Here is a 72,089-nt window from a genome sequence, read left to right on the forward strand (position 1 = left end):
TGAACATAAATATTTAAATATTTTTAGTAGTTCTATTTATAATTACCCCATCTTGCAAGCAAGATGTCCTTCAATTAGTGAATCCATATACAAACACTAGTACATCCTTACAATGGGGTTCTGTCCAAGGACAAGAAGGAATGTGCTAACAATCCACACAAAGACACAGATAAATCCTAAATGCATATAAGTAGGTGAAAGGACCTCTGAAAATGTTACATATTATAATATGCCATCTATATGACATTCTGGAAAAGGAAATGTATAGACAGTGAAAGGTTAATGGTTTCTAGAATTTCAGAGGGGAGGAAGTTTGGATAGATAAAGGACAGGTAATTTTATAGGGTCATGAAGCTATATATTATTTTTTTACTTCTGAAATTTCACCTTTTTATTTATTTATATTTTCTCCCACATATCAATGAGAACATGCCTTTCTGTGACTTAGTTATTTCACTTAACAATGTCGTCCAGGCTCATCCATATTGCTGCAAATGTCAAGGCTTCAATCATTTTATGGCTGAGCAGTATTTCATTGTGTATGTATACAACATTTTCTTTATTCATTTGTCTGTCAATAGACACCTAAGTTGATTCAGTATCTTGGCTATTGTGAATAGTGCTGCAATAAACATGGGGGTGAAGATATCTCTTCAGTATGCAAACTTCCTTTCCTTTGAATAAATACCTAGTAGGGGAATTTCTGGATCATATGGTACTTGTAGAAAAACCTACATGCTGTTTTCCATAATTGCTGCACTAATTTACATTTCCACCAGTGGATGTGGAGAAATGGAAATTATTCTTTATGATGCTGTAATGATGAAAAATGACACCATGCATTTGTCTATACCAATAGAAATTTATGACATGATAGTGAACTAACTAGAACACAAATAATGAAACCTAATATATGAAGATTAACAACAACAACAACAAAAATAGGAGGTGGGGGATCCAAGAATGGAATCTAGAATGTGACAAAATAATTGTTCTGTTTTACAAATGCAGGAAACAAACTTACCAAAGTGTGTGTGTGTGTGTGTGTGTGTGTGTGTGTGTGTGTGTGTGTGTGTGTGTGTGTGTGTGTGTGTGTGTTGGGGGGAAGAGCTAAGCTAAGTAATTTTGATGAGTGGCATATAAAAGAATAAAGGCAAAAGGAACTGTTCACAAACATTCTAATCAATAAAGGTGTTTCTTAGGGGGAAATGAGCCGGCAATTCTTGAACTAGCACACATGTATACAGGAAGTAAGCAATTAAGTAAATGGATGGCAGATGGCAGGAGCCAGGTTTCTCACAGTTGGGATGTGAGGTTACAGATAAGCAAAGGGAGGAGTCTGAGATGATCCATGTGGTAACGGGTGAGAGATAGAGACATCATTGTGAACTCACGTTCAGCTCAATAATTATACAATGGTGACTTATCGAACACTTATAAGTATGTATATAAATACAGGTTGATATACACACATATGTATCTTTGCTGTACCAGCTGAGAGGGCCTGGAAACAAGGACACCCAGAAACAGCAAGTGCACCTAATAGTTTTAAATACCATTTTCCCCCAGTAGCAACCAGACACCATGAAGAAAAGAATGATCTTAGGAATAGGGCAAAAAATACCCACATGAGCCTGGATCACCTTTGAGTGTCAGAAAGCAAGAAAGTGTTCAAATGAAAACAAAGTGATGGGCATATGTTCAAGTAACACAGGAGCCAAGTGAAAGACCTCCCAAAGCCCAAAGCTAGAAACATTTAAACAATAAAATTTGAGAATCAAATATTAATTAAAATGATTAAAAAAATAAATATAATCATAGATTACCCTTCACAAACGTATAAATGAAAGCTATGAAGATAGTCAATGAAAAAGAAAAAAAGGAAGTGAAATTCAAAGGTTAAAAGTATTTGATAGTATACTATCTTGGAAATTCAAGAATAAAGGCTTCTCACATCCTTATAAATATTCTGGCTCTCTCTGCTCTCACTGCTCCACCATTTCACAATGTGATACCCTGCTGTCCCTGTTGCCACCATCAAGAATCAACAGATGTGTTCCCTGGACTTTGGACCTCCCAGCCCCTGAAACTGAACCAGACCCAGCACTGGAGTGGCGATGACGGCGGCAGCAGCAGCAGCAGCAGCAGCAGCAGCGGTACCGCCTCCTCACCCGGCGGCAGCAGCAGTGGTGGCTGCAGCAGTTGCCCCTCCTCACCCGAACATCATGGCCCTCCAGACCCAGGCAACCCAACATATCGAGTCAAGCTGAAGCCGATAGGCAGCGGCTGTACTCGGACCAGGGACTCCACGAGCTGCCCAGAATTCTCCTCTGAGTCTGCCTGCTGTGTTCATCATACTGCCCAGTGGAACAGAAGATACTCTGCTCATTTCATCTGATCTGTGGACTGTGAAACCCCCTGCCACAATGAATAAACATCAAAGAAAAGATACCAGAAATACAAAAAATCAAGAAAGTATACCACCAAAAGATATTAAATCTCAAGCTCTAGATCCTATAAAACAAGAAGCCCTTGAAAGGACTGACAAGGAATTTCGAGTGATAATTCTAAGGAAACTGAATGAGATACAAGAAAACTCAGCTAGACATCATGATGAAATGAGGAAAAGTATATAGGACCTGAAAGAGGAAATGTACAAGGAAATAAATGCCCTGAAAAAAAATTTAGCAGAACTTACCGAGCTGAAGAAGTTATTCAGCGAAATAAAAAACACAACGGAGAGTTTAACCAGCAGGCTTGTCAAAGTTGAAGAGAGAACCTCTGAACTTGAAGATGGGCTGTTTGAAATAACACAAGCAGACAAAAAGAAAGAAAAAAGAATAAAAGCCATTGAAGAAAATCTGAGAGAGATATCAGACAACCTTAAGCGCTCAAATATCCGAGTCATGGGTATTCCAGAAGGGGAGGAAAACGGAGATTGCATTGAAAACATATTCAACAAAGTACTGGCAGAAAACTTCCCAGGTATAGGAAAAATCAAAGATCTTCAGATCCACGAAGCTCAACGATCTCCAAATGTATTCAACCCAAAAAGGTCTTCTCCAAGACATGTTATACTCAAATTGGCAAAACTCAGAAACAAAGAGAGAATCTTAAAAGCTGCAAGAGAGAAGCGTCAAATCACCTATAAGGGAGCCCCAATCAGGCTAACATCAGACTTTTCATCACAAACCCTCAAAGCCAGAAAGGAATGGGATGATATATTCAAAATACTAAAAGACAGAGGTTGTCAGCCAAGAATACTCTACGCTGCAAGGCTATCCTTCTGAAATGAAGGGCAAATAGTATATTTCTCACACAAACAAAAACTGTGGGAGTTCACTACCACATGACCACCCTTACTAGAAATTCTCAAGGGAGTACTGGGTTTGGTTCCTGAAAAATAACTACCACTGCCATAAAAACCCAAGAAAAATCAAAACCCACTAGTATAATAAAAATGGAAGTCATGAAGAGAAAACAAACAAACAAAAAGGCTATCTACAACGTAAGAAACCAACAAACACAGAAAACAAACAGTAAATCAGAAAGCAAGGAACAAAAGACACCCAAGACAACCAAACTACAATCAATAAAATGCTAGGAATAAATCAACACTTTTCAATAACAACTCTTAATGTAAAAGACTGAAATTCTCCAATCAAAAGACACAGACTGGCTGACTGGATTAAAGAGGAGGACCCAACTATATGCCACCTTCAAGAGACCCACCTCACCCATAAAGATTCACATAGACTAAGAGTGAAAGGATGGAAAAAGATTTACCATGCAAACAGAAAAGAAAAACGAGCTGGAGAAGCTATTCTTATATCTGACAAAGTAGACTTTAAACTAAAAACCATAAAAAGAAAACAATGAGGGACACCACATAATGATAAAAGGACTGATCCATCAAGAAGACATAACAATCATAAATATGTACACACCCAATGTTGGAGCAGCCAGATTTATAAAACAAACTCTATTAGACCTAAAGAAGGAAATAGACACTAATACCATAAGAGTAGGGGACCTGAACACCCCACTATCAATATTGGACAGATCATCTAGGCAAAGAATCAGCAGAGAAACACAGATCTAAACAATACTCTAGACCAATTGGACTTGGCAAATATCTATAGAACATTCCATCCAACATCCTCAGAATATTCATTCTTCTCATTAGCACATGGATCATTAGCCAAGATAGATCACATATTAGGTCAAAAATCAAATCTCAATGAATTCAAAAAAATTGGAATTATCCCATGTATTTTATCAGATCATATTGGATTAAAACTAGAAATCAAAAACAAATGCAATTGTGGAAACTATACAAACACATGGAAATTAAACAGCATTCTACTTAATGACTTATGGGTCCAAGAAGAAATCAAGCAGGAAATCAAAAAATTTATTGAAACTAATGAAAATAATGATACATCATACCAAAACCTGTGGGACAATGCAAAAGCAGTATTAAGGGGGAAATTTATTGCATTAAATGCTCACCTCAGAAGAATGGAAAGATGGCAAGTGAACAACCTCACACTTCATCTTAAAGATCTAGAAAAACAAGAACAATCCAAACCGAAATTTAGCAGATGGAAAGTAATCATTAAGATCAAAACAGAACTTAATGAAATTGAAACCCAAAAAACAATACAAAAGATCAATGAATCAAAAAGTTGTTTTTTTGAAAAGATAAATAAAATTGACAAACCATTAGCATGGCTAACAAAAAAAAAAAGAAGAGAGAAGATTCAAATAACAAAAATTAGAAATGAAAAAGGTGATATTACAACTGATTCATCTGAAATACAAGGGATCGTTCGAGACTACTATAAGCAACTATAAGCCAACAACTTTGAAAATCTGGAGGAAATGGATGAATTTCTGGACACATACAAGCTCCCAAAACTGAACCATGAAGATGTAGAAAATCTGAACCAACCAATAACAATAAAGGAGATTGAAGCTGTTATCAGAAGGCTCCCAACAAAGAAATGCCCAGGACCAGATGGATTCACAGCAGAATTTTACCAAACATTCAAAGAGGAATTGACACCGATTCTTTACAAACGATTCCAAAAGATTGAAACAGACACAAATCTCCCAAACTCATTCTATGAAGCAAACATCATCCTGATACCAAAACCAGGTAAAGATATAACCAAAAAAGAAAACTACAGTCCGAAATCCTTGATGAATATAAATGCAAAAATCCTCAATAAAATACTAGCAAACAGAATACAGCAACACATACGAAAAATTATTCATCACGATCAAGTGGGATTCATCCCAGGGAGCAATGTTGGTTCAACATACGCAAATCAATAAATGTGATACACCGTATTAATAAAATCAAACACAAGGACCATATGATGATCTCTATAGATGCTGAAAAAGCATTTGATAAAATTCAACACTCATTCATGACAAAGACCCTCTATAAGTTAGGTATAGATGGAAAGTATCTCAACATAATTAAAGCCATATATGATCAACCCACTGCCAATATCATCCTCAATGGGGAAAAGCTGAAAGCTTTTCCTTTAAGAATATGAACTAGACAAGGATGCCCACTCTCACCACTCCTATTCAACATAGTGTTGGAAGTACTAGCCAGAGCAATCAGAGAAGAGAAGGAAATAAAGGGCATCCAGATTGGAAAAGATGAAGTCAAACTGTCCCTGTCTGCAGATGACATGATCCTATATATCGAACAGCCTAAAGCCTCTACAAAAAAACTCTTGGAGGTGATAAATGATTTCAGCACAGTAGCAGGATATAAAATCAACACACAAAAATCAGTAACATTTCTATGTTACAAAAGTGAACATGCAGAACGAGAAATCCAGAAAGCCTGCCCATTTACAATAGCCACCAAGAAAATAAAATACTTAGGAATTGAGTTAACCAAGGAGGTGAAAAATCTCTGTAATGAGAACTACAAACCACTGCTGAGAGAAATTAGAGAGGATACAAGAAGATGGAAAGATATCCCATGCTCTTGGATTGGAAGAATCAACATAGTGAAAACATCCATACTACCCAAAGTGATATACAAATTCAATGCAATCCCCATTAAAATTCCAAAGACATTTTTCTCAGAAATGGAAGAAACTATCCAGACATTTATATGGAATAACACAAGACCACACATAGCCAAAGCAACACTGAACAAAATAAATAAAGCTGGAGGCATAACACCACCTGACTTTAAGCTATACTACAAAGCTATAATAACCAAAACAGTATGGTACTGGCATAAAAACAGACACACTGACCAATGGAATAGAATAGAGAATCCAGAAATCAACCCACACACCTACAGCCATCTGGTCTTTGACAAAGCCACCAAGCCTATACACTGGGGAAGAGACTGCCTCTTCAGCAAATGGTGCTGGGAGAACTGGATATCAATTTGCAGGAGAATGAAACTAGACCCATACACTAAAGTTAACTCAAAATGGATTAAAGAATTTAACATACACCCTGAAACAATAAAACTTCTTAAAGAAAACATAGGAGAAACACTTCAGGAAATAGGACTGGACACAGACTTCATGAATATGACCCCCAAAGCATGGGCAGCCAAAGGAAAAATAAACAAATGGGATTATATCAAACTAAAAAGCTTCTGCACAGCAAAAGAAACAATTAACAGAGTTAAAAGACAACCAACATAGTGGGAGAAAATATTTGCCAAATATGCATCTGACAAAGGATTAATATCCAGAATATACAAGGAACTCAAACAACTTTGCAAGAAAAAAACAAGCAACTGAATTACAAAATGGGCAAAAGAGCTAAGTAGGCATTTCTCTAAGGAAGATATACAAATGGCCAACAGACATATGAAAAAATGCTCAACATCACTCAGCGTCCGGGAAATGCAAATCAAAACTACACTGAGATACCATCTCAGCCCAGTTAGGATGGCTAAAATACAAAAGGCTCTGAATGATAAATGCTGGCGAGGTTGCGGAGAAAAAGGAACTCTCATACATTGTTGGTGGGACTGAAAAATGGTGCAGCCTCTATGGAAAATGGTATGGAGGTTCCTCAAACAATTGCTGATAGATCTGCCATATGACCCAGCTATCCCACTGTTGGGAATATACCCAGAGGAATGGAAATCATCAAGTCGAAGGTATACCTGTTCCCCAATGTTCATCGCAGCACTCTTTACAATAGCCAAGAGTTGGAACCAGCCCAAATGTCCATCATCGGATGAGTGGATACGGCAAATGTGGTACCTCTACACAATGGAATACTACTCTGCTATAAAAACGAATGAAATACTTCCATTTGCAACAACATGGATGGACCTCGAGAGAATTATATTAAGTGAAGCAAGTCAGGCACAGAAAGAGAAATATCACATGTTCTCACTTATTTGTGGGAGCTAAAAATAAATAAATAAATTCACACACACACACACACACACACACACACACACACACACACACACACACACACACACACACACACAAAGAAACCGGGGGGGAGGGAAGAAAACATAACAACTACAATTCCTTGAAGTTGATACGACAAGCAAACAGAAAGGACATTGTTGGGGGGGAGGGGGGCAGGGAGGAGGGAGGGAGGTTTCGGTGATGGGCAACAATAATCTACCACATTGTATATTGACAAATAAAATTAAGAAAAAAAATAATAAAATAAAATACAAATGCCTTAACAACAAAAAAATAATAATAAATATTCTGTATTGTTACTGAACCCAAGTCCAGCTGCCTACTGCCAAGCAGAAACAACTCAAAAATCAAACACTGCTGAAAGAGGAAGGCAGCTTTATTCAGTACCTAAGGAGATGCTAGGTTCCATTTCTCATTTTTCAGGCATGAGGAGGAATATATCATTTTTTCTCAGTTCTCTCTGGTCAGAAGTATTTTTCCTCAAGCTTATGCTTTTATGTTTTTCAAATGAAATGTGTTAGATCTTGTAGAAAAATAGTCTAGGAAAAAATACTTTCAATAAAGTTTTATTAGGTCTGTATTTGTAGACAAATGATGTCAGGAAAGTTAGTTTTTTCATTGTTATAGTCCCCGCGTCACACACTTTAGTGCTATGAAGTATTCCAGTACACATTTTAATTGTTGTGTGTGTGTGTGTGTGTGTGTGTGTGTGTGTGTGTGTGTGTGTGCGCAAAATAATGTTTATCATAATAAATTGAGTCACTGTCAGGAGAAAAGAGTTGTGATGAATAAACTCTGAAATATGAAACCTCTTGAAATGATTTTTGTGTTGTATTTTTTATACCCAACCGGCTTCGCCATTATAAAGCTAAAATAACAAGAATTGCTTAGTGAAATAAGTAACTGTTGGGGTGCAGAAAGCTGTTACCCCAAATTATGGTGCTTTGACATGCTGAAATAAAGAAGCAGCCTCAAGGTCTCTCTGACCTCCCACTGCCCCCTCCTGTCTCTCAATCCTCTGTTACTCCCAAAGCACAGAATGAAGCTATTCTTTTATCTTCCTGAACTCCAGACATACTAAAGAAAAAGACAATTACCTTTGGTCCTTTCCCTGAATTTTCATGAACTAAACCCCTATCATGGGAAGGAAGACTAAAGATTGTCAGCATGCCTGGACAAATTTTGTCACAGACAATTGTCTTCTATTTGGGTCCATTCAGTATTTTGAAGAAAATAATTTAGTAGTCATTGTCTGCTCTATGGGGCAAAGAGACTTTGTCCCAGGCAATTTTGTGTTCTCTAGTCCACTGAGTCCTTCTAAAAATAATTTACTCCTACACCCCCCATTACTCCTATCCCTATGAAGATGGATATATAAAAATCTGTACCCCACTGAGAAACCGAGAAAATCACTCTCTTGTGAATCCCCCATGCATTTCCCCTCTCAGCATATTAAAATAATATTTGTGAGGCCTTTTCTCCATATTAGTTGATCTTTCAGAGAACCTTCAGAGCGTTAAAGGGGAAAATATCCCTTGGCCCCTATGTAACCATAATATTAACCATACTATCTCAATTTCAGTCTCATTGACCTTTTATAATAAGTTAATACATTGACTGTGTATTGACATTTTGTCAGACAATGTGTGGAGTAAGTATTTAAATAAAAAGTACATGAAACTGTCCTTTCTTCAGAGGCTCTCAGAGGTGATAAACATAATTGACGATAATTAAAATACAATATGCAGAGAAGAATAGTACAAATATGCTTGGACTTTTATTAGGGCAGAGGAAATCACTACTGTGAAATCTCAAAATAAAGCTCATTCAGATATAACAGAATAGCTCTTGGCTCCTGTCCTATGTAGTAAGCTTTCCTAGGCATTTCTTCTGATGACATTATGGCAGAATTTTAAGGGAGAATGTGTGTTTATCAAATCAGTAGATGTCACACTTTGGCCTTTGTCTTACATGATTAAGGGGGTTTCGATAGGTGGAAGCAGGTGGAAGGGCACTTCAATGTGTACAAAATAAGAGAGGCAGGAAAGATAACTCTGTGTTCATTGACTACCAGGTGGTTTTCTTTGTGCAATGTGTACCTTTGATTATGGAAAGCACAGGACGGTAAGGCTGTATATAGAGAGCCAGATTTTAAATGGCCTTGTTTGCTGTAATGAGTTTGCTTGCCACTGTGAAGCTTCTGAAGAGTTTTTAATCAAAAAACAGACATATAATTAAGGAGAAAAGCTCTATAGAAAATGGAATGGTTGCAAGTAGGAAAATATGTCCTAGTACTATTTTAGTAGTCCATGTAAGATAATGAAAGACTAACAAGTCAATGGAAATGAATAGGAGGTCATAGTGTTGAGAGACACTGGAAATATAATGATATTATAAAAAGACTGGAGCTGGATTAAAGGATAACTACTGAGAAAGTAAAAGTGCCTTAATATATGGGAGAAAATGCAGGAGAGGAAATAGTTTTGTGGGACATGATAATCAAAAGGGTTTAGAGAGAATTTGAGTTAGAAGATACATACTGTACTAAATTGTTAGGTATAGGATTTGGCGCTAGTAATTTATGTATTTGAGTTTCCAGCAAAAATTGGGTAGTTGACACTGCAGGGGACTAAAATATGCCAACCTAAAATATACTTTGTCATATTTGGAAATGGCTATTCAGAAAAACTGCAGACATAAGAATAGCTCTGAAAAGCTATCCTTTTCTAAAAGAAATTTACATGTATAATTAATCGACATTAGTAGACAGCAGTGTAAGCAGAGGCTTTCTCTGAGGCCCCCTTATGTGCCTAAAGACTAATCTGGGAAAGATCTTATCACAGGAAAAGAGACTAAAGGTGGACACCACTTCCAGAAAGACTTTGCTACAGGTGACCAACTCTTCTGAGCACTGCTACCTGAGAGATTCTATCTGCGTGAAAAGACAACCTTTGCACATGCTGGATTTTTCTCCTCTCACCCTCCCATAACCTGTCACCCGAGAAGTCCTAAACCCCTATTTCTTACTGTAGTTCAGGGTACTATAAAAACTTCAATCATCTGGCCCTTCTTTGAGTCTTATTTTTCGTGAGGCCCCTATGCATGTGCATGTAACAAATCTGTGTGCCTTTTCTTATGTTAATTTGTCTACTGTAGAAAGTAGAAAAAAATTTTAAAACTCCCCTACAAAGCCAAGTCATAGGAGTATCAGATATTGGAAAGAGTACTTTTGGAAGGAGTAAAAACTTCAGAAAATATATTGTTTTTCTACATCATAACTTGTTATCTATATTATAAGTTCTTGTGTGTATTGTAATAAGGCTTTACTCTTAGTAATAAGCTTATTTTTTAACCACTGAATAATTGGAATATTTTCACCACTGCAATTGCAATAAAGAAGCTTGCAGTTTGCCAATGCATCTATTTGACAAAAGGACCATAATGAAACATTGCCCATTTCTCACAGTTACCACCCAAAGTATGTTTATTTATGTCCATCCAGCTATTTGGTCTGTTGAATAAAAATTAGAAGAGGCCATTGTTTTGGACTAAGTTCCTGCACTAGGCCCCAAAAAACCAGACTAAAAAAATCAAAATGGAGTCACCCCTGTTAAGTGCCAAGTCACTGAGGTTGTGGTCTGACCTTCCTAGAAAGTCAGGAGAAGGAGATACCAGCCAATTTCTTCAACAAGCCAATTTAAACCTCCAATAGGTATGATAATGCTTTAATCCTTACACAAAGGAGATAACGTGAAGTAACCTGATATTAACTAATTATTTTCCTATTGTTCTGTCTCCCTGTCCCCACCTTAGGAGGAAAGTGACTTTGAAATGACCAATCTACGGGCCGGCCCATGGCTCACTTGGTAGAGTGCGGTGCTGATAACACCAAGGCCCCGGGTTCGGTTCCCATATACGGATGGCCGGTTTGCTCACTGGCTGAGCGTGGTGCTGACAACACCAAGTCAAGGGTTAAGATCCCCTTACCGGTCATCTTTAAAAAAAAAAAAAAAAAAAGAAATGACCAATCCACTTTTTGTTCTTGTTTCTGCTTTCTTCAGCTTTTTCTGTTTATAAAGCCTTTGATATTTGTAATAAACTTAGGAGCACTTCCCTGACTCTGGCAGATGGTGTTTATCAGGTTGGTCATCACATTTGACTCCCAATAAATTTTACAAAATTATTTCTGCCTTAAAAGTCTTAATTTTGGTTGACAGTTCCTTTAGTCCACAAACTAAAAAGGATAGGAGGAATTAGAAAAGATAAAAATCTTTGGCTGCATTCAAATTTAAAACGTGAAGCATTTACCAAAATATATACTTCAGTTACTTTCATCTTCACATTTGATAATGCCCTGAAAGCTCACACGTGATATTTACATTTCTTGCAAAGAGTAAATTATACCTACTATTTTTCAAATGTACATTTTAAGAACAATTTAAATGGTTAAAAATAGACTGATAAGTAAAGAAAAATGTAACTTAAGCTTCTATTCCCTTCTCATTGATTGGTTTCCATGCAAGTGAGGGACAAAAAGGTGTGAGACTTTCCTCCCCATCATAAGGGTCATGGCTGACACTTTGAAAACAAAAACAGGTTAACAAGAGAAAAGCATAACAGGTTTATTTAATCAAAGTTTTACGTGACAAAAGGAGCCACCTTCAGAAATGAATATCCAAAGATGTAGGGAAACTATCCATTTTTATGCTTAATAGATCTGCAACATAACCAGCGCCACTTTAGACAAGCCCAAGTACAAAATGGCGCTGCCCACCTCCTCCCCTCCCCTCCCCTTACAAGAAGCCTCCTGACTTAAACAGAAACCCCTTTTGCTTCTGCAAGGACGCAGTTCTCCACCCCGATCTACATTAGCATAATGACCCTCCTTGATGGTATCAGCCAGTCCTTGGTGCCAACATACCAACATAAACTCCCTCCGCCCTAGGTTAGCTGCTGTCCTCCATTTTGAGCACAGCCCAGCAAGTTTCTTTCTTTAATAAAGCTTGAACAGTACCCAGCATCTCGGCTCATACCTTCTCTTGGGTTGATTGGCTTCCAGCCACCCTTCCCAGACCTGCTGAACTGGGTACCTTTGGGACTTTCTACTTTTGCCATTTCAGACCAAAGCATCCAACACCAGCCTCAGTTCAGGGTGAGTCAGTGGGTCTGTCCTGCCTACTTCTATGGTTCCCCTGTCTACTCTCTCTACAACTCAGGTCTCTATGAAAGCCCAGGCGCCTGGCTGAGGGAACCCTTCTCGTGTCCCCCAGCTATTGAAGGACACGTCGGTGGCTTTTTCTTTTTTCTCTCGAAAAGAAGGTGAGCAACAGAGAGGACGCTCTTTGTTGGCACACTCCTTCTACCAGGACTGACTGCCCTTTCTCACTCACTAAATGGAATCCTCACAATCTAAACCTCCACGTTCTATGCCTTTGGGCTGTCTCCTAGACGGTTTACAATCTCTCAGCTTCCAGAGAAACTTTGTTGTCACTCTCCTCCTACTAGGAACTAGGATTACTCGTTCCCTTCCTCATGCTCGACGTAGGATCCTTAGGATCCAAACAGTCACGCTGTATGCCCTTAGGCTGTCTCCTGGCCAATTTACAACCTCTTGGCCTCCAGGGAGACATTAAGCACAAATGTCTTGTTTTTTACTGCAATCAGGTTTGGCCTAAATACAAACTAGACAATGGATCCTAGTGGCCAGAAAATGGCACTCTCAATTTAAATATTCTTACAGATTTAGACAACTTTTGTCACCGAAATGGCAAAGTTGGAGAAATTCCCTATGTGCAAGCTTTTCTCTATCTCTGTTCACGTCCTTCTCTGCCAAAACTGTCCTATGTCTCAAATTCTCCTAGCTCATGCCTGACCTCCCACTCTGGACTCGAATCAATCTTTTGACTCATCATATCATTCTGCACCCCAACAACCCCTTACGCTCCAGATCCTTCTCCAGCGCTTCCACCTTTTCCCTCTCTTCCCCGCAGCTGGCGTCCAGATGCAAGTCCTCATCCCAACGCCTCCCCTTCTTCCCCTTCCTCAGGTAACAACCTCACCTCAGCTCTGGTTCTTTTATATCCCCTCTGGGAAGTGGCTGGGGTAGAAAGAATTATCTGAGTGCACATTCACTTTTCTCTTTCCAATCTCTCCCAGATCAAAAAATGTTTAGGATCTTTTCAAATTGACCCAGATACATATACCAAAGAATTCAAATATCTTACTCAATCTTATGATCTCACCTGGCATATTTTTATGATTCTCACTACCACTCTCTCTCCTAAAGATAGGGAACAAGTCTGGATGGCAGCCCAGCAACAGGCAGATGAGGCACATGCCTAGAATAACAGGAGGACTGTGGGGGCCACAGGGGAGGACTATCAAGCCAGCCATGGGGATTGGGGACTCCAGGATAACATGATCACACACCTACTTCATGGCCTCCAAAAGGCTACTCACAAGTCAGTCAATTACAACAAGCTTAGAGAGATCACACAGAGATCCACTGAAAATCCCAGTAAATTCCTAACCTGCCTGTCTGAGGCTTTACATAAATACACACATGTAGATCCAAACACCCCAGCAGGCATGGCTCTATTACACTCTCATTTCATTACCCAATCAGCCCCTGACATTTGAAAAAATTTTTAAAAGCTTGAGGATGGTCCAAATACTACCCAACAAGACCTCCTCAATGGTGCTTTCAAGGTTTTTAACAATAGAGAGGAGGAGGAGAAAAAAGATCGTTACAAAAGATATCAGGCCAAATACCAGCTCCTGGCTAATGCCATCTGAGGCTCACATACTCCAAAGCTGTCTGCCTCAAGAGGCAAGCCACCCGGAAACTGATTCAAATGCAATCAACTAGGCCACCAGGCATGAGCATGTCTCAATCCAAGGCAACCTCAGGGAACTTGTCCTCACTGCAGACAGCTAAGTCACTGGGGAGTTGACAGTGCCACTCGCCAGAGAGGGAGAGGCCCGGTTTCTAACCCACAACCTTCAGCTCCACAGAGATCTCTGCCAGAGCTTCTAGGCTTTGCCCAGGAGGAGGACTGGTGATGCCTAGGACCCAAGGTCCCCATGGAGATCACCACACATGGTCCCAGGGTAACTCCTCATGGCAGGTAAGCCAATCTCTTTTGTCATCAGTACAGGGGACCCTTACTCTACCCTTCCTGAATATGCAGGACCAACACCCCCCTCCTCTATTACAATAGTAGGGGTCACGGATCAGAATACTGCCCATGGGTCACTCAACCCCTTTCCTGCACCCTAAATCACACTCCATTCACACACAAATTTTTAATAATGCCTTAATGCCCAACCCCTTATTGGAGTGGGACATCTTTTCCAAATTCAAAGTTACCCTTCCCTTGAACACTTTAACTCGAGCTACAATACTCCTGTTGCAGGCTGCCCCAGACCTGAGCCCTGAAACCTCTACCCTCCCTTTTCCTCTGACAAAGTTAATCCTATAGTATGGGATACCTCCTCACCCTCCATTGCTACTCATCACCCTCCCATCCTCATGAGGCTGTGGGATTCTTCTTCTTTCCCTAATGAACCACAATATCCCATTACTATAAAACACTTAATAGGGTTAAAGCCCCTTATGAACAAACTCCTTTCTTCTCATCTTCTACAACCCACCCATTCACCCTGTAATATGCCCATCCTTCTGGCTATAAAGCCTAATGGCTCATACCATTTAGTAGAAGTCCTCAGGGCCATTGATGTGGCCATTTTACCCATAACCTCAATCATTTCTAACCTCTATACTCTTCTATCCACAATCCCAACAACAACTGCTTTCTTTTCTGCACTTGATCACAAAGATACCTTTTTTTCTATTCCCTTACACCCTTCCTGTCAAGACCTGTTCACCTTCACCTGGACTGACCCTGATACCTGTTATTCCCAACAACTCACCTGGACAGTACTACCGCAGGGGTTTTGGGATAGCCCCCACTTCTTTGGCCAGGCCTTAGCTCAAGACTTATTTGAACTTCATCTAAACTCTAGATGAAAATACAATATGTGGATGACCTCCTCCTTTGTAGCCCCTCCTATGAGTATTCACAGGCCCACAGTGTTGCTCTTCTTAATTTCTGGGCCTCCAGGGGATATCGAGTGTCCTCCAGTAAGGCCCAAATTTCTTCCCCTTCAGTCACATATTTGGGAGTCCACCTCACCCCCAACAGCAGAGAAATAATGGTAGATCGCAAGAGTCTAATTTCTGAACTCCCTACTCCTACTACAAAGAGTGAAATTCTCTCTTTCCTGGGGCTTGCAGGATATCTCTGTGTGTAGATTCCTAACTTTGGCATGCTAGCAAGACTGCTTTAGGAGGGAGCCAAAGGGAATCCTTCAATTCCTTTAGATTCCACAAAGCCCATTTATTCTCCCTTCCAATGATAAAAAGCGACTCTCCTCTCAGCCCCAGCACTATCCCTCCGAAACCTATCTCATCCTTTTATCTTATATATCACTGAATCCCAAGGATTGGTGGTCGGGGTCTTAGGACAAGAGGCAGGAGTTATCTTCTCCCCTGTTGCATACCTTTCCAAACAATTGGACACCACAGCCTGGGGATGGGCTCCCTGTTTATAGACCTTGGTGGCAGCCACCCTTTTAGCACAGGAAAGCTCTAAACTAACTTTTCGACAATGAATAGTCATTTGTTCCCCTCATCATCTCCAAGACCTTATCTGTCACAAAGCCATTTCAATTCTCTCCCCCTCCCACTTACAACTAATTCACCTTACTTTCATTGAAAACTCTGTTTTCTTTCAAAACTTTCCCTCCTTCAAATCCAGCTACCCTACTTCCAAAACACTCACAACCTTTACAACATAATTGCACTGAGGATTTAGAGCTTTTTCTCAATCCCTTTCCACACATATCCCCACATCCTATTACGCAGTTCATAGATGGGAGCACCACCTCCATTCCTGCCCCCCAGGCAGGTTATATCATAGTAAATCTAAAACAAACTATTGAAGCTGCCCCCCTCGCCCCCAACACCACTTCCCAACAGGCAGAACTCATTGCCCTCACCCATGCTCTCACTCTAGCAAGTAACAAATGAGTCAATATATAAACTGACTCTAAGTATGCTCACCACATCCTACACTCCTGCACATATGGAAGGAGAGAGGATGTCGGGCCTTAAAAACTAATGCCACCTTAAGTGACATTACAAGCGGATTAACATGGCAGCCTAAGACGGCGCCAGGAGGAAGTAGGGTGGGAGTGTCTGCAGGAAACTTGCCTTAGCCCTTATTGGCCAAATATGCACTTCTGCACCTGTGAACACTGCCTGATTGCAATAGCTAGGCATTGAGACAGGATGCATGCTCTCGTAATCTTTAAGCTGATTGGAGGATGTAAAAAACCTCCCTTCCCCATTTGCCTTTAAAAGCAAGTGCTTGTGTGATAATAAACGGAATGGCTTGACAGAAACCCTGCCACATCTGAGTGTCCTTTAACAGGCTGGTTGGGGCCAGCAGCTGTGCTCACCTCTCTTCACGGCTCTCTTTCCCTGTCTCCTTCCAAGGGGACCGGAGGGAAAGAGGAATCCAGGCAATTCACTCGCCCACCAAGGGAGAGACTGATAGCGAGCCTAAGGGCTGTTCGGGTTGTCTGGCGGCGGATCTGACAGAGTGGTGCCTCGTGTCAGGCGTTTTTTAAAACTCATGGGTGAAAGGCGAGCAAGTGAGGCCCTCAGCTGCTTGGTCCTGAAAGAAGGTTGATGAAGGGTGATCAACCAACAGAGTTGCCCCCACAACCGCGGTAGTCACCATGAAGTAATCCGCCTGTGTGTCGGGGTGAGTACCATAACAGGGGGAAGTCCCTGCACTTCTCTGCCCTGTTGCTCCCTTTGTCCCTTTCTCATGCGGCAACATGGGAGGCGTGTGTGGAAAGAGTGATGAGACAGCCTGCAAGGCTCTAAAGTACATGTTAAAAAGCAGAGGCCTAGAAATATCTGACTCCACAAACACCAATGCCTAGCGTCATGTGGTGCAGGTGGCCCCTTGGGCACATTCATCAAACTTGTTCTTGTATGAGACTTGGGACCGGGTTCAGACCCTGGCCAGAAAGAATGAGATAAGTCACGGGCTAGTCCCCCGCTTAGGGGTCTACCTAACCATCTTGGCCCTAAAGCTTTGCTTCCATCCCGAGCATTAGGAAGGGGCAGAAAGGGATTGGATACAGTTAGATGAGGAGAGAAAAAAGGAAACAAAGCTGCCAATGCAAGGCCCTGAGCCATTGAGTGATACCTATGCCCCTACCCTGTACCCTCCTCTCCCGGCATACTCACCCCGCCAAAGTTCAGCCAAAGGAGAGAAAGCGGCACCTGAAGAAGTGGAGGAGGCTAGCCCACCTTTAAAAACATCTCCGGCAGAGCTGCAGGTTTTTCCTGTTATGGTTCACTGGGAATCCCCAGCCATCCACAGCCCGTTGGGGGAAGCGGCCCCTCAGGCCTATCGGGTCAACGTTGTAAAAGAACTAAAAAAGGCTGTTGCCGAGGCCAGGACTTTATCCTCAGCCTTGCGGGCTGAGACACAAAACTTGACAGAAGTCTTCAAGGCGTTTACTGCCCTGATCCCCTCATGAAACAATACTTCCTCACCCTTCATGGGACAATGTTTTGGTTGCAGAAGACAAGGTCATTTTAAAAGCCAATGTTCCAAGGCTAAAAGCAAAAAACCCCCTACCACACCTTGCCCCTGATGTAAAAAAGGATTACATTGGGAAAAGGACTGTAGGTCCAAATTTGACAAAGCCCCCGGTGGAAATAGGCCGGCCGCTTGGTACCCTTGGGAAGCTCATGACCTAAAAAAGCTGAAAAAGGCTGTCACAGAGGATGGGCCCAATTCCCCATTGGCAGAAACCATCCTCCAGGGCTTAGCACATCAACCTTTCACAACCCAAGATTGGAAAATGCTCTGTAAGGCCGTTCTTGCCCTAAACTTGTTTATCATAAAGTTCTGCACCTTCTTTAAAGAAGAGTGCCATGTGCAGGCAGAGATAAATCAAGCAGTAGTGTTGCCCAATGCCACCAACCCCTGACTCACCTTCCCACGGGTCCTTGGCAAAGGTTCCTGCGTAGGTGCCAACAAACCCTTTTGCAGCACTGTAGCAAATCTCACTGCCCCGCAAACCTGAAACAAGCAGACCCAAAACAAGCGGGCCACAGGGGCAGCTGCGGTGGCGATCTGCTCCCTCTTGGGAGTTATTGGAGTGGGTACCAGGACCGCCAGAATAGCCTTGGTACATCAACAGGTAGCTTCCCTTAGGGAGACAGTGGACATAGATTTTGGCCGCTTGGAGGTGTCTGTATCACATTTTTAAAAAATTGCTAACATCACTTTTTGAAGTTGTTTTACAGAATCGACGTGGACTAGGCCTGTTGTTCTTACAGCAAGGAGGATTATGCACTGCCCTCAAAGAAGAGTGCTGCTTCTACGCCAGCCACTCTGGAGTGGTCAAAGATTTCCTAGCTAAGCTTAGAGAAGGGCTAGAAAAGTGCAATAAAAGAGCGAGAAGCCAATAGTAATTGGTTTCAAAGCTGGCTTTCAAGTTCCCTGTGGCTCACCACCCTGCTGTCCTCCCTGGCGGGCCCCCTAGCCATTTTCCTTGTCTTAATCATCTTGCAGCTTTATGACGGCACTGGGAGGAAGTAGAGTGGGAGTGTCTGCATTAAACTTGCCTTAGCCCTTATTGGCAAAATACGCGCTTCTGCACCTGTGAACACTGCCTGATTGCAATAGCTAGGCATTGAGACAGGATGCATGCTCTCATAACCTTTAAGCTCATTGGAGGATGTAAAAAACCTCCCTTCCCCATTTGCCTTTAAAAGCAAGTGCTTGTGTGATAACCGAAATTGCTCAACAGAACCCCCACCATGTCTGAGTGTCCTTTAACAGGCTGGTTGGGGCTGGCGGCTGTGCTCACCTCTCTTCACGGCTCTCTTCCCCCGTCTCCTTCCAAGGGGACCGGAGGGAAAGAGGAATCCGGGCAATTCGCTTGCCCACCAAGGGAGAGACTGATAGCAAGCCTAAGGGCTGTTCGGGTTGGCCGGCGGCAGACCCGACATGTGGAGGCCTGTGAGTAAAGTCAATTTGCCGATCCTGGCCAGGAGTGTATCCTCTGGCCTCAGGGGTGGGAAAGGACTGAACTTGGAGGTCACCTTGATTAGAGCAACGAGTACACAAAGGACAATTTTGAGTGATTTAAGTAACTTGGCCACATGGGAAGAGTAATGTAAGGACTTGAGAAAGCATAGTAGCGGTTCATAGCCTATATGCACTGAATTATGGAAATCTGAAAGGATTTGATCATCTTGTATGGTAGGGAGGACATAGCGACCGAGAGAGAGTATACCTGTTGTCCTTCCTCTGTGCTCTCAACTGTTGGAGGTGTTGTATTTCTTGAGGTGTGCATCGAGGTACAGGCATAGGGGCCATGAGAAGGACTTGAGTGGGAAAGGCAGAGTGGAGGCCTGGTGATTGAGCAGCCTGTTTACAGTTAGATTTGCAAGTCTGTTTCCCTGGGCTAAGGGGTCATTGGAGGTTTGGTGTTCTCTGCAGTGTATAACCCCAACCTCCTTGAGTAGTCATGTATCCTCTCTCCTTCCATATGGCAGGAATTTAGGATGTGGTAAGCATTCTTAGAGTCAGTGTATATATTGTCTTATTTGTTATTTGTCAGAGTGAGAGCATGGGTGCGAGCAATGAGTTCTGCTTGTTGGGAAGTGGTTTTAGTGGGGAGGGGGGCAGCCTCAATAGTTTGTGTTAGATTTACTATGGCATAACCCACCCAGGGGTGGGCATGGAGGTGGCACACCCATCTATGAACCATGTAATGTTGGGGCCATGTAATGGCATGTGGGAAAATGTGTGGAAAGGGATTGAGAGAAAGGTCTAAAGCATCCATGCAATTATGTTTCAAGTGTTGTGAGTGTTTTGGGATGAGAGTGGCTGGATTTAGGGGTGGGCAAGGTTTGAAGGAAAACTGGGATTTCTCAATGAAGCTAAGGTGAATAAGTTGTAGGCAGGAAGGAGAGAGAATTGACATGGACTTATGGCTGAGAAGGTCTTGAAGATGATGGGGAAACTGATGACTGTTTGTTGTCCAAAAGTTAGTGTAGAGCTTTCTTGTGCTAAAAGGGCAGCTGCCACCAAGGCCCATAAACAGGGGGCTCATCCTCGAGCTGTGGTGTCCAATTGTTTAGAGAGGTATGCAACAGGGGAGAAAATATCTCCTGTCTCTTGTCCCCAAACCCCGAGTGCCAATCCTTGGTTTTTGGTGATGTATAGGATAAAAGGATGAGATAGGTTTGGGAAGGATCGAGCTGGGGCTGCGAAGAGAGCAGCTATTAATCACTGGAAGGGAGAATGAATGGGCTTTGTGGGATCTAAGGGAATGGCAGGATCCCCTTTGGCTGCCTCATAAACTGGTTTTGCTAGTACACCAAAGTTAGGAGTCTGTAGGCAAAGATACCCTGCAAGCCCCAAGAAATAAAGACTTCACCCTTTGTGGTAGGAGTAGGGAGCTCAGAAATTAGACTCTTGTGATCCACCATTATTTCTCTGCTGTTGGGGGTGAGATGGACTCCCAAATATGTGACTGAAGGGGAAGAAATTTGGGCCTTGATGGGGGACAGTCGGTATCCCCTGGAGGCCAGGAAATTAAGGAAAGCAACAATGTGGGCCTGTGAATCCTCATAGGAGGGTCCTGGAAAAGAGGAGGTCATCCACATATTGTGTCAAAGTGCTAGAGGTTGTAGGAAGTTCAAATAAGTCTTGAGCTAAGGCCTGGCCAAATAAGTGGGGGCTATCCTGAAATCCCTTGGACAGTACTGTCTAGGTGAGTTATTGGGAATGAAATGTATCAGGATCAATCCAAGTGAAGGTGAACAGGTTTCAACAGGAAGGGTGTAAGGGGATAGAAAAAAAAAAGGCATCTTTGAGGTCAAGTACAGAGAAGAAACGGGTTGTTGTTGGGATTGTGGATAAAAGAGTATAGGGGTTAGAAATGATGGGGGTTATGTGTGAAACAGCTGCATTAATGGCCTTGAGGTCTTGTACTAAATGGTACAAGCCATTAGGCTCTATAACCGGAAGGATAGGTGTATTAAAAGGTGAGTTGGTAGGTCTTAAGAGACAAGAAGAATGGAGTTTGTGTGTGATGAGTTTTAAGCCTCCTAGGTGTTTGTTAGCGATGTAGTATTATGGGACATTAGGGAACAAAGAAGGGTTCCAAACAAGGATAGGGGAATGTTGCTAGCAATGGAGGGAGAAGAAGTGTCTCCTACTATGGGATTAACCTTGTCTGAGGGGGAGGGGAAGGTGGAAGCCTGATCCCTGTGGCCAGCCTGGTAGTCCAAATTTGGGTCCGTGCAAGGTATGGCAATGGCTCCCACAGGATGCCTGTTATTTTGAGCATGTACCTCATCTGCTTGTTGTTGGGATATTATCCAGACCTGCTCTCTGTCTTTAGGGGATGAATATTTGTCTGGGTCAGACTGGAAGGATCCCAGTCATTTTTTTACTAGGAAGAGATTGGAAAGAGAAAAGGGGATGTGGACCCGGACAATTCCCTCCATCCCAGCCACTTCATGGAGGGGATATAAAGGAGCCAGAGCTGAGGTGGGGTTGTTACCTGATGAAGGGGGAGAAGTAGAGGGAGGTTGGGTAGCTGAGGATGAGCATCTTGAGACCAGGTGTGGGGAAGAGAGGGGAAAGGTGAAGGTGCTGGTGAAGGATCTGCAGTGTAAGGAGATTGTCTGATGGATCAAAAGATTGATCTGAGTCTGTAAGGGGAGTTCAGGCATAAGCTAGGGGGATTTGAGATGTAGGGCAGTTTTGACAGAGAGAATGACAAGATCAGAGATAGAAAAAGGCTTGAACATAAGGAATTTATCTGACTTTGCCATTTTGGTGAAAAAAAGCTGTCTAAACCTCTGAGAGTATCTAAATCGAGAGTGCCATCTTGTGGCCACTGGGATCCATTGTAACGAGATGTTTGAGTTTTAATGTCTACCTGGAGGCCTAGAGATTGTCCAGGAGACAGCCCGGAAGTGTAGAGTGCGGAGTACAGTAGAAAATGAGAGGTTTAGGTTTAAGGTCTCCCTGGAAGCCAAGAGGTAAATTGGCCAGAAAACAGCCCAAGGGCATGGAGCATAGAGATTTGGATTGTGAGGAACCTCTTTAGAGGGTGAGAAAGGAAACTGGCAGTCTAGTAGAAGAATGCCAACGAAGGGTATCCTCTCTGCTGTGCATCTTCTTTTCAAGAGAAAAGCCACCGGCCAGCTAGAGGAGCATCCTCCAATAGCTGGGGGGGGGGGGGGGGGGCATGAGAGGTGTTCCCTTAGCCAGGTACCTGGGCTTCAAGAAATAGTGAGAAAGAGTGAGTCAGGAGAACCCATGATGACAGAGAACGGACCCACTGACTCATGCTAAATTGAGGCCAATGTTGGATGTATTGGTTGAAATGGCAAAAAGAGAGAGTCCTGGAGGTACCCAGTTCGGCAGGTCTGGGAGGGTGGCTGAGGGCCAATGAACCCAGGTGGAGATCATCCAGGAACATCGGCTGGAACGCTTCCTGGGTTTCAGCACCAAAATGAAAGAAAGTGAGCTGAAATGCTGGGTACTGCTCAAGCTTTATTGAAGGAAGAAAGTCTGCCAGGCTGCACTCAAAATGGAGGGCTACTGGGGCTACCCTCAGTAAGGAGGGCAGCACCAGGTGTGGGGTTGGGAGAGCTTATGTAGACTGTAAGGAAGGCTGATGTAATCAGGAAGGCATTTGGTGCTGGTGTAGAGGAGTTTCTGTTTCTCAGAAACCATGAGGTTTCTCGTAAGGGAAAGGCTTGTGGCCATTTTGTGCTGGTTGTGTGTAATATGGTGTCAGTCACATCCAAGATGGTGCCCGTCATGTCCAGAACCTATCACTTATGAACTACAATCAGCCATGGTCGGTCAGAGAATTTCTTTATGGCTTGCTCCTGCACAGAAAGACGGAAGAAGTAACATTTGTAGTCTTTATGGCTGGCTTTGGAGAAAAGGTGTCCTGGTTTCTATGACTCACCTCGGAGAAGAGGGATTCTAGTTTCTATGGCTAACCTTGGGGTGGTGGGAGAATGAGGGGTGAGAAAACAGAAGACGGTCAGAGAGAACTTTGCTTCTGAGCTGTTTCTGAGGACTTCACTTTGGGGTACTCTTTTCTGAGCCACAGTACAAGTCAAGGAAAACTGAGAAAGTGACCTTTTGGATTTCTAATTTTTATGTTAAGAAAAAAAAAAACTAGAGAAGGGGTTGGGAAAGGTTTTGAATTCCAAGCTAGAAGTGTCTTTGTTGGAGTGAGCAGGACTGAAACCATGTTGGGACTTAAAACTGATAGGCTTTAGATAAAAGAAAAAGGAACACAGTTTTTTTCTTAGCATGTAATTTCTCTGAGTTCCCTCTTTTTCCATAGTTATTTGATATTTTGAATGTTGGTTATGGGGCAAGATGACATTATTTGCATAAATGTAAAGTTGTTTTCCAGCCTGCCTGGATTTGCAAACTTGACAAGAGACACATGCTATCTAGACCCTGAGACACCAAGGAGGACATCAATAAAGCTATGCTGATTCCAACTTGAAGCAAATCAAAATCCTGCAAGGACCCTAAGATAATGTCAAAGATGAGAAAAGAAACCAGTCAGAGCTTTGGCGAGAAATTGCACCAGGCCCTGTACATCCCCCTTCCTCCTGCTTTTCACTTCCCATATTCCATTCCCTCAACCCACTCTCTAAAAACCCCGTCGTAAAACTGGGCCTTTGAGAAGGTTTTAGCCTGGCTATTCTCCTTTAGGTTTACTGGAGAGATGGATTAGCCTAACCTCTCTCCTCAGGTCACTGGTATTGCTGAATAAAGCTGACTTCCTATGCCACAGACATTTGACTTTTGAATCATTTGTTTATGTTTGGGGCAGGCAGCTGGACTAGGGCTCAGTAACATCTTCAACAACAATATAAAACATGCTAATTTTCTCTTAGGTTGTAACGCTAAATTTAAGTTTTGTTCCAAGTGAGTTTTACAAACCTAACAAATGAAGTACATACACAGGGTAAATTGTAAGTATAAAGTATTATAATATATTAATTACTAATGTCTCTTTTATAGTATTCCATCTGTGGTTTATTAGAAAACAAAAATGTTTTACCTACATTTAAACAGTTGTCCTTATCTTTTATGCTAATTTTTAAATTTCTTATACATATTTAATCTTAAACAGCCACATTGTTATTTCATTTGAATGATTGCATGGTACAGTGAGATTCACAACAGGCAAAAAAATCAGAAAACCCATTTGCGAATTCCAGAGTTCTCACTTACTAGATGTATGAACCTGAGCCAGTCAATAAAGCTCTTAGCACTCATTTATAAAAATAGGACATTGACGTCTTTGCCTAACTCAGAGAGTTGCTCTACAATTAAATTGAAACTGTACTGTGAAACTGTATTGTGAGATGTAAGGTGATAAACAAATTGTCGATATTTCCATTTAGTAAAAAAAAGAAGGTCCTTAATTTTTTAAGGTTACTAATAAAAATGCATTAATTTTTCACAGAGAAGATATTCTTCTATAGCTGAGTTATGTGACTTTGAGTTGACAAAATGCATCTTCCCATATTATTAGTTAGCATGCATATGCCAGCACTAGAAATCACAGGCACCTAAACTGGTTCATAATTAATGTAAAAATTTTTGGTAGGGATAGTAGAAATAAAATCCACAACATAGTTCAGAATCAGCCTATCAAAATTAATTTTGTGGCATATATCATGCTAAACCTAAGGAAGCTTTCCATCTTTTGGTGTTTTTAATTTCTTTCAGCATGGGTTGGAAGAATCAATGTAGTAAAAATGCCCATACTACCCAAAGCCATCTACAGATTCTATGTGATCCCCATCAAAATACCAATGACATTCTTCACAGAAATAGAAAAAGCAATCCTAAGCGTCACATGGAATAAGAAAGAATCCAAACTGACAAAGCAATCCTGAGCAAAAAATGTAAAGCCAGAGGTATTACCCTTCCTGACTTCAAACTATATTACAAATCTGTGGTAATAAAAACATCAAGGTACTGGCATTAAAAACAGACATGTGGACCAAAGGAACAGAATACAGAACCCAGAAATCAACCCATGTATTTACAGCCAAGTGATCTTCAACAAGGGCACTGAGCACATACATTGGGGAAAAAACTACCTCTTTAATAAATGGTGCTGGGAAAACTGGACATCCATATGTAGAAGAATGAAACTTGATCCATACCTCTCACCATATACCAAATCAATTCAAAATGGATTAAAGACTTAATATAAGACCTATAACTTGAAAACTCCTAGAAGAAAACGGGAAATTCCAGGAACATAGGAAAACATAGGAAAAACTCCAGTATTTGGGACTAGGCAAAGACGTTATGAATAACACCTCAAAAGCACAGACAGAAAAAGAAAAATAAACAAATGGGACTAGATCAAACTAGAAAGCTTCTGCACAGCAAAGGAAACAATCAACAGCATGAAAGAATAACCTGCAAAATGTGAGAAAATATTTGCAAACTATGCATCCCACAAGGGATTAATATCCAGAATATACAAAAAGTTCAAACAACTTTAAAGCAAAGACCCAAATAATCTGATTTAAAAATGGGCAAAGGAGCTGAATAGATGTTTCTCAAAGGAAGACATACAAATGGCCAACAGGTATATGAAAAAATACTCAATATCACTAATCATCAGGGAAATGCAAATAAAAACCACCTGAGATATCACCTTACCCCAGTCAGACTGGCTATTATAAAAAAGACAGAATAACAAATGCTGATAAGGATGTGAAGAAAGAGGAACCCTCCTGCACTGTTGGGGGGAATGAAAATTAGTACAGCCATAATGGAGAACAGTATGGAGGTTCCTCAAGCTACTACAGATAGAACTCCTATATGATCCAGCAATCCCACTATTGGGATGGATGACTGGATGAAGAAATTGTGGTATATATACATGATGAGTACTACTCAGCCATGAAAAAAAAAAAAAATGAAATGCTAGCATTTGTAGCAACTTGGATGAATCTGAAGAAAATTATCCTAAGTGAAATAACCCGGGTACAAAAAGAGAAATACTGCATGTTCTCACTCATAACCAGAAGCTGAATCCATAAATAAACAAACAATAAAGAGAGACAGAGAGACAGAAAGAAAGAAACAACCACAGTCATATGTTGAACTTTTAGAAGGAGAGAAAAGAACTGTGGTTACTAGAAGTGAAAAAGGGGAGTGGTGGGGGAAGGGGGGCTAATGAGGAATTGGTTAATGGACACAAAGAAGGATTGCATACTGTAATGATGGATAAGCTAACTATCCTGATCTACATCACACATCGTACACAATTACTGAAAATCAATGTTGTATCCCACATGTATGTATAATAATCTTAAAATATTTTTAAAAATAAACCTAAAAGTTTAGTCTAGAGGAAATTACATTAAAAAACTAATCAGTAAAGCTTTAGCTTAGTATACATTTTGCCTAGGATTATCACAATTTGGGGTTTCTTATATTAGAATTGAAGTAGACTGTTGAATAAATCAAAATATTTTAATGCTGTGAATTTTTATAAAATACTTTGTTAAACTTTTGACATTATGAAAGGATAGTATTTGATTTTAAAGCATAGTAATGTACATTTAAGAGGTTTACGGAGCCTACTTTATTGGATTATACACTCATTAGAGTGTGTGAACTGAAGTAGCACTATAAACTCCATTTATCACGTGCTCATAGTAACATGTAACCTGTGAAAGCTCAGATGGGAATATCTAAGTCTGCTGTTCAACTACTTTGTAAGGAAATTGCTTCCCTAAACCATTCAATTTGAGTTCAAAAAGTGTATGCTTTATTAATATATTTTTGAAAAATAAGAATTACTACATGTGTAGGATCATTTATGTTAAAAAGGACAGCTGATAATATTGCTAAGTGATCAATTATCTATGACCCAACCAGTAATGGTTCTGTTCAAAAAATAGTATTGCTCTGCTTTTTTATAGCAAAAATCACCTTTTAAGTCCCTTAGGAAGGTTTCAAGTTGGAAATCCACATATCTTTCAATAAGTCTAAAATAGCAACTTTTCCTACAGTAGGAAAATGGATTAATATCTCTTTGTCATAGCACATGATGGGGCAGTTGGCTTGCATTAGGACTATGTTATATAAAAAATAAATACTGTGCCTTTAAGTACTAGAACCACATTCAGGTGGAGGTTAGCTCACAAAGGACAGGCACCTGCTGCTGCTGCTGCTGCTGCTGCTTAAGTGAGTTTGTCTGAAAAGGTACGATCACCCTCCTCTCGTCCTTTCTGCTTTGTACTTCGGCTGCAGGATAAACCTCTAATCCCAGCTGATCCCTTTGACAAGAGAAGATTTATATAGCAAAGAAAGGCAAATGCTTGAAAATTACTTAAGGGATGTGGCAGTGCAAATGTATCAACATTGCCAGAAGACAAATTTTGAAAATGGAAGCCTGTGTATTCTGGCTTATCTTTCTATAAAATGCATACATTTTTACAGCTTTTATTACTACCACCATGACCCTCCAATGCTTATTTCATAATAATTTATAAGAATATATATAACTTTGTGAAAATTTACTTTTTTAAAATTTGGATATTGTAGTGGATTGAATTATGTCCCCTCCAAACTCACTAACCCTTGAATTGTGTCCCCCAAGTTTTATGTATTAGAAACTTAGTACCCACTGTGGCAATTAAGAGGGAAGGAAATCCTATTATGGCAATTGAAAGGTGGAGCCTTGAAGAAGTGATTAGACTGTAGGACCATGCTCTAGTGCATGGGTTAAAAATGGTGGTTAAGGACGTGGTTCTGAGGGCTTTAAAAGAAGAGAGAAGAGAGTCTTTCTTGTGATCTCTCTGCTTCCACCATCTTGCAATGTGAGAACCCTGGGTCATTATTGCCACCACCAGATGGACTCTGGACTTCCCAGTCTCAGAAACTGTAAGCAAATAAATTTCCTTTTCTTTGTAAATCACCCAGTTTTGTGTATTTTGTTATAAGGAACAGAAATGGACTAACACAGATATGGTATAGGTAATAAAAAGACGTCCTAAGCTCATGGAGTCACATTGTAATACACTGCGCCCCCCACCACAACCAAAAGGAGAAATAACATGTGACATACTGAATTTATACCTACTACCGACTTAGTCATCTAAGACTTACTGCAGAAGCTTTGATTTTAGATGTGTAATAAGAAGAGTGAACGTGAACTTATTGCTCTGGTGTGTGGGGTTTAGCTCCAAGTAATATTGACAAATGTAAAATGTCTTTGAAGTCTAATTTTTATTTTAATGTTGATGGAATTATCTTAAAGAATGTATCTGAATCTTAAAATAACGTATTTTCCTAAACTTTCAGGAAAATTTGATAATCCTGAAAAAATAGGTAGGTACTCATGTATTCTAGGGACACATATTTTCAAAAAGTATAAATCCAAAGAAACATAGATTTTGAAAATCCCACACTTTGACAGGCCCATAGAGAAGAATGGAAACATGAAAAGTTTCTGTGAGAATCTCTTAAGAATTGTACTTTTTGCAATGTTTTGAAATGTCTTAAAATAAAGTATCAATTTTTAGAAAGTTATGTACTTTAAAACTATATGGCATCCCTAATTCAATAAAGTGATATGACTATAATGATTCTGTCTGTGAAAAGGATGAGGTATGGTGGAGTGTTATTATAATAGCTATACCTGTATGTAATAAGGAGTTAGCTACTAGGTTAGACATTAAATTTCTTTTTATTTATTTATTTATAATAGTGTATAAGTAATTTCTTTCCTTTTTACTGGTGAATAATTTTTTACGTGTTTTCACATTTTATTTATTTATTTTTGGCATTTTTTTAATTGGAACATAGTTGATTGTACATATCTGTGGGGTACAGCATTGAATATCAATACCTGTGTGCAATATGTGATGTTCAACACAGGATAATAAGTATATTCAACATTATTCAATGGAATCGATTTTCATGGTCCTTAGTTGGGTGTCTCCGGCGGCCGCACGGGACCCCAACAGGTTTTTCCTTTCCCTAGAGGGTTGGGGCCAAAGGGATTGCCCTTTTCTCCCCCGCAGGACGTGGGGCGAAAAGAGATTCCAAGAGATGGGTGAGCACACCGCTACTCTCCCAGATAGGGAACAAACACATACACCCGCAGTGGGGGTTCTGTCAGGAAGTTCCATTTATTGTAAAACAAAAGGTCATATTTATATGCTTAGCAGGCGGGGATTTCCAAGCTTAGGCCAATCCTTGAAAAGGTCAAATGTGTATGTGCCTTGGCTCTCTATGCTTAGCCCTCCCCCTTAACTTCTCTTGGGTGCCACCTTTTATCTGTTTAAGCCATCTGTTGCTTTTGCTTAGAAAAAGGGTGTGGTCCCATAGTCCTTTACAAATTCCTTCCTTACCTCTTCTCCTGCCCTTTTCCCACCTCTGGTAACCTCAGTTCTGTTCTCTTCTTTTGAAAGTTCAACATATTATTGTGATTGCTACATCTTTCTTTCTTTCATTTATTTATTTGTTTATTTCTTTAGCTCCCACTTATTAGTGAGGACGTGGTATTTCTCTTTCCATGCCTGGCTTATTTCTCTTAAAATAATTTTCTCCATGTTCATCCATGCTGCTGTGAATGACAATATTTCATTCTTCTTTTCTGTCAGCGTAGTATTCCATTGTGTAAATATACTGCATTTTCATTATCCAGTCATACGATGATGGGCATTTAGGTTGGTTCCAACTCTCGGCTATTGTAAATAGAGCTGTAATAAACATGGGAGTACAGGTATCTCTTCAACATGATGATTTCCATTCTTTTGGCTATATACCAAGCAGTGGAATTGCTGGATTGTATGGCAGTTGTATTTGTAGAAGTGTGACGAACCTCCATACCATTTTCCATAATGTCTGTACTAATTTACAGTCCCAACAACAGTGTAGGAGGCTTCCCCTTTCTCTACATCCTCACCAGCATTTGTTATTCTCTTTCTTTTTGATAATAGCTGATCTAACTGGGATAAAATGATATTTCAATGTGGTTTTGATTTGTATTTCCCTGATGCTAAGTTACGTGAGGCATTTTTTCATGTACCTGTTGCCCATTTGCATATCTTCCTTTGAGAAATGCCTATTCATCCCCTTTGCCCAGTTTTTAATAATGTTTGTTTTTTCACAGTTGTTTGAGTTCCTTGTATATCTGTATATTAATCGTTTGTCAGGTGTATTTTTTGCAAATATTTTCTCCCATTCTGTAGGTTATCTTTTTACTCTGTTAATTGTTTCTTTCACTGTGCAGAAGCATTTTAGTTTGATATAATCTCTGTGGAATATACTGTAAAGCATATGTACCTCACAGGGCCTGGTTTTCCAAAGCCTTGTAGTTTCAAATATTAACCTTGCAAGGACATGAAGTTTTCCTCAGGCTATAAGTCTCTGTTACAAGATAAGAGTTGTGGCACAGCAGGTTGCTGGCTCAAAAAAAGACTAGTTACTGATTGTTATGTAAAGATACTGAGAGATTGCTGTAGGAAGGAATGTTTGCTAAGATCAAACTATTGTTGATAGGACCACTTAATTGCCTTACTGGAATGTCATCTGACTTGTTTCACTAAAAGTTACCAGCCTATATTAGTAAACTATAACCCCACCTTTGTTCTCTTCCCGTAACTTCCTGGTCTGGAAAATAAATGCAGGAAGAGAACCCCAATTCAGCATTAATTTCCCAAGGAAGGGATGCCTCTCGCTTGAGGGTTCCTGCAGGAGATTAACCACTTTGGGGCCTTTCACTGCTCAGAATAGATGGGCTTTGAGTAATCCTTTGCATCTCCATCATCCAGGGGAAGTGGGGTGACATATCTGTCGGTGGCAAAGCAACGCAAAGCAACAAATCTCACTTTATTTTTTTTGTTACCTGTTCTTTTGAGGTCTTATTCAAAAGTCATTGCCCAGTCCTGCTTCCTGAAGTCCCCTATGTTTTATTTTAAGAGGTTTTAGTTTCAGGAAATATATTTAAGTCTTTAATCCATTTTGAGTTGATTTTGGTATATGGTGAGAGGTACAGGTCTAGTTTCCTTCTTCTACATATGGATGTCCAGTTTTCCCAGCAACATTTATTAAAGAGGCAGTCTTTTTCCCAATGTATGTTCTCACTGCCCTTGTTGAAGATCAGGTGGCTGTAAATACATGGGTTGATTTCTGGGTTCTCTATTCTGTTCCATTGGTTTGTGTGTCTGTTTTTATGTCAGTACAATGCTGTTTTGTTACTATAGCTTTGTAGTATAATTTGAAGTCAGGTAGTATTATGCCTATAGCTTTATTTTTTTTGTTCAGCATTGCTTTGGCTATTCAGAGTCTTTTGCTGTTCCATATGAATGTTAGGATTTTCTTCCTATTTCTTTGAAGAATGCTACTGGTATTTTGTTGGGGATTGCATTGAATTTGCAGATCGCTTTAGGTAGTATAAACATTTTTACAATGTTAATTCTTCCAATCCAAGAGCATGGCATGTCTTTCCATCTTTTTTGTGTCCTCTTTAAATTCTTTATATGGTGATTTGTTGTTCTCACTGTAGATGTCTTTCACCCCCTTTGTTAAATTTATTTCTAGGTATTTTATTTTTGGGGTGACTCTTGTAAATGTGCTAGTTTTCTTGATTTTTCATTCTGCTAGTTTGTTGTTGGAGTATAAAAATGCTACTGATATTTGGCCTGTTGATTTATATCCTGCAAATTTACTGAAATAGTTAATTGAAACATATCGATTGCACATATTTATGGGATACAGAGTTATATTTTTAATACATGTACACAATGTCTAATGACCATATCAGGGTAGTTAGCAAATTAACCGTCACAAAATTTTATTATATCTTTGTGATGAGAACATTCGATCTCCTGTTCTAGCCATTTGAGAACATACAATAAATTATTGTTAGTTATAAATGCCTAGCGCTTGTGCACATTATTAGAACTTATTCTTCCTATCTAACAGTATTATTTCAATTTAAATTAACCTTTTTGAAATTGTAAAACTTACGAAGTAAAGTTTAGAGTTTACAGTATTTTTTTTCAAGACTTTTTGATCTTGTATGAGATGGAAAAATGTGAAAAGTTTATTTTATTTGAATTTTCATTTTTGGTAAGAAGTGAATAGTGGTTGAGAGAAAAAAAATGTATCATTAATAAATGCCAATTAGAGATAAACTAAGGGGACCAGGGATGTAAAAAGTGATAACTTAACTGAAAAAAAAAATAGAACTGGGTGTTTTTCTTAGTGGTAAAGGGATATAAAGGTGCAATCATTTGCTTGTTTATTTTAATCTTAGAAGGGTGGTTCCAATATGACTCCAATCATTGAATTCCTGAAGTCTTTACAGATATGGAAGACCTCTTTTTGTGGAGTTTATTTATCGCCTCCACGTGAATGTGGGTTTTACTAGAGCATCTATTTAATTGTTGCTTCCAGTTAACCAGTTCTGATTTGCCTGCTATCAGTGATACAGTAAACCTATGTGATGCTCTGTGGAATATCAATATGTTAAAGGTTCTTACAGACTATAATATAAAAGAGTTGAAATATTAGCATATCCTTTCAGCAAGAGAGTAACTGTGTACTGCTATCCTACTATCCTTTCTATGTATGTAATTTTAACTTTTTTTCTTACTATGGAGATCAAATTTGCCACACTGTTGTAAAGTCCGCTTTATTTCATGTCCCCACCAGCAATGCATGAGCTTCTAGTTTCTACACGTGCTCTCCAATATTGAATAGTGTCATTATTTTTTTATTTTACCCATTTTAGTGAGTATGTGTATCTAATTGTGCCCTTTGTTTGTTTGTTTGTTTTGCATTTTCCTGATACCTAATGATGTTGAACATCTTTTAATGGGCTTATATCACATTTATTTCTGGGCTGTCTAGTCTGTTTCTTCTTTTATATGTCTAGCCTAATACCAGTATCACAGCATCTTGGTTATTTAGCTTTGTTACAATATTTGAAACCAGGAAGTGAAAGTTCTTCTTTATATATGAATTAAAATATGTGTGTGTGTGTGTGTGTGTGTGTATATATGTATATATGTGTGTATATATATGTATATATGTGTGTGTATATATGTGTATATATGTGTATATATGTATATATATGTGTGTATATATATGTATGTATATATGTGTATATATATATACACATATATATATGCATATATACACACACTTTTTTTTTAGGTTATTCTAAGTTCTTTGCATTTCTTTTTAAATTTTAAAATTGACTTGTCCATTTTCATTAAAAAGGCTACTGGAAATTTTATAAAAAATTTATTAAATCTCTATATAAGCTTAGGAAGAGCTGCCATCTTAAAACTATTGTGGCTTCCAATCCATGAGCATAGCATATTTTTTCTTGTATTTGAATCTTCTTTAATATCTCTCAACGTGTTATAATTTGCAGTGTTCTAGTCTTTCATTTTTTTTTCCAGTTTATTTCAAAATGTTTGATAATTCTTGATGGTTTTGTAAATTAAATTACTTTCTTAAGTCATGGATTGTTTCTTGGGAGCATGAAAAAATACAGTTTGTGGCTGGCCCGTGGCTCACTTGGGAGAGTGTGGTGCTGGGAGCACTAAGGCCGTGGGTTTGGATCCTATATAGGAGTGACTCGTGCACTCACTGGCTGAGCGTGGTGCAGACCAGGCGGTGCCAAGGGTTGCCATCCCCTTGCTGGTCAAAAAAAAAAATTACAATTTGTTGTGCATATAAATAATATATCTATAGCCCTGTTAAATTTTCTTATTAGCTTTAGGTTTTGGGGGGCGGGGATTGTTTTTGGAAGAAAGAGGTTTGGTAGATTCCTGAAGATTTAATACAAGATGAGCATGTCATCATAAATGAAAACTGTTTTACATCATATTTGATTTTTCATCTTTATATTTTTAGTTTATTTTTCTTGCCTCATTCATTGACCAAAATATTTTGTTTTATTTTTGTAAGATGACTATTAAAGTAATTTCACTGAGAATTGATGGTGGCTTAGGTCAGGGCATAGCAACAGATATGGTATAAAGATGTAAGATAATTTTTTAACATGTTTTGAATGAATTGCTGAAGAATTTGCTAATGAACTGGATATCGTGAAGAAAGAAGAAGTAGATTTGTCAAAAACAATTCAGAGCCTTAATAGATAATAAATTTACTCATATTCAAATAATTATACTAATTATATCCATATTTTCTTGAAAACACAATGGAAAGATATTTGGATATAATGCAAAATATGAAAATCACATGAAATATGCATTTGTATAATTATTAATTATCTAAAAATAATGTACCTTAATGATCAAATTTCTAAGATCCCTCATATTTTAAAAAAGCATGGTATCATAAACAACAAAATGACATTATGATTTTTCTCTCATTTTATCATCAAGAAGAATGGAACTTTGCATAAATTTATGAAAGTGCTGAGCATAGAAGATGATAAAAGATGAGGATATTGTAAGTGCTAAACCTAGAAGCTTCTCAAGACAATTTAGCTGAGATGATAAGTAAAATAAATGTTTCTGTGATGTGGAGGGCAATAAAGTAATAGTCTTACTAATTTAAAATAAGATGGTGTGTAAGTTATGATAAAATTGAGAGAGCAGGTTACTGTTTCTGTTGGAGGGAGGGAGACAAATGATATCCTCAGGTTAGTTGAAATTGATTTGCCTATAATAAAGAGATATTCCATTGGAAATTGAAATTGGGCTTTAAAATATTTTAGTTACATTCCTGGGGACTTTACATTTTGGGTTTTTCTTAATAGAAAAAAAATTCAGGCCCACGCCAGATGCAGCTGTCCCAGAATCAGTCACAAACACTGGCTTTCTTAAGTTCAATGAGCAGATTTTCAAGTTTTATTAGATGAAGCTCTTCATCAGGGACTACCTGTGAAAAAGGAGTGAGTCAATAGAAATATGTTTGTATGCGGCCCGCCCGTCGTGGTTAAACCCTCACCGACCTAGCATTTCTTTTCTTAAAAGGACAGACCAAATAGGAGCTGCCTCCAGCTAAAAGCAATTTGTGATGAAAGAAAATTGGCTCCACTTTTAAACCGTGAATTAGAATTCTGCAGAGAAGAGTCTCCACGGTGCAGGCCCACGGTAGCGCAGCCGCTCTGAGCCGATCTGGCCTCCGGACGAGCGGTAAGATTTCATCTGGGGATCCGGCAACTCCCTGGGAGGCAGACGCAGGCAGACCGGCAGGTCCGGGGAACTGAGCAGCAGTTTGCGGCCAGCAGTTCTCGCTGGTCCTGAAAGAGGTCGGCGGCCCCAGCGGGCACCAGAGGGGAGGTCAAGATGGTGGAAGAGGAGAGCTGCCTGCCGCTTTTCTGCCAGGAGTAGAAGCAGCCTGAGGCCCACGCCAGATGCAGCTGTAGCAGAATCAGCGCAAAGGAACGGCTTTGAAAGGGTGTCTTTACCCTGCCGAGAACCGGGAATCTTCCCCCAACCCGCGCGCACGACCCGCCGGTGCCCCGCAGCCTGCATCGCAGCCGCAGCCGCAGAGGTGGAAACATGGAGGCCTGAGCTGGCGTGTGTCACCCCAGGCTGCAGCTGTGACCATGGCTTCTGACCCCCGCCCCCACCTGCCCGTCCCTGGAGCTGGAAGCGAATCAACCGGGCGGCCAAGAAAGGGAGACATCCAGCAGGAGAGGCAGAAGTTCCACGGAGACCACACGCCCTGCGGGCCGCCACTGTGTGATCCAACAGGTAGGCTTCACGGCTGCCACCTGGCTTCATTCCCAGCCCAGCCCAGCCCAGTGCACACAGAGCGGGGAGACGTCGGGCAGGGGAGGCAGGAACTCCACAGAGTCCACACTGCTGCCCTGCAATCCAGCAGCAGGTAGGCTTCACCACCACCACCGGGCTCCATCCCAAGCCCGGCCTAGCGTGCACAGAGCAGGAGACATCCTGTAGGGGAAGGGGAAGCTCTGCAGAGACCACACGCTCTGCAGTGCCTCGGCGCATCCCAGCAGTCCGGAACAGAGCGCACAGAACAGGGAGTCACTGAGGTAGCAATACCAAATTGGCAACCACAGCAACATCTTAGTCAGTCAATAGTGTCAAACCTGTGGACTGTGAAACTCCCTGCCATAATGAATAAACATCAAAGAAAAGATACCAGAAATATGAAAAATCAAGAAAGTACACCACCAAAAGATAATAAATCTCAAGCTCTAGATCCTATAGAACAAGAAGCCCTTGAAATGACTGACAAGGAATTTTGAGTGATAATTCTAAGGAAACTGAATGAGATACAAGAAAACTCAGCTAGACATCATGATGAAATGAGGAAAAGTATACAGGACCTGAAAGAGGAAATGTACAAGAAAATCAATGCCCTGAAAAAAAATGTAGCAGAACTTGCCGAACTGAAGAAGTTATTCAGCGAAATAAAAAACACAATGGCAAGCTTAACCAACAGGCTTGTGGAAGTTGAAGAGAGAACCTCTGAACTTGAAGATGGGCTGTTTGAAATAACACAAGCAGACAAAAAGAAAGAAAAAAGAATAAAAGCCTTTGAAGAAAATCTGAGAGAGATATCAGATAACCTTAAGCGCTCAAATATCCAAGTCATGGGTATTCCAGAAGGGGAGGAAAACGGAGATTGCATTGAAAACATATTCAACAAAATAGTGGCAGAAAACTTCCCAGGTATAGGAAAAATCACAGATCTTCAGATCCAGGAAGCTCAACGATCTCCAAATGTATTCAACCCAAAAAGGTCTTCTCCAAGAAATGTTATAGTCAAATTGGCAAAACTCAAAGACAGAGAGAATCTTAAAAGCTGCAAGAGAGAAGCGTCAAATCACCTATAATGGAGCCCCAATCAGGCTAACATCAGACTTTTCATCACAAACCCTCAAAGCCAGAAAGGAATGGGATGATATATTCAAAATAGTAAAAGACAGAGGTTGTCAGCCAAGAATACTCTACCCTACAAAGCTATGCTTCCGAAATGAAGGGCAAATACTATATTTCTCAGATAAATAAAAACTGCAGGAGTTCACCACCACACGACCACCCTTACAAGAAATTCTCAAGGGAGTACTGGGTTTGGTTCCTGAAAAATAACTACCACTGCCATAAAAACCCTAGAAAAATCAAAACCCACTAGGATAATAAAAATGGCATTCATGAAGAGAAAACAAACAAACAAAAAGCCTATCTACAACCTAAGGAACCAACAAACACAGAAAACAAACAGTAAATCAGAAAGCAAGGAACAAAAGACACCTAAGACAACCAAACAACAATCAATAAAATGCTAGGAATAAATCAACACCTTTCAATAACAACTCTTAATGTAAAAGACTGAAATTCTCCAGTCAAAAGACACAGACTGGCTGACTGGATTAAAGAGGAGGACCCAACTATATGCCACCTTCAAGAGACCCACCTCACCCATAAAGACTCACATAGACTAAGAGTGAAAGGATGGAAACAGATTTACCATGCAAACAAAAAAGAAAAGCGAGCTGGAGTAGCTATTCTTATATCTGACAAAGTAGACTTTAAACTAAAAACCATAAAAAGAGACAACGAGGGACACTACCTAATGATAAAAGGACTGATCCATCAAGAAGACATAACAATCATAAATATGTACTCACCCAATGTTGGAGCAGCCAGATTTATAAAACAAAAATCTATTAGACCTAAAGAAGGAAATAGACACTAATACCATAATAGCAGGGGACCTGAACACCCCACTGTCAATATTAGACATATCATCTAGGCAAAGAATCAGTAAAGAAATACAAGATCTTAACAATACTCTAGACAAATTGGAATTTGCAGATATCTACAGAACATTCCATCCAACAACCTCAGAATATTCATTCTTCTCATCAGCACATGGATCATTCTCCAGGATAGATCACATATTAGGTCACAAATCAAGTCTCAATAAATTAAAAAAAATTGGAATTATCCCATGTATTTTTTCAGACCACAATGGATTAAAACTAGAAATTAATAACAAAGCAAAACTCTGGAAACTATACAAACACATGGAAATTAAACAGCATTCTACTTAATGACATATGGGTCCAAGAAGAAATCAAGCAGGAAATCAAAAAATTTATTGAAACTAATGAAAATAATGATACATCATACCAAAACCTGTGGGATACTGCAAAAGCAGTATTAAGGGGGAAATTTATTGCATTAAATGCTGACCGCAGAAGAATGGAAACATGGCAAGTGAACAACCTAACACTTCACCTTAAAGAACTAGAAAAACAAGAACAATCCAAACCTAAAGTTAGCAGACGGAAAGAAATCATTAAGATCAGAGCAGAACTGAATGAAATTGAAACCCAACAAACAATACAAAAGATCAATGAATCAAAAAGTTGGTTTTTTGAAAAGATAAATAAAATTGACAAACCATTAGCGTGGCTAACAATAAAAAAGAAGAGAGAAGACTCAAATAACAAAACTTAGAAATGAAAAAGGCAATATTACAACTGATTCATCTGAAATACAAGGAATCATTCGAGACTACTATAAACAACTATACGCCAACAAATTTGAAAATCTGGAGGAAATGGATAAGTTTCTGGACACACACAAGCTCCCAAAACTGAACCATGAAGACGTAGAAAATTTGAACAGACCAATAACAATAAAGGAGATTGAAGCTGTTATCAGAAGGCTCCCAACAAAGAAAAGCCCAGGACCAGATGGATTCACAGCAGAATTTTACCAAACATTCAAAGAGGAATTGACACCGATTCTTTACAAACTATTCCAAAAGATTGAAACAGACGCAAATCTCCCAAACTCATTCTATGAAGCAAACATCATCCTGATACCAAAACCAGGTAAAGATATAACCAAAAAAGAAAACTACAGGCCGATATCCTTGATGAATATAGATGCAAAAATCCTCACTAAAATACAAGCAAACAGAATACAGCGACACATACGTAAAATTATTCATCAAGATCAAGTGGGATTCATCCCAGGGATGCAAGGTTGGTTCAACATATGCAAATCAATAAATGTGATACACCATATTAATAAACTCAAACACAAGGACCATACGATCATCTCTATAGATGCTGAAAAAGCATTTGATAAGTTTCAGCACTTATTCATGACAAAGACTTTCTATAAGTTAGCTATAGAAGGATAGTATCTCAACATAATTAAAGCCATATATGCCAAACCCACTGCCAGTATCATCCTGAATGGGGAAAAGCTGAAAGCTTTTCCTTTAAGAACAGGAACTAGACAAGGATGCCCACTCTCACCACTCCTATTCAACATAGTGTTGGAAGTACTAGCCAGAGCAATCAGAGAAGAGAAGGAAATAAAGGGCATCCAGATTGGAAAAGATGAAGTCAAACTGTCCCTGTTTGCAGATGACATGATCCTATATATTGAACAGCCTAAAACCTCTACAAAAAAACTGTTGGAATTGATAAATGATTTCAGCACAGTAGCAGGATACAAAATCAACACACAAAAATCAGTAGCATTTCTTTTCTCCAACAGTGAACATGCAGAACGAGAAATCAAGAAAGCCTGCCCATTTACAATAGCCACCAAACAAATAAAATACTTAGGAATTGAGTTAACCAAGGAGGTGAAAAATCTCTATAATGAGAACTACAAAGCACTGCTGAGAGAAATTAGAGAGGATACAAGAAGATGGAAAGATATTCCATGCTCTTGGATTGGAAGAATCAACATAGTGAAAATGTCCATACTACCCAAAGTGATATACAAATTCAATGCAATCCCCATCAAAATTCCAAAGACATTTTTCTCAGAAATGGAAAGAACTATCCAGACATTTATATGGAATAATAAAAGACCACACATAGCCAAAGCAATGCTGAGCAAAAAAAATAAAGCTGGAGGCATAACACGACCTGACTTTAAGCTATACTACAAAGGTATAATAACCAAAACAGTATGGTACTGGCATAAAAACTGACACACTGATCAATGGAATAGAATAGAGAATTCAGATATCAACCCACACACTTACTGCCATCTGATCTTTGACAAAGGCACCAAGCCTATTCACTGGGGAAGGGACTGCCTCTTCAGCAAATGGTGCTGGGAGAACTGGATATCCATATGCAGGAGAATGAAACTCGATCCATACCTCTCACCGTATACTAAAATCAACTCAAAATGGATTAAGGATTTAAATATACACCCTGAAACAATAAAACTTCTTAAAGAAAACATAGGAGAAACACTTCAGGAAATAGGACTGGGCACAGACTTCATGAATACGACCCCAAAAGCACGGGTAACCAAAGGAAAAATAAACAAATGGGATTATATCAAACTAAAAACTTCTGCACAGCAAAAGAAACAATTAACAGAGTTAAAAGACAAACAACAGAGTGGGAGAAAATATTTGCAAAATATAAATCTGACAAAGGATTAATATCCAGAATATATAAGGAACTCAAACAACTTTACAAGAAAAAAACAAGCAACCCAATGAAAAACTGGGCAAAAGAGCTAAGTAGGCATTTCTCTAAGGAAGATATACAAATGGCCAACAGACATATGAAAAAATGCTCAACATCACTCAGCATCCAGGAAATGCAAATCAAAACCACACTGATATACCATCTAACCCCAGTTAGGATGGCTAAAATCCAAAAGACTCTGAACAATAAATGCTGGCGAGGTTGCAGAGAAAAAGGAACCCTCATACATTGTTGGTGGGACTGCAAAATGGTGCAGCCTCTATGGAAAATGGTATGGAGGTTCGTCAAACAATTGCAGATAGATCTACCATACGACCCAGCTATCCCACTGTTGGGAATATACCCAGAGGAATGGAAATCATCAAGTCAAAGGTATACCTGTTCCCCAATGTTCATTGCAGCACTCTTTACAATAGTTAAGAGTTGGAACCAGCCCAGATGTCCATCATCAGATGAGTGGATACGGAAAATGTGGTACATCTACACAATGGAATACTACTCAGGTATAAAAACGAATGAAATACTCCCATTTGCAACAACGTGGATGGACCTTGAGAGAATTATATTAAGTGAAACGAGTCAGGCACAGAAAGAGAAATACCACATGTTCTCACTTATTGGTGGGAGATAAGAATTAATATATTAATTCACACACACACACACACACACACACACACACAAAACGGGTTGGGGGTGAAGAAGATATAACAACCACAATTACTTGAAGTTGATATGACAAGCAAACAGAGGGGACATTGGTGGCGGGGAGCGGGGGAGGGAAGAGGGATGGAGGTTTTGGTGAGGGGCAACAATAATCAGCCACAATGTAGATCGACAAAATAAAATTTAAAAATAAATAAATAAATAAATAAATGAAAATTAAAAAAAAAAAAAAAACATTGAAAAAATATAAATAAATAAAAATAAAAGGTATTTTCCCCTTTTGTAACTGGAAAATTCACATCCTTACATATAAAAGGCTGAATGTAATTATACACTCTTTTCATTATATTTCTTTGGGAAAACAAAGAAGTTTGGCATTACTTATATGTATCATTGGTTTTTTATAAATAAGTTGTTCTTTGAAGTATATGAAAAGTAAATTATTTTAATTAGTATTATATTGCTTATTTTAGACTAAGATTATTAACACAAATACAATTTTTATATTTTGTGATTACATATGTTTTAATATATACAATTATGTACTCTAAAACAAAAACAAAAAAATACCAAAAATAAATAAAAAATAAAAACTCATCACAAAACTAAAATACCGGTCTTCTTCAATATTTTTTATTTTTATTTTATATTTTTTAAATTTTATATCTTGGTCTTTAAGCCATTGTGTTTTTTTTTTTATATTTAGGTCTTTGAACTATTTTGAGTTAATATTTGTAAAATGTGTAATGTGTCTCTCTATGTTAATTTCTTTACCTATGTGTGACCAATTTTTTCAGCACAATTTGTTGAAAAGACTGTTTTTTCTCCATTGCATTGCCTTCGAATCTTTGTTAATAATCAGTTAACTATATATTTTGGAGAGTCTACATTGTGGCTCTCTATCCTGTTCAATTATTTTTTGCAATCATTGTAGCTTTTTAGTAAGTCTTAAATGGGGTAGAGTAAGTCCTCAAACTTTTTTCTTCTTTAGTTTTGTTTGGGCTAGTCTAGGTGTTTTGCTTTTCCACATTATCATTACAGTAAGTTTATCAATATCTTTATTTTGTTCTTTTATTGTAGTTATATATGTATATTTAACACACACACACACACACACACACACACACACACAAAACATAAAGATTGCCATTTTGTAAACTACTGATTTTTGGAAGCTTTGTCCCAATAAACTTTTCATAAAGCATAAACGATTCTACCATTCTTCCACCCAAGATTCACTATGTCTTTGATGTTTGTTCTTACTTCAATTTTAGCAGAATTCATGTTGCTCTGATAGAGGCTCTATTTAAACTAATGCTTTATCCTTTTACTGCCTCAGACTAGATCCTGTTCAGACATGTTATAATAAGTTAGTATGGGTTTATTTGGGTGCAAAAATTTTTGCAGTTAATACATAGTCTTTTTCATAATATTCATTTTTCATGAACTTTTTAATACCCTTCATAGCTTGCTAAGGTTTTGGTTGTGATTGCATTGAATCTATAGATTAAGATGGTAAGAAGCAATATCTTCACAGTATTGACTCTTCTAATCCATTAACATTGAATAAGTACTAAAAATTCTAAATAATGCAGTAAGGTAAAAAAACAAAAACAAAACAAATGAAATAAAACATATTCAGATTAGAAAGAAAGACCTAAATATTCTGTATTTGCATATGACATGATTATATATGTAGAAAATCCTACAGAATCATCCAAAATACAAAACAAAAAAAAAAATCCACAAAACATAATAACTCTGGAAATAAAACAGGAGGTCTGTACATTGTTGAATGAGAGTGCTGAAAGAGGACACACTTGCTTTGTTCCTAATCTTACAAAAACTTATCCAGTTTCTCACCATAATGCATGAGTTTTAAATCATAAATGGGTGTTGAAATTTGTCAAATTCTTTTCCTTCTTACCTTCTATAGCCTTTGGATGAGGTAAATTACATAGATTAAAATTTGGTTGAGCCAGTCTTACATGCCTGGAAAAACACCAATTGATTAAGGTGAATAATTCATTTAAAAAAATTGTTGATTCAACTTGATAGCATTTTTTAGGGGTTTTTATGCCTATGTGCTTAAGAGATATTGGCCTATGTGTTTCCTTTGTTGTAATGTCTTTATTTGGTTTGGGTACTTGGGTACTGTTAACCTAATTAAATGAATTAGGATGTGTTCTTTCTTGCTTCAGTTTTCTACTTTCTGAGTTTGGGAAATAATTCTTTAAAATTACCAGTAAGTTTTACCCTTTGTTACAATCTTTTGGGGCTTTTCATGCTGGTGAACTAGCATGTAAAGAAAGATGTTAGCATACTCGTGGTGTTAATTTTTTATTAGCATTGTGGGTCTACACAATGGCAGCAGGAATGAGTATTCTGCAAGCCAAGGAATACAAAGAGACATTGCTTAATGACTCATGTCCAATGATAACCATGAATGGTCTATCATATCAACTACTGATGGCACAAAAGCAATCACTGATTGTGACAAAGGGAAAAACAATTGTTTTACCTTTATGGGACAAAGTTTTAAAGAATCCCATCAGTGAAGCAACCTCAATCCACATGAATGCTAAAGTTGAGGAAATTTAGAATTGATGGTGGGATAAGAAACTGATAAATATCAATACAGATAAATATCATTAGCAGAGTAAAATGTAGCTTTAACTATTAACAGCCCAGTATTAAGTTTATTTTTAGAGATTACCACCAAATATCCACTGTGAAGCCTGTCATTTCAGAATTGCAATTTAAACAACAATGAGATACCACTATACACCTATTGCAGTGCTCAACATAAAAAACAAACAAACAACAACAATAAAAAAAAAACGAAAAACAAAAGACAATGCCAGATGCTTACAAAGATGCTGATATAGGGAATGACAAAAGGTGCAGATAATTAATAACTATCTCACATTTTCTTAGCTTCTGTTTTTGCTCAGCCATTGCTTTTACAATAGGTTTCAATTAGGAATACCCTGGTAGCACCTTTCCTTAACTGCAACAGATATCTCTAGCTTTCTATCTTGAAGATTGTTTGTCGCTGCCATCAAATGCATCACGTGCATTAATCTTCACAGGAGCTTTCGCCAAATCTGGAAGTCAAATCCTGGGTGCAAACATTGATCAATGGAAGATGGGAGTCAGTGACAAATGGTCTGTTCTGTGTATCAGGCAGACAATTCCAAGATGCATTTAGCATGGTTCCTCAGATAGTCCTAAGGGGTGTTGAGTTGCAATTGCCCCGGGTGTTAGCTAGATTAACAGTGCAACCTAGGATTTACTATTGCTTCATACATTTTCACTTCCCTCAGTTCCCTAATCATTTTTTGGGATCATTTTCTTAAATAAATTATTAATATAAGCCTTTGTCTTAGATTCTGTGACTGAAGAAATGAAAGGTAAGTCAAGCTCTTAGGCCAATACTTGATATATTAAAAGCTCAACTGAGAACTAGTGGTAAAGTATGTTTTAGCCACAGGTCAGAGAGAGATGCTGTACATCAAATCATAAAATAGAAATACAGCTATAAGATGGCATTCTCAGGAAATGGCTTTTTAAGAAATACAGCAAAATAAACTGTCAAGATGATCAATCATATTTTTCTGAATGCATTAAAGACACATTTGGAAGAGATTTAAAGAGAAAAATGCTAGCTAAATATAGAAGACCTGTAGGATACAGGCTTGGATAGATAGTAAATTCTACCAAGTAATAATTCAAAGACAAAAGCAACAAAATAAGTGGATTGAGAACCCTGTGGTGGAAGACAAAAACAAATGAGCAATGTGAAATCAAGAGCTTTTTGTACAAAATTACATGTACCATAGAACAGAAAACATCACATTTTGTTTCTAACAATATGCTAAATGATTTGTATTTATACTTTCATTCGCTTTCAAAACAATGGAAGAAAAGCTGATAATTATTTCATCAAAATATTTATGTTGTTTTTCCCGACATGGTAATTTTATCTTTAATATGTTATTCCTGCAGGAAATATATTATAATATTATTTTTGGTCTTTCATGTAAGCTCTCTTAGTCTTCAGGGATACACACACACACACACACACACACACACACGCACATATATATAAATATAAAAATACATACACATAAATATTTATAACATACATACATATAATACACATATATGTATATATAATATATACATATACACACATTATATATAGATGTTTACATATGAAGATGTATATATGTATACTTACTGCATACACAGATATATCATTATTAACGCTTTCATTATTTTCTTGAATCTTTTTTTTTTTTTTTGACCAGTAAGAGGATCGCGACCCTGGGCACAGTGTGGTCCTCACCACGCTCAATCAGCGAGCACACCAGCCATCCCCATATAGGATCCGAACCCATGGCCTCAGAGCTCCCAACGCCGCACTCTCCCGAGCGAACCACGGGGCCGGCCCTTCTTGAAATATTTTAAAACACCTTTTATGCCCTTCAAGACAATAAATACCAAGTTGTGTGTATGTGTTCACTTTAAATTAATATAGTGAGCCAAAATTTGCAACCTATGTATTTTAACATGTGTTGTCCTATGAGACAATTCAAACATAGAATAGTGTACATCTAATATCAGGCTATCCCAGTTAACTATGCTACAATAACTATGAAGGGATTTACATGTTCTTTACTAATAGCAATAGTCATCTAAGATTTCCTCTTCTCAAAATAATATTTAGAGAAATTCATATGTTTTTCTTGACTCTCTAATTTTACTGTGCTTTCTCCCCTTGAGGCTAGTTGACTATTGCTTTCTTCTTCAAATGCATTCTTGATTTTCAGCCCATGTCTAATTTTTCATGTGTTGCTTCTTCTTCATTGATCTCTGCCAAGGTTCTTCTTGGGGAAATCAGTACTATGCCACTAATGTCAAGATAAGGGGTGGTATATTTTAATTCGGCAGTAGACACTCCTGTAGACATATAATAGTTAGGACAAAAATATCTATATGATACTGTATTAGTTTGTTTCTGTTGCTTATAACAGAATACTTGAAACTGGGTGTTGTATAAGGAAATAAAATTTATTTCTTACAGTTTGAAGGCTGGGAAGACCGAGGTCCACGAAACACATCTCCTGAGGGCCTTCCTGTTGGAGATGACTCTATAGCAGCACACAGTGTCACATGTAGAGAACAGTTTGAGCAAGAATGAGCTAACCTTCTCACTCTCCTTATAAAGCCACCAGAATCACACCCATGACTGCCCATGAAACCATCAAACCATTACTCCATGAATGGATCAGTCCATTCATGAGGGCACAGTCCTCACTATCCAATTACCTCTTAAAGGCCCCAACTTCTACCATCATATTGGGTCTTAAATTCCAATATGAGCTTGGGGGGACATTTAAACCACAGCATACACATACACAATTAGATGTAAAGGCAAAATTTGAACATAAATACATCAACGAGTCATATACAGTTAGTTAAAATACATATTAAAATGTAACATTTTATTGATGTGCTCCTCATTTGCATGGCATTAACACTTCATTATAGAATTGCACTATGCTATTATCTCTATCAAAGAAAATTGAAAAAATACTGCAGGAGTACTCCACTTTTTTACAAACAGATCGTCAAACTCACCTAGTCTACATTCTTCCATTTACCCGAAGGCTAAGCCTCTTAAGATCACATATGTACCTCAATTAGTCCACATACCACTCTCCCTCATTCAGACTCCTACTTCTATACTGCTTCCTCCACACCTCACAGCAGTTTGAATTCCAATTCAATACTCCACCAAGACTGCTGTTTCTCAACTTGCTAATGACCTTCTTACTGCTAAATCCAATGACTAATTTGAAACCTAACCTATTTGTTTTCCTAGCAGCTTTTGCAAATTCTGTTATACAAAAATATATTTTTTACATCTTAGATATAAAATACCACAATACTTAATATTCCTATTGATTCTGTGACAGTCATCTTTGAATCTCCAATATACTTTTTTTGTATGTATTTGTATTTGTATGGTGTTTCTTTTTTCTTCATTTTACTTTCTAAAAAACTATTATTGTATTTAGATTTATATTATCTTTAAGGAAGATTTATACAATTTTTTTTACAGATTATACAAAATTTTGTTCTTTAGTTTGACTATTTATTTTATTCTCATTGAGTATAAAACCTAATATGAGGGTACTTCAAAAAATCTGTGGAAAAATAAAATTGAAAAATAATGTGAATCTTTCCACAAACTTTTTAAAGTACCCTTATATACTGAGTTTAATATTGCATCTTATTATTGTTCTCCTTTGATTTTAAATTATTCCACACTTTAGTGTTGTTATTTATTTATTTTTAAAAATTTTTAACCTGGCTGTTTTTAACTTTTAATTGATTTTTTAATCTATATTTCTTCTATAAAGTTTCTGCTGTATATTCATTTATTATTCTTTGAATGGTTACTATAGCATTTAAACATGAAGCCTTGATTTCTAAAGTCCAAAATATATCATTACTTTTACAGCTTTCTAGATAATGCAAGGACTTTAGGACATTTTAAATTCATGTAACATGCGAGGTCTCATGTGCTAGCTGTGTTTTTACTCTTTGTACTGTTTAAAACACTTAAGACATTATTATTTTTTAATCCATTTAATATTCACTTTATTACTTCATATTTACACTTTATGAATATCTGAGCTTCTATCTAGATCAGTCTGCATGTAATATATTTCCTCCAATTTTGTTTGACAAAAAAATATGTGTTATACTTATTTCATCAAGAATATTTTTATTAGTTATAGCATTCTTATTTTAACATATTAAAATTACCATTCTGTTTTTTTCTGGCACCCACTTTTTCTATAGAGAAGAATGCTATCAATATATTTCAGGTCATGTGAATATAATATGGATTTTAGTTCTCTGGCTGCTTTTAACATTTCTATTTAATTTCATTTTCAGATATTTTACTATGATTTTCGCAAGAGATGTTTCTTTGATTTATTGCTTACATACATCTGTTTGGGAAAATTACTAGCCATTATTCCTTCTAACATTATTTCTGGCATTTTATCTAGTTTCTATTCCTTGAACTCCAATTTTATATATGCTTGTCCTTTTCATATTTTATGGACTGAATTGTGTTTCCGTCCCTCTAAATTATATGCAGAAACCCTAAATCCCATATAGCTGGAGATAGAATCTTCAAAGCCATAATTAACGCTAAATCAGGTCATAGGGATTGGGCCCTACTCTTATATGACCGGTGACCTTATTAAAAGAGGAAGAGATACCAGGCATGTGTAAACACAGAAAAAAGGCCACATGAGGACACAGACAGAGGGTAGCAAGTCAATGAGAAACCAAGCCTGCCAGCACCTTGATCTTAGACTTCCAGCCTCCAGAACTGTCAGAAGTAAGTTTCTGTGGCTTAAGCCACCTAGAAGGTGGCATTTTGTTATGGCAGCCCTACCAAACCAATACACATTCTATATATATATTACGCTATTTTTTTTATTTTTGCATTTTACATCATTTTTTCCCTCTGTGCTTTATTTCATTCTTTTGCTTCACAAGGTTTTCTTTCTTTGTATTCAATGTATTGTTTCATCATCCATTGGATTCTATATTGGTTCTTTGTACATCTGGTTTGGTTTGGTTTGTTCTGTTTTATAGTTTCCAATTTTCTGAAAAATTATTTGTCTTGTCTGTAGTCTGTTGGAATTATTAAGCATGGTAACGTTAATATTACTTTTTCTCATATTTCAGTTATCAGGAGCTTCTAGAAAACTATTTAAATTTTCCTTGTTTCTTTTGTTTACTCATATCTTAGAAAGCCTGGTTATTTTTAGCTGAGTTCTGGATATTGTATGAGAAAAGTATAGAGTATTTCAGGTCTTGGATAATAGCTTCATACAGAAAGAATTTGTGTTTGCAAGATTCTAAGGGTAGTAACAACACCAGATCATTTTAATTTATCATGAGGATTAAGATAATTGAAGCTTAACTTCAGTTTTTTTAGAGCAAGGCTTTCTCTCCTTCACTTTACTCCAAGGATGTAGACTTTCAGGATCCCATTTAAAAAAAAGTGGATGGAGACACTGGTCTCAACATATTTGGTGTACTCAGAATTGGAAATTTTATTTTGCTCACCTGAAAAGAGACTCACAAGAGCTGCCAGGATTCTTAGCCAGCACTTTTAGGAATAACAAATTTCTGTAAATTGAGACCAAATCATGGTCTCAATTCATTTCAAGTATTTTTTTAAAAATCTTGTATGTTGTCTTTGTTGTTTTCCAAAGACTCATTGGATTTCTCATGCTTTTTTTTTTTTTTTTAGATTGAATCAAAAGTCCTCATTGTTTTTTTGCCAGCTAATCTAAGTGACGTAGGCAACCATTCTTGGAAATAAGTCAATTTTGTAATAGATTAAAGTAAAGAAAAGATTATTACAATAATATTGATTTATATTAAAAACAGATAAAATGGGGAAAAAAGAATCCTCAGCATATTTATGAGAACCCAATACAGCAAGGATATTCTTTGAGTACATATTATTTCCTTAAAATCTCATTGCAATATATTGCCTCATTAAAAAAAAGTTCATCTTTTTTTAGAATGTGGTAACACATAATACAGAAATATCAGTGTAATTAAACTCATCTCAGAAGCTCCATGTGTAGCCTCATTCATGGACATTTAAGATTGGGCAACACATACAGATATTGACACTACAAAAAATTCAGAGTTCAGAAAATAGCTTAGGAGAAGTATTTCCTTCTGAAAATATTGTTGAGCACTTCTTTCAACTTTTTGTTTCATATTATGCCCCAACAAATCATCCTGTGACTCTCTATTACAGTAGGTCACCAAACTGTATTTTCTTCTCTGTTCTTTTGATAAAATTGTTCTTTACACCTTAAATGGCTTTTTCCATTTCGCCCAGCTAATGCTTACTCATTTTAAATGCTAAACTCATATATTACCTTTTTCAGGAAAACTTTACTTACTTGCATAACAATAACTACAACTGCCAACGGTAGTATGTCTGTTTCACTGCTCTGTTAGTATTAGATATTTACATTGTCTTTATAATGGAAGTAATGATGTCAATTTGTATTAATACATTTATGTCTATATTTTCCATCTGAGGGCAGAAAATATGTATTAATTGTTAAAACAATGTTTATTGAATGAACAATAAGAGAAATAAATAAAAGATGAATTAATATTACAGAATGTAAGAGAAAACAATTTCAAAAGAGAAGGTATTTTAGGGAAGAATAACACAAATGCTGCTAAGGAATTTCTGCAGTTGATAAATCAGATTGTCCTTTGGATTTGGGACACCAATAATATATCATGTGAACACTGATTACCTTGATGGAGGAGTAAAATGCAATTTATCTGAGGAATGTACAGACTACTCTTGAGAAGCCTTTTTGTGAACCTAATAATCTCAACCATGATGGAGGTACAAGGTTACTTGACATTCAGGAGTCTTCAAGAGAGAGAAAAAAACATGGTAGATAAAGACATTGAAGGAAAATGTTGCTCATGTTGTCATTATTTTTAGAGATAACACAAATAGAATAATCTTAACTAATGTTTACTGCTTTCGTTATTGATTACAGTAAAGATTATCTCCACTTTAATCTACTCAATAGAGATGAAAATGTCTATATAGAGAAGAGAAAATCAGATGGATTTTTAATAAAAGAGTAAGAAAATTAGGCCAATAAAACAAAATTTAATCTACTGCAAGTGTAGATAAATCAAGGATAAAAAAGGTTATCCCTGGACATCTGTGAGTTCATTGTGGACATTTACATAAGAATAGCTGTATATTAGTAGACAAAATAATGTCTTTTCTATTTGTTTGTTTTTGCAGGTAGCTACCACTGGGTTTGAAAGATTCATCTGAGAATAATAATAAAGCACATTTAGAAAATGATTGCTTTGTATAGATATGTTCAGTGTACTTTTGTAGGTTCTCTTCTTCCACTTGGCTTAATTTTCACTTTCTGTTGGTTTACCATCGCCATTTACCATTTTAGAGATGCATATTCTTAAGCCATAAATAACATACTGCTATCTTTTTAGAATTTCCTCTGCAGTAGTAGAGAAAAGCGGTAAGAATTTGTGCTTGCAAAACAATTGGGAAAAAAGTTTATTCAATTTATTTTATTTTAAGTGTATTATAAGAAAATTTTGTTTGGCATTATATAAATAGTGAATATAGTTATTCGATTAATGAATGTGCTTTTTATTGGCTGTGCTTTTGTTGTTTAGCATGTGAATTACTATTTTATTTAAGAACATCATTTTTTTCTATAGCACATTTCAATAGCACATTTTCTCTTACTTTGTACTAACTTCAATCTTCCTTGCATAATATTCAATTGTTTAAATATCCTATTCACGTTTATAAACCCATCAATAACTAGCACAGAGTCTTGAATTTATTTGGGAATTTGAAAAATGTTGATTTGAATGATGTAAAAGGCAATAAAACAGTGAAAATCCTGTCAATTATAATAATTGTTTATGCAATACAAAATAATTGTTATTTATTTTTAAATTTTCTTCATAAAAATTGAAATTTTTAGCATTAGATTTTAAGTGCATTTAAATTATTTTCCCAGAAAATCTTTTATTTTTCTGTCCTGAACCTGTAAGTTTATTGTCAGTATATTTTGCTTGCATCTGATTCTCCACAAAAACCCTAAGTCCAATCTCTCATATACACAGATTTTTGTTTGTTTGTTTTAATGCAGCCCTGTATTGAATCAAGGAGATGACTTATTTTCTGGCTCCATCCACATTTTAATATTTCACAAATAATTCTACCCTTCTTACTAAGCTGCTGGTCTAGTTGGTGTCCATTCTAAACTTACTACTCATGCATACATTCAACTATCAATTTTAATTGGTATTTGTATGCAGAATACACTATTAAAACATGCATGTGTAATATGTATTTTATAGTCCAATGCACATTAAATGCAAAGTATTTTTTTCACTCCCATTAATTACAAGTATATGATTTGGTGATACTTTACTTAAAGCTTGTTAATCAAATAATTATATAATTATTTGTAATTAGGTTTAACAGTCAAAGTAAGCCTATTGGATTTTTTATTTATTATGCAATGTTACTGGAGATGAAAAATATAAACAAAAAATGCTATCATCCTACAATAGCCCAAAAAGTAGGGAAAGACTCACATCCTCTTATTAGATCTCACAAGATTTCAAGATCTAACTTCTTTTATTTTGAGTTCAAATGTATTTTGAAATATTAGTTGTAATAATATTTGTAGTATTAGTTCAATATTTTATAATATTGAATGTGTTCTTGACTCAATATACAGTTTTTCCTATACATAATTTTTTATATACAAAGATAGTAACTTTGATCATACAAATATTTAAATATACACAATTACTACAAATATTAATATAAGTAACATATTAATATAAGTTAATATAAAATGTACTATATATTCTCAAATGTAAAATAACTTCAAATCTTCAATATATTCAGTTATATAATTGATGCTGTACAAAAACTATCATAAATTTAGATTAAAATATCGATACAATGGATTTTAAAATGTTTTGCATTAAACACTAGGCTAAATAAAGCCATGTTCTAAAATCTGCTTCCCAAAACACACTCAATTTATACTGTATATAATTTTATATAAAACAAATATGTTGCTTTAACTTAAACATTATAACAATTATATTAATGCTTGTAAAAATTATTATTTTAATTTTCCAAATATATTTTACTTTTATATATTGAATTTTGCAGATGAGCTTAAATTTATACATGCCTACAAACAAGTCTCCTTGATTTTTCATGTTATTTAATGGTAAAATTCTAGTTTAGAAATCTTGAAGTTAACTTTTTGTAAATTATACTTACTTATTTTTTAAAGCATGACACACTGGATATGTTTTTGTTGCTGTTATTTGTATTTTTTTGTGGCTGGCCAGTACAGGGATTGAACCCTGGACCTTTGTGTAATCAGCACCACGAATTCAGAGAATTTTGATGTGTCATAATAAAGCAGGAACAACTAACTATTGATGAAGAAGGATAGTTTGTTTGCTGTTGCTTCCTGAATTCTGAAACATCTCTTAGATCCTGATTTATGCCTTATTCTGGAAACTTATCTCTATCCCTCATCCTGGACTTCAGTGAGATTCTTGATTTCATAATGTTTATATATGATATTGTGATATGTGATATTATTATATTCCAATTGCATAAAGTAATTTATTCTGGAACACACACACTCAAAGTAAATAATAACCTTACAATAAATTATCCCTTTGAATATCTTGTCATAAACAAACTGTTCTACAAATACTGATAACATCTATTGCCATTAATTTTTCCTAATTATACAAAACTCCTGAGTAAAACATGAGAAAAGCCGACCACATAAAATCTCTTCTTTCTGATCCAAAATATTATTTGCAGAAAATCTTAAATTACTTCATTAAAAAAGGTTAGGGCCTTTGCTGAGTAGGAAAAATTGGAAAGTTCACTTTGGTAGACTCCCACCAAATTTTTATTTAGAATTTTGAACTTTGTCCTGAAAATCCCTTCTTGTATTTTGATGAGAAACTAATATAATTTAAATGGGAAAGTAAAATATAATTTTTAAGTGTGATTAATTTTAGACAACTATAAGTGTTTATAATAGAGTTTTTAAATTTGTTTTCTTACAATAAAAGCAAACATGGTTAGAACCAACTAGTTGAACATCAATAAAATGTCTGGTCAGATTTTTCTTGCACAGGAAATATTTAGATATAACAGTATGCTTTATACACTATTACATTTTTTTTTTGTTTGGTGTATGTTTTTATATGCCATAGGAAGAATAAATATATGAATAAAAAATAGAATCTCCTGATTAATTTGGCTCAATTTATTGATTTAAAAATGCAAATTCCATAAGAGTAATGAGCTAAAGATTAAACTTAAATTGGACACAGAAGCTCCCTCTTCCCTGAGGTTCAATATTAATAAAATGTCATAAACCAAATTTACAGGGATTTTACAATAAATTTCATCTTATATGCAAGCTGTTACTTGGAGGCTATTTCTTTGTATCACTTCCTAATGAGGTAGGAAAAAGAAAAATTTGATTTTACATCATGTGGAAAAAATTTATACTGTAAATATCTAGATCAAAATATTTCTCTTTTCTCAATAGCTTTTCAAAGATGCCCTATATCTCATATGTGCTTGGTTAAAATCTATTGTTATAGATTTACTTGTCATGAAAGTTATAAAGATTGATAGTACAAAAATATAAATAATTTAACTGTTCTTTTCTTGTGTTTCATTTGATTTTAACAACATTTTTCAAAGACAGGAATAAAAAAGATAACTTAAGCATGTTAAAATTAAAATAGAATGAAAGTCTTGAAGAATAAAGCTCAGAGGGCCAGATTTTCTTTTAAATAATACATGGGCAGGGGCTTGATGAGACCTTTGTGAGACATCTATGAACTCATTCTTCCCACCAGAGAAAACTATTTCCTAAGTACAGCAAAAATAGTGAGGTTGCAGTAGAGGATATAAAGGGACTTCCCCAAATAATATCCTTACTTTTAGAAAGCAGTTTATCCAATGGGAATTTCTTATTATAAGTTCTTTTTCCATTTATAATCTTTGCTTAGTAAAGTTAAGCCAATCAAGTAGCAAAGAATTAAATTTATGTTGAAATAGGAAAAAAAATTTAAATTAATTATATTATTTATAATTTAGACAAAATTCTGACTTACAGAGGCTAGAGCGAGAATAAAGACTGAAAAGACCCTAGAAACAGGTAGAACTCATGCTAGAATATCAGCCCGGAGCTAGACTCAGGTTACTAGCTTTGATTCTGAGGAAGCAATAGTTCATTACATAGTTTGGTAGGAAAAAGTATGTAATTCCAGGATAGTATTAAAAGCATGTCTACCATTTCCAGACAGAAAGTGGCTCCATCTTTTTTCCAACATTTAGCCAATAGTTATAATAATTATGTTGCTGGTCATGACAGTGCACTGCTTATATCACCTTTCAATGAATGACTGACTGGGGCTGTGAGGAGTAAGATTATATCCTTCTCTGGGAAGCTCACTGCCTGTGACTATGCAGAGTAAGAGGATGAAGTCCTGATAATTCCAGGCTGACAACTCAGAATACTTTAATGAACAATATTCACTGCAGAGCTTCCCATTAGAATAGTGAAGGGTTTGTGTGGCATTCATTGCTTTCAACTTATTCCATACCCAACTTGTTCCCTCTTCTTCATAGGTGCTAATTCTAATAAAAAACTTTTACCTAAACTATAGCTCAGTGTCTGATTCTAGAAACCAACCTATAACAAAATGCCTATGCTGCTTGTCCAAATTAAAACAAACTTTATATAAGACTATCTGAAAAAGAAATCAAGAATAATAATATTTATAATAGCTATATAAAAATAAATTGAAATATCTAGAAATAAATTTAACCAAGGAAGTGAAAGATCTAGATTAAACCATAAACATTGATGAAAAATGTTGAAAAGATGCAAATAAGTAGAAAGATATTTTATGTTCCTGAAAAGGAAGAATTAATATTAAAATGTCTCAGCTACGCAAAGCAATCTATAATGTAATCCTTATTGAAATACCAATGATATTTGTAAAGCTAGGGCGAAGGCTCATGGACCCCTTGAGCCCCTTGTTCAGACTGGGTCACAAACCCTTCACATGTAGGTTTACAAGCGAGGTAATAGGAAAAGGTCCTTAGAGCCATGGGTGAAGAATAGTAGGCTTTGTTCAGAGCTAGCAGCAGCAGACCTTACTCCCCAGAGCGTACTCTAAAAGTTTCGCACATGTGCGCCATTAGTCCTTTATACTCAAGTCTATAATCCAAAAACACCCAGATGCACATGCACAATCACATTAGACAATAATAAGGAACACCTGTGCACAGGCACATACCCACATCAGATGTTCTGCAAGACTCCAAACATACAGGGGCCCTGACCATTTACCTTCTATTTTCCCAACAACATTCCTCATGGAAATAGAAACAATCCTAAAATTTGTATGGAATCACAAAAGAACTCAAATAGCCAAAGCAGCCTTCAGCAAAAAGAACAACTCTAGAGGCATCACACCACCTGAGTCCAAAATATACTTCATAGCTATAATAGCCAAAATAGCATGATATTGGCATGAAAAGAGACAGATGGACCTATAGAGTAAAATTGAGAACCCAGAAATAAATTCACATATTTACAGCCAACTGATTTTTGACAAAAATGCTAAGAATACACATTGGGGAAAGGACAATCTCTTCAAGAAATAGTTCTGGGAAAACTGGATATCCACATGCAGAAGATTGAAACTAGACCCCTATCTCTCACCATATACTAATATCAACTCAAAATGGATAAAAGGCTTAAATTTAAAACCTGAAGCTATGAAACTACTAGAAAAAAAAAAACATAAGAGAAACACTTTATGACATAAGACCAGGCAAAAATTTTTGGAAAAGATTTCAAAAGCATAGGCAGCAAGATGCAAAAATAGAGAAATGGGACTACATCAAACTAGAAAGCTTTTGCACAAGAAAGGAAACAACAGAGTGAGAAAACCTACAGAACGAGAGAAAGTATATGCAAACTATGCATCTGACAAGGAGTTAATATCCAGGATATACAAGTAACTCAACTCAAGAGCAAAGAAACAATCTGATTAAAAAATGGGCAAAAGACCTGAAGAAATGTTTCTTGAAAGAAGATATACAAATGGCCAACAGGTATAGGAACAAATGGTCAACATCACTAATCATTAGAGAAATGCAAATCAAAACTACAGCGAGATACCACCTCACTCTGTTTATAATCACTATTATCAAAATGACAAAAATAACAAGTGCTGGTGAGGATGAGGAGAAAGGGGAACTCCCATACACTGTTGGTGGGAATGTAAATCAATATGTCGAAGAGATATCTGCACTCCCATGTTTATTGTAGCACTATTCACAATAGTGCTACGATATGGGCAGCCCAGAAAAGCTTGAAACCATGCCTCCACTTCCACTTTTAATTCTGCTTCTGTAACACTGCCTACTTCTTGCATCAGCCTATCCCCTGCCACATGATTTCTCAGAAAATGAAACCAGAGGAATGGAAATCATTATGTGGAAGGAATACCTGCACTCCTATGTTCACCACAGCTCTGTTTATGATAGCCAAGATATGGAACCAACCTAAATGTCTATCGATGGATGATTGGATAAGGAAACTGGTATATATATACTGTGGAATATCACTCTGCCATAAAAACTAATGAAATACTCCCATTTTCAACAACATGGATGAACCTGGAGAATCTTATGTTGAGTGAAATAAGCAAAGCACAGAGGGATAAATACCACATGTACTCACTCATGTGTGGGAGCTAAGAGAAAAAGAAGGAAGGAAAGAAAGACCACAGTAGTGCGTTAGTCTTGCAAAAGGAGAGAACATTCCTGGGGCTACATAGGCGGGGAGGAGGGGGAGGGAGGTTGAGGATAATTGGGTGGGGGACACAGGGTACGAAAGTAATTTCTGGTAATGGGTATGCCCCCAGTATGAATTTGGCCCTCACATCATGGGCACAATGGGTGACAATTAGCTTTGTATCTCATGAATATTCATAATTAAAAAAAATAAAAATAAATAATAATAATAAAAAGAAACCTAAACCCCTCAAAGAATGTACCTTTTGTAACCCCTTGCAAGTCCTGATTCAGGGGCTTCGGAGTGTGAACTCCTCTGGGCCTGCGGGCATAATAAAACATTGAGTTCTCCAACCCTCCCAATGATGATTGGTTTTTTGGCAACCTGTCTGCCTCTGTTCCCATAACATTTCAGAGATGAAAGCAACCTAAACATCCATCAGTGAATGAATGGATAAAGAAAATGTGTTTTATATACACATCGGAATACTATTCAGCTAAGAAAATGAATAAAATCCTGTCATTTATAGCAACATAGATGAACCTGGAGGACATTATGTTAAGTGAAACAATCCAAGCACAAAAAATGAATACTAGATGATCTCGTTCATATATGGTAACCAAAAAAGTGGTTCTCATAGCAGTAAAGAGTAGAATATTGCTTACCAGAAACTAATGAGGGACGGTGGGGAGAGGAGCGGGGAGAGGTTGGTCAATAGGTACAAAGTTACAGTTAGAAAAAATAAGTTCTAGTGCTCTATTACATAGGGTGACTATAGCTAATAATAATGTATAGCGGTTTTAAATATAGCTGGAAAAGACGATCTTGAATGTTATCATCACAAAAAATATAAATGTTTGAGGTGGTGGATATGATAACTGCTTTGATTTGATCATTATACAGTATATGCATGTATTGAAACATCACAGTGTACCCCATAAACATGTATAATTATACTTCCTGATACCAAATATTATTGATAATAATAAATTATTAGCCTCATTTTCCAATGGAGATTCTGGGACCAGCTAAGTTGTATGTTAATACAACCTATCTTTGCTAGGGAGGTGTCAATTTTTTTTTTTTTTTTTTTTTTTTTGGTGATGGGAAAAGAGTTCAAACTGCACCTGGAGACCTTGGCTATATCAGGTACTTATTACAAAAACATGAGTAATTTGTCCAGTTTCTCTGAGATTTAGTTTTCTCAATAGTAAAACTGTGAATAATAACATTCATTTTATGTTATTATTTTTGAGGAGGATAAAATATGAAAACATGTAAGGATAAAGTGGACCCCAAAATGTAAATTTCCTATCCCCCACCTCATTTAAATTTTGCAGCATCTCTGAGAGTGAGTTAAAGGTTAACAGTTAATTGCATCTTCGGCTTCTGTAACTCTGCAGTTTGCCTCGCTGTCAGCTTGTCTGTATGTGTGGGAAGTTGTCAGCTCGCTTTACAGAAAGCCCCATAACTACATTTCCTGCCTCTGTAACCCAGTTTGGTGAAGCCCCCTCACCCAAATTATAAAGCCCCCAATTTGGGTGACTCTGCCTGGATACAGACAGAGTCAATAAAAAAAGGCTTGCATGCTTGCTCAAGAAAGGTATATAACCCCAGTTTTCCCTGTATTTGGGGCCCAGGAATTTGGAACAAAAGTTCACCCGGGACCGCTAGAGTAATAAATCATCTGACTTCTCCTTCTCTCTGAGTGTCTGCATTTCCTTGGTTACTTTTTCCATAGCAAAGATACCTTTAGGAAAGTTAAAAATATATAATAGCAATAATTTTCATTTTGTTTTTTCTCATTTACACTAAATTCAAATTTTCTATCTCAGATTTACAATGGGTTAGAATTTAAATATAAACATGAGTAAATAAAGACATAATTGGATAGATATATCTTTTCACTTTAGATCTATATTTGTTAAATTGTTCTTACCTATAGTCTTGTATTTTTTAGATTTGGCTATTATATTACTTAACATGTGATATATTTCAGTAGATACTTTATAAGTATCTACTATGTATGCTGCTAGATAATTGGAATAATTTGCTAAATATAAAATGGAAATAAATTCTGTATGCGTTAATTTTCTGGAAAACAATTTGGAAAATAAGCTGATTACAATGAAATGTGAGAACTACCGGAATAAGAGTTTGAAGAGAACATGTGAAAACAATTGAGAAATGCTCTTACGCATCTTTGGTAAACATGCTGGCAAAGATAAGTTCTTCCGTCAAGTAAGATGTGTGACAGAGATTCCAGGACAAAGGAGCCAAAAACATGTAAATGAGCACAGATATGTTGTATAGAAAATGGGAAGATATTGTGGTTGAAATGCTAAATAAAAGATTTGGTTGCAGTTATTAGACTGGAAAAAAAAGACTATCTCAATCATGAATGGTCTTATAATGCTATGATAAGTATTTAGAGTATATTTGCATCTTAGAAATATCACTAACTTTAGCAATCATCTAATAGGTCAATTCTTGTTCATAAGTGATTAAACTAAGATCCAGATAGGTTAATTAGTCATTCAAATATCCATCTTCACCAAAATTGTAACTTATGTTTCTCTGCATGTTTCCTGATCCTGAACCAATATTCTTTTCATTCCGACAAATTGTTTTTACTGTGTAAAAGTGCGTGTATGGTCTCCATTATTATCATTTCTTTGATTTAATTTAAGATTTATTTTAGTCAATGATGTATGCATATTTTCAAACTTAATGTAAACCCTTAGGTTTTCTATAAATTCTTCCAAAATATAAGTTATGAATTTTTTTACCAAAGCAACATTTTTATATCTATGTAATTTAGAAATTTAATTGCAAACTTAATGTGAAATTAGAATATTTGTATGAAAATGTATAATCATTTGTTTCTGCATTATAAAATAGTAAGAACCAAATTGTCTTTCATGACCTAAGAATAACCCTATGTATAAATTTATCACTGTGTGAATTCCCTTGACATTTCCTAACTGATGATTCAACTTACACAGTACTACCTCATCAATATGTTGACATTCAATGAGTCATAACGTACTTGAACACAGCCATTAGAATGCTCACAAGGTATAAAGGTTCTCTCCTTAATTAAATAATATTTTTATTCATATTTCTTCAAATTCAAATTAATACAGAGTTAGAGATATAAAATATATGCTGACTTCATTCAAAAATACATTTTGTGACTCAGCTTGAGTATGTGGTTAATATTGTCTTCCTATTAAATGGCTTTTGATTTTTTAGAATTGATTCCAATCTAAAAATACGTTCTTCGTATGTTTCTGTATTTCTTAAGTCTGGCAGTTATAACAACCGTACTGATGTAAGTAGTACATAGTAGATTTAACATATATTTTTCTCTGGCAATCATGCAAGCAGAAAATCATACAGTTTTGTTGCACACAATACCAGTTCTTCACCGGTGTTTATCACCTAAGTTACAACAGGTTGACTTGTAAAATCTAACTTGAGCAACATGTACAGGCACTGCATTGTTTGTTTTGCATGTCTGTATCAAATGAGCCAAGTGGTGGTTTATGAAACTCAACTTGGATCCAACCAATATTTTAATGTTAAACATGGAATCACATGTTTTTTTTGGCAGCTAATTTTATTTTCTTAGAAGCTGTTAATATGTACCAAAAGTGACACTAAGGACAAAATTTTATTTAACCTAATCTATATGTTTTAAATCTCACTCAAATTTCTTGGCTCTTCCATTCATCTTTTCAATGGATAACTTTTCCACCCATGAACCCTGCTTGTAAGTAGTCAGATTAGACACCTGAAGGGTTTAGGATGGCAAAGCGGGAGGACATGAGGATAATTCCTATGCGTGAAAGGGATAGTTGCCTCCAGTTTAGGGCTGATATACATGTGGATATTTACGTTAGGAGACTGAGACTGGGAGAAGAATAAGGTGTCATCCTCTCTACTTTAAATCAAGCAAGATTAATTTATTTTATAAGGACATAGAGTGGACATATCACGGATAACTTTTTTTTATCAATCAACTTAGGTTATCCTTTTATCAACCAGTGAAATCCCCACCCGCAGTTGTCTTTAATATGTTAATGATTAGTTTCAGTTCTCAAAGGTATTGTTTCATGTTTATCCATAGCTCCTCACTATCATCTTATATGTTTTTATAGAAACTGCTAGAATTAGAATACTGGAATGCTTAAAAAAATTTAAGTAACTTTGCCTGATACAGCTCTGTTTCTATTTTTATTTTTTCAATAAATCATCTAGGCTTTAAGTAGTATTATTTCCTGCCTGATGTACATGTTAATATGTCAATAACAAATAAATCAATAATTATCTCTATCAGCAAACTGGCTCCTCCTCCCATATTCTGTATTTCATTTGGCAATAACCTTCTAATTAGAAATCTGTTATTTGTACTTTATTGTTATATCCTATGAATCTAACTTTTTTAAGAATATTTTTCTCTTCATTTAAATTTGGTCAGTGGTTGATTGAATCCATGGATGTGGAGGGACTGACTGTATAATAGACCATTTTATATAAGGGATTTGAGCATCCTGGGGGAGGGGGTGGTCCTGGAACCAATCTCCTCTGGATACTGAGAGACGACTGTACTGCCAATATTGTTCTCATTGTCACCTAAAATAGTCACCACATGGGTTTCTACTGATTTATGTGCCCACTTCAAATTATCTGACACATCTTATGTTCGAGTCCCAACCAACACTCCCTGCCCTTTAAACTATTCAATCAACTGTCTCTTTTATCTCCTGCCACTGTGTGTTTTTCCGTAGCACTCTGACAAATTCCTTGTACTACCCAGCCCTCCTCTGCCTTGATCCACCTTGACTCCCTCTCTCCTCTTTACCTTCCATACTGTTCATTCATAACATTCTCATTTTTACCCCGTGTCTGTAGAATGTTCTACCAGTTTACCTTGAAAATTTTAAATCATCACCCAAAGCCCAATATAAGTATTTTATTTTTAATAAACATTTTCAGTTTAGAAACAATTATTCCTTCTTGTTTCCCAAACACTGTTTCTTATTTGATTATAATAAAACAGTTATCCCACAATTCCTGGAACTTGTTAAGACAAGTGCACAGATATGATGTGGGGGGAGCGGGGAGAGGGAGTGGGGAAGAGGAACAGGTAAAGGGTCATGAAAATCAACTACAATGTATATAGAAAGGTTAAAATAAAAAAATAATAAAACAGTGATCATTTTATAGTTAATTTTCATGCCTTTCCCACTGTTTTCCAAGTTCATTATAAGCAAGGTTTGTTTTCTAATTCTGCATTTTTAATCCCCTAGTGCCCAGCACAGTCTTTATTTATACTAATAAATTAATATTCATTAAAAAATAATTGAATGTGAATTATTTCTGTAACTGGAAATTCAAAGGTTGTTTTCTTCTTTTAAATGTTAAATGAATAATATGAAAAAGGATTATTATTTTTAGTTTGATAGTTTTACTTTTTGACTACTCTAAAATAATTGTAAACAGAATATGTTCTCCACATATTGGATTTAAATTTGTTTTACTGATTAATTCATTATATGTTTTATTATGATTCTTTGAACGAGGGAGAATTTTTATAAAAGTTTTGTCTATCCTCAGTTAGTAATAAAATAGTTTCAGTATACATGTCAGTGACATATCAAAACCATAAATATGTCAGTTATTCATGATAGAAATTTAAAATATTCATTATACTATAATGTCTATCAATCATCATTAGAAACCTGAAACATACTTCCAATATATTGATGTTATTAAACCAGCCCAATTTAACCACTCAGAGGAGAGCTACTCTGTGCGGGTCACATAGGGCTGAATTCAATGGGGTCAGATGTATTGTTTGAAAAAAATAAACAAATAAATACATTAAAAAGAAGGCACATTTCAAAACACAAAATTAAGCCCACTCTTTTAGTTTTGCAAGATTTATAATTTTCAACTTTTAAAGGAATTTAAAAGAAAATTATGATATTTGGAAAAAGACTCATTTTTGAAATGTTTCAAGAATATATTCTTAAAGCACACAAAATTTCTAATTTTTAAAATACAAAAACAGTAATTTTATATGGGTTAACCTAATAATATGTAGGTTTATATTTATGTGTGTGTATATGTTTGTGTGTATGTGTATGTTTTAAATTAAATTAACTACTTGATGTCTTCACAAATGATATAACCAAGAGGATACATACACATTTTTATTACTTTGTGAAAATACTGTGTGTGTGTGTGTGTGTGTGTGTGTATGTGCTTTCCATTTGTGGTTTTCCTATGAAAAATATATCCAGATAAAGATACTTCTAAAGTTCTTTATTACAACAATACAGTTAATCTACACTCTTTTAATTTATCATGGTAATTTAGATGTTTTTTCAGGCTCTGGATATACTAATTAGAGACAATCACAGATGGAACATATTTCTAGTAGCAGAAAGAAGCATTAAACTGACTAACAAATATCACTTTAATCGCAAACACCAACCCCAATCATGCCTAACTGGGAGCAAGAGAAAGAGCAGAGAAAGAATTAAGAAAGCAAATTTGGCTTTATCTGCTATCTGCTCCTTGAAGTGTTAAAATATGAAATTCAAGCATGCAAAATACAAGTAAACAGAAGGGTTTTTCATGGGATTCTCTCTTTACTTAGAAACTCATAGTGAAGCAAGTTTACTGTGCTCTGGTTACAACTTGTCTGGGTTCAGTGAGACAGAATAACAATGTACATAATTTACATAAAGCAGGTTTGTATTTACAGATAGGCAGCAAGAGAAAGCAGAAGCCTGGGATTTATTGTGAGCTGTTCCCTTGAGGCTCAGGAAGCCTGCCCGGGGTAGATGGAGACTTATCTGCATATGCCTCACTTTGCACTGCAGCTGAGGGACTCTGGAAAGTCCCTGGGTTTTATACTTCAAGGCTACATGCCTCAATGGGATAAAAGACTGAAGGACATCCCACTTCTAGGTGGAGGCTGGAACGGAATGTGGGCTTTTCCAGGCAGTCCCTCTTTATTTCAGGATATTGCATTGTCAGCCACATTCTACAGTTATTCTCACTAACTATAAGCAAGAAAGGAGTGAGAACTGGGTCGGTCCAAAGCTACCCTGAGAACTGTCGTGCACTCATGATTTGGAGGAGAGGATGAAAAGAGAGAAAACCTTAGATAATCTATCCTTTGCTCTAGGAGTTTTGAAATTTACTCAGTCCTTAAGGGTTGGAAATATATCTTTGGAAGCCAAGTATTTCTCTGGAAAGTCAGACAAATATTGTTCAAGGTAAAATGTGACATGGGCTGATTATTTAAACTCCATAAGTTTTGACTTCCTCATCACACACAATTCTTGAGGGGCAGAATGAAATATGTATGAAATTCTTGGCATATTGTAGGCACCCCAAAATACAACTACTAGTAATATCAGGACTGCATGTTCTTTTCAGGTGAGCTTATTACAAAGAAAACTCTTCTTCTATAGTTTCTGTTTTTCTTATTGAGTCAAAACATTCTGTGAATCATAGTGGCAAAATAGAAGTTAGTGGTCTTGCTGCTTCAGAATTCTGTAGGACCATTTATAGTTTTCTAATGCACTTTCCAGAGCCTCACTTCCAGTGATTCTTATATTAAGGATAGGGCTCAGAAATTACTGTTATTAAAAAATATTTCCTATGTTTTTCTGATGTGCCTCTATATTTGGAATCTGTTACTTCTGACACCTACCCTTTTATTACACTTCACATACATACTGACAAGCCATGTGTTTCTTACATATTCACCAGAATGAATTCTAATTGCCTCACTTGGTGCAAACATGGTAGCAAATAGATGTGCCATTCTCTCCATGATCAGTAATCATCTATCGCTGCTTTGTATCTAATCACTTGCCCCAAATCTAAAACCTCTTACTTCAGCCACAAAGTGAATAAGCAGGCATTGTATAATTTTTTTAGTGTGTGCTTTGATGTATGACATGAAAAGTGGGCAGAATCTTACATCAAAGAGGAAAGATAATATATACCTTCATGAGCAAAAACAGTTCAAAGATAAATGGAATATGCATGTGAAAAGGGGAAACTGGACAAAAGTTTGAGGAATAGATTCTACTGGGTTATCCTGGGTTGAAAGATTTCACATAATCTAATTAGCATAAGACTTAATTTAGTATATGACATGATTCCTGATATTAGAAAAGACCAATTTAAAGAATATGCTTATAACTGAAGATACTTTATATTATTTTCAAAGATTTCAGGATGTATCCAGAGTCTTACGTTAATCCAGAAAGAGCATAAAACGTAGTTGATGCACTATTCCATTTCTCTTTGCCATGTCTTTCTGAAAATAAGGTATTGGTATGACTTGTAATTATGTGCTACAAATTTGGCAGACTATCTGTAGGTACCATAGACTGTTTAAAAACTGATCCAAGTTAAAATGTCACTGTTATTTCTAATAAACTCTTAGATATATGTTATCTTTGAACCTTTCCCTCCTTCACTCTTTTTTGTTGTTGTTGTTTGTTTTTGGGTGTCTGGTAGGTACAGGGATTGAACCCTGGACCTTGGTGTTAACAGCACCATCCTCTAATCAACTGAGCTAACTGACCAGCCCACTCTTTTCAAATAAATACTACTTGTTGTTATGGCTTTGTTTATGTCTATCTGAATCTTGAAATCAGACAAATACATAGACACGCAAATCTTGTTTCTAATTATAACACTACAGTCTTCATTATGTTACTTCCATTACCTTGGCTCGTACTCATATCAATTACTCAATGATCTGTGCTAGCCTTCTGGCATCTGTTCAAAGACTTCAGTGCTATTTCCGTATCAAGTAAGTATTTTATCTTTGACCTGCTTTTTTGTAAGCTGGATAGAGTTCTTTCCTCTTACATATTAAAATAAAATGAAAGAAATTTAAAGCCATTTTAATAAAAAGAACAAAAATATGAGTAATTCAGAAATATAAGAACATTTTATTTAATGACTAAACAATGAAAAATGTAATAAAAATTTAAAATAGACAAAATATGGTATCTGTCCCCCGCAAAAACTTTGTTAAAAGCATGAACTATTCACACAAATAACTAGAATAGTTATTAGAATTCACAATAGAAATAAGCAGGCACAGAAAGAGAAATATTGAATGTATTCATAAGTGGGAGCTGAAAGAAAGAAAGAAAGAAAGAAAGAAAGAAAGAAAGAAAGGAAGGAAGGAAGGAAGGAAGGAAGGAAGGAAGGAAGGAAGGAAGGAAGGAAGGAAGGAAGGAAGGAAGGAAGGAGAAAGAAAGAAAGAGAAAGAGAAAGAAAGAAAGAAGGAAGGAAGAAAGAGATAGATAAATAAATAAAATAAAAGAACAATCACAATAATACATTGGACTTTCAGAAGGAGAGAACAGAACTGTTGTTACTAGATGTGGGGGAGGGGGAGGGGAAAGGGAGTTAGTGAGAAATTGGCTATTGGACACATAATGATGATTTTTGTAATGATGAATATGCTAATTTTACTGATTAGATTATCACACATTGTATACAGGTATTGACATTCAACTCTGTACCCCACAAATATGTATAGTCAATAATGTTTGAATAAAAGAAAAAAATGCTAAATTTCAGAATAGGTGTGAACCTAGCAATAAGAAAACACTGAAGATAGAGACTAATTCTGGAAGGAAAGGTGAAAAAAGGGATGAAAAGATGGTTGTTAAAGATGGTTCATTGTGTAGATGTACCACATTTTCCGTATCCACTCATCCAATGATGGACATTTGGGCTGGTTCCAACTCTTGGCTATTGTAAAGAGTGCTGCAATGAACATTGGGGAACAGGTATAGCTTCGACTTGATGATTTCCATTCCTCTGGGTATATTCCCAGCAGTGGGATAGCTGGGTCATATGGTAGATCTATCTGCTCAGCTATAAAAACGAATGAAATACTGCCATTTGCAACAACATGGATGGACCTTGAGAGAATTATATTAAGTGAAACGAGTCAGGCACAGAAAGAGAAATACCACATGTTCTCACTTATTGTTGGGAGCTAAAAATTAATATATAAATTCACACACACACACACACACACACACACAAAAAAACAAAACAAAACAAAACAAAAAAAAACGGGGGGGGAAGAAGATATAACAACCACAATTACTTGAAGTTGATACGACAAGCAAACACAAAGGACATTGTTCTGGGGAAGGGAGGAGAGGGAGGAGGGAGGGAGGTTTTGGTAAGGGGCAACAATAATCAGCCACAATGTATATTGACAAAATAAAAGTCAAAAAAAAAAAAAAAAAAAAAAGATGGTTCAACTTAGCCTTGGAAGAAGGGTAGATGTTTTTATCAAGTGGACATGGAAAAACCGTCAAACAGCACTGAAATAAATCAAACCATAAGCCGATAATAACGTATTAGGAAGAAAGACAAAGTATAAAATGTTCATTGAGGTGAACAAATACAGGGCATACACTAGGAATATAGTAAAATTGTAATATATATGTTTCAGGGAAAGCTGCTGGAGATGAAAGTGTAAGAGTCAGCAGAGGTCAGATTGGAAGCAATCAGACTGGCTCTTCTTTTGTAGTCAATGAAGAATGTTTGAAGATATTTCAGCAAAGAAGAATCACAATCAGAACTTTATCTTAAACATAACACATTACTATGGTAGCAATATTTACTACTCATGGCATAGATAGATTAGGCAGCAGAGAGAAATTTGTTTTTAAAGTTACTTTTAAAGAAACTTGCTTTTAAAATTATACCTGGATTTGTTTACTGAAAGTAAGGGGAGTGGAAGAAGAAAAAATAGGAGAGCATTAAGAGGACACAGTGGTGTTCAGGATATAGACAGCAAGGTGAGACAAGTTACAAGGACATCTTCAGGTTTTCTAGGACCAATACTCGGGATTGCTCAATGGCTGGGTTCCTGCCTGAGACATTAATGGATAAAGAGAACATAGTTTGAATTGGACTTGAAGAAATAGAAAATGGTTCAATTTTGGATGTGTTGGATCTCAAGCTTCTAGCCCATCCATATGGATATGTTTAACAGGTCTTGAAAAATGAGGGTAGGAATACTGGCAAGGAATGAGGACCACAAACTATACACATGAATAATTTAAATATTAGTAATAGTGGAGAATGATTAATAAATACATTCCAAAGTCCTCAATTGAACTGAGTTAAGAAGAGAATGACTGTAAAATATTAACCCCTGACTTGTCTTAATAAAAGTCTTTGATTTTGATGTCAGCTTGACCCAAACTTGAGCTCGTGTATTCCATGTATTTTACAATAAAGTGATTCCTGGAATGGCTGGGGAATGGTTTCTAATATCGAAGGAAGCAAGTTGGGCAAGGGATATTTGTTTTTTTGTTTTGTCGTTTTGGTCAAAACTGCACTTACATACAGACTGTGGAGGAGCAGACAGTAAAAGAAACGATTGCAACGTCAATGTGAGTAAGAATCATTGAAAGAAACCGAATACAAAGGCTTCTGAAGAAATAAAATCAAGAGCAATAGTGAGATTTAAAATCTTTGTAGGGGTCTTCATGGCATTATTATCTGAAACATGAGAACAACTTCTTGTGTTCATCAACAACAACCCGTTGACCTCATCTTGGCATCTCTCTTTTCATCACTATGGCCAAGTCACCTGCCTTTCCAGCTGTCAGGCACATTCCTGCCACAGGGATTTTGCACTGGCTCTTCTCCCTGAAAAATTCCCCTCCTATGACTGCATGGATCATTCTGAGTCTTTTAGCAAACACCATTTCTTATTAAGGTCAGCTTATTTAAAATTGCAAAACGATTCCCCCAGTAGAACCCTCTTCTCTTTACTTTTGTCTAACATATGATATAATTGACTTTATTTTATTTTCCTTTTTAATAATTTTCTTTACTCTCACACTGGAACAGGGATTTGTTTCTGTTTTGCTCACTGCTGATCTCCCAAACTGAGAACAATTATCTGCTTCATAGTAAAATCTCAATACATCTATTGTGAAATTATGGAATTTGGAAACCTGTATATCTGAAAGTTATTCAGTACTTAATAAAATGCCTTTTATCACTTTGAATTAATTGGCTTCATGCACAGAGAGATGAAAGTGCAGTCTTGTACTGTACTGTGAAAATTGTTTACACAAATTGGAGTCATTCCTGTCATACCCAACTAACATAGAGTCAAAAGGTCATGGGAAAAACATTCAGGTGACAAACACCTGATCCAAGAACTATCTCGCAAGCAAAATGACCTGCTATCACTTTAACATTAGTTTTAGTAACTGCTTCCACTTGCTAATCAGAGCTCACCAGCTCCTGCATAACATAAGTGCCTGTAAACTTTCTTTCAAAACAACTTACATAATCTTTCTCTTTCCCAATAAAACTTTTAACCTTCCTTTGCTCTTAAGGCATAACAGAGGCCACGCTTGTCAGTGCATATATGCTGAATTACAATTCTTTTCTTTGTATATTCCCAAATAATTTTTTTTTTTTTGCTTGAAGATGCATCTTTAAATTTTTGTTTAATATTGACACTATATGGACGTCTTCCTTGGGGCACAGCTTATTTTAATAATGCTAAACAAATCTACATAAGGTGGTGGGTTCAACAAATGACAAGTCATGAATCATATTTTCTCTTACAAGGTCTATTGGCAGTTCCTACGGGTAAAATCCCTTGGTAGTGGCCACTGGAATGTATGTTTGTATTTACTTAGGTTCAGGATCCATATTAGGCTACATGCAAACAAAGTGCTCCTCCAAGAGAACAAACATTTAATGAAGAAAGGAAAACAAATGACAGAAACCGTAAGGACCCTGAAAGATAACAAGAAAAGGGGAAGCATGCATACTCTGAGAAAGGAGAAACTGAACCCAACAATTAAATTCTTCTAGCTCCTCTTTCCCTAAATCATGGGAAACATTGGTTTGAAAATCCTGGGAGATTTTCTTTTGTGTCCTTACACTGTTTCTCTACTCCTTTACTTGAACTAGCTAGACAACCCACTGTACCTAACAAACAAAGCTGTTTGGAACAGTTTGTTTGGGAAGGAACAAAATACTAATAGTGCATTTATCTCAATATTTTCCTTCAGTAAAGAGTATCTAGAACAGTTTCTCCAAGCTGTATGTGAACCTGATTTTGTCTGCACCAAAATATCACTTCTTTATAAATGTCTCTTCTGGTCATCCTTTTAATTTATGATTCTTTTCTCTTTCTCATAATCCAAGTTTTCTCCACTTGTATTACTCTTTATTATAGCAATAACTATTAATTTTCAATGTTTAAATAATTATGACATTTTTGTGCGTCCCATTCCTCAAGGAACTTGCATTCTAGCTGGGAACATTGGGAGAGTCAGACAAGAAAACAAGTACACAAATTAGGAAGTAATTTAATGTAAAATAATAATTAGTAGTATGAAAGAAGCTATTGTAGTATACAAAGCCAAAACTTTAGATGGGGTTGCCTCTTGGAATCGGGTTTCTATGTCTCTTTTTCCTCTATGGTAGAGCTTTGTTTAATTTCTCAATGTATGAAAACTTGTTGGCGTTGTGTGTGTCCATACACGCACATACAGACACCTGGAATCTTCTTACCTGCCGTGCTACCCTGGCTAACAGTGCTCTTCTGTTAGATCTCCTTATATGTCACAACCTTCAGAAAACTACAGTCTTATTTAAACCAGGCTAAATATTCCCAAAATATTTCTGCTTTTCCATTTTAGTAGAATTTATCACATTATGACATGATTGTTTCCTTGTCTGGCTTCTCCATTAAACTGTATGTTCTTTGTAGAAA

The sequence above is a fragment of the Cynocephalus volans genome, chromosome 15 (assembly GCF_027409185.1).
Source record: "Cynocephalus volans isolate mCynVol1 chromosome 15, mCynVol1.pri, whole genome shotgun sequence".
Classification (NCBI taxonomy): Eukaryota; Metazoa; Chordata; class Mammalia; order Dermoptera; family Cynocephalidae; genus Cynocephalus; species Cynocephalus volans.